The sequence below is a fragment of the Heptranchias perlo genome, chromosome 8 (assembly GCF_035084215.1).
Source record: "Heptranchias perlo isolate sHepPer1 chromosome 8, sHepPer1.hap1, whole genome shotgun sequence".
NCBI classification, from domain to species: domain Eukaryota; kingdom Metazoa; phylum Chordata; class Chondrichthyes; order Hexanchiformes; family Hexanchidae; genus Heptranchias; species Heptranchias perlo.
Window position 1 is genome coordinate 56,438,480 of NC_090332.1, and position 72,089 is coordinate 56,510,568.

Below are 72,089 nucleotides of genomic sequence, written 5' to 3' on the forward strand. Positions count from 1 at the left end.
CATAGCTTAAGAGTTTATCTTAAAATACAAGAACTTTTCGTGGTGCTTGTCAATTTTTGTTTGTTTTCATCAAATGAACATATTTCAGTGAGATGCAAGTTTTTTCTTTAATAGCTTAAGATTTTATCTTAGAATACAAGAACTTTTCGTGGTTCTTGGCAATTTTTGATTGTTTTCATCAAATGAACGTATTTCAATGAGATAGAAGTTTTTTCTTTAATAGCTTAAGATTTTATCTTAGAATACAAGAACTTTTCGTGGTTCTTGTCAATTTTTGTTTGTTTTCATCAAATGAACATATTTCAGTGAGATAGAAGTTCTTTCTTTAATAGCTTAAGATTTTATCTTAAAATACAAGAAGTTTTCTTGCTACTTGTCAATTTTTGTTTGTTTTCATCTCATGAACTTATTTCAGTGAGATGCAAGTTTTTTCTTTGATGGCTTAAGCTTTTATCTTGAAATACAAGAACTTTTCGTGGCTCTTGGCAATTTTTGATTGTTTTCATCAAATGAACGTATTTCAGTGAGATAGAAGTTTTTTCTTTAATCGCTTAATATTTTATCTTAAAATACAAGAACTTTTCGTGGTTCTTGTCAAGTTTTATTTGTTTTCATCAAATGAACGTATTTCAGTGAGATAGAAGTCTTTTCTTTAATAGCTTAAGATTTCATATTAAAATACAAGTACTTTTCGTGGTCTTTGTCAATTTTTGTTTGTTTTCATCAAATGAACTTATTTCAGTGAGATAGAAATTTCTCTTTCATAGCTTAAGATTTTATCTTAAAATAGAAGAACTTTACGTGGTGCTTGTCAATTTTTGTTTGTTTTCATCAAATGAACATATTTCAGTGAGATTGAAGTTCTTTCTTTAATAGCTTAAGATTTTATCTTAAAATACAAGAACTTTTCGTGGTTCTTGTCAATTTTTGTTTGTTTTCATCTCATAAACGTATTTCAGTGAGATAGAAGTTTTTTCTTTGATAGCTTAAGATTTTATCTTAGAATACAAGAACTTTTCGTGGTTCTTGGCAATTTTTGATTGTTTTCATCAAATGAACGTATTTCAGTGAGATAGAAGTTTTTTCTTTAATAGCTTAAGCTTTTATCTTGAAATACAAGAACTTTTCTTGTTTCTTGTCAATTTTTGTTTGTTTTCATCAAATGAACATATTTCAGTGAGATGGAAATTCTTTCTTTAATAGCTTAAGATTTTATCTTAAAATACAAGAAGTTTTCGTGCTACTTGTCAATTTTTGTTTGTTTTCATCTCATGAACTTATTTCAGTGAGATACAAGTTTTTTCTTTGATGGCTTAAGCTTTTATCTTGAAATACAAGAACTTTTCGTGGTTCTTGGCAATTTTTGTTTGTTTTCATCAAATGAACATATTTCAGTGAGATGGAAGCATTTTCTTTAATAGCTTAAGATTTCATATTAAAATACAAGTACTTTTCGTGGTCTTTGTCAATTTTTGTTTGTTTTCATCAAATGAACTTATTTCAGTGAGATAGAAGTTTTCTCCTTCATAACTTAAGATTTTATCTTAAAATACAAGAACTTTACGTGGTGCTTGTCAATTTTTGTTTGTTTTCATCAAATGAACATATTTCAGTGAGATAGAAACTTTTTCTTTGTTCGCTCAAGATTTTATCTTAGAATACAAGAACTTTTCGTGGCTCTTGGCAATTTTTGATTGTTTTCATCAAATGAACGTATTTCAGTGAGATGCAAGTTTTTTCTTTAATAGCTTAAGATTTTATCTTAGAATACAAGAACTTTTCGTGGTTCTTGGCAATTTTTGATTGTTTTCATCAAATGAACGTATTTCAGTGAGATCGAAGTTCTTTCTTTAATAGCTTAAGATTTTATCTTAGAATACAAGAAGTTTCCGTGGTACTTGTCAATTTTTGTTTGTTTTCATCAAATGAACATATTTCAGTGAGACAGAAGTTTTTTCCTTCACAGCTTAAGATTTTATCTTAAAATACAAGAACTTTCCGTGGTGCTTGTCAATTTTTGTTTGTTTTCATCAAATGAACATATTTCAGTGAGAGAGAAGTTCTTTCTTTAATAGCTTAAGATTTTATCTTAAAATACAAGAACTTTTCGTGGTTCTTGTCAATTTTTGTTTGTTTTCATCAAATGAACGTATTTCAGTGAGATAGAAGTTTTTTCTTTAATAGCTCATGATTTTATCTTCGAGTACAAGAACTTTTCGTGGTCTTGTCAATTTTTGTTTGTGTTCATCAAATGAACATATTTCAGTGAGAGAGAAGTTCTTTCTTTAATAGCTTAAGATTTTATCTTAAAATACAAAAAGTTTTCTTGGTACATGTCAATTTTTGATGTTTTCATCTCATGAACTTATTTCAGTGAGATAGAAGTTTTTTCTTTCATAGCTTAAGATTTTATCTGGGAATACAAGATCTTTTCGTGGTTCTTGGCAATTTTTGTTTGTTTTCATCAAATGAACATATTTCAGTGAGATAGAAACTTTTTCTTGAATAGCTTAAGATTTTATATTAAAATACAAGTACTTTTCGTGGTCTTTGTCAATTTTTGTTTGTTTTCATCAAATGAACTTATTTCAGTGAGATCGAAGTTTTCTCCTTCATAGCTTAAGAGTTTATCTTAAAATACAAGAACTTTTCGTGGTGCTTGTCAATTTTTGTTTGTTTTCATCAAATGAACATATTTCAGTGAGATGCAAGTTTTTTCTTTAATAGCTTAAGATTTTATCTTAGAATACAAGAACTTTTCGTGGTTCTTGGCAATTTTTGATTGTTTTCATCAAATGAACGTATTTCAATGAGATAGAAGTTTTTTCTTTAATAGCTTAAGATTTTATCTTAGAATACAAGAACTTTTCGTGGTTCTTGTCAATTTTTGTTTGTTTTCATCAAATGAACATATTTCAGTGAGATAGAAGTTCTTTCTTTAATAGCTTAAGATTTTATCTTAAAATACAAGAAGTTTTCTTGCTACTTGTCAATTTTTGTTTGTTTTCATCTCATGAACTTATTTCAGTGAGATGCAAGTTTTTTCTTTGATGGCTTAAGCTTTTATCTTGAAATACAAGAACTTTTCGTGGCTCTTGGCAATTTTTGATTGTTTTCATCAAATGAACGTATTTCAGTGAGATAGAAGTTTTTTCTTTAATCGCTTAAGATTTTATCTTAAAATACAAGAACTTTTCGTGGTTCTTGTCAAGTTTTATTTGTTTTCATCAAATGAACGTATTTCAGTGAGATAGAAGTCTTTTCTTTAATAGCTTAAGATTTCATATTAAAATACAAGTACTTTTCGTGGTCTTTGTCAATTTTTGTTTGTTTTCATCAAATGAACTTATTTCAGTGAGATAGAAATTTCTCTTTCATAGCTTAAGATTTTATCTTAAAATAGAAGAACTTTACGTGGTGCTTGTCAATTTTTGTTTGTTTTCATCAAATGAACATATTTCAGTGAGATTGAAGTTCTTTCTTTAATAGCTTAAGATTTTATCTTAAAATACAAGAACTTTTCGTGGTTCTTGTCAATTTTTGTTTGTTTTCATCTCATAAACGTATTTCAGTGAGATAGAAGTTTTTTCTTTGATAGCTTAAGATTTTATCTTAGAATACAAGAACTTTTCGTGGTTCTTGGCAATTTTTGATTGTTTTCATCAAATGAACGTATTTCAGTGAGATAGAAGTTTTTTCTTTAATAGCTTAAGCTTTTATCTTGAAATACAAGAACTTTTCTTGTTTCTTGTCAATTTTTGTTTGTTTTCATCAAATGAACATATTTCAGTGAGATGGAAATTCTTTCTTTAATAGCTTAAGATTTTATCTTAAAATACAAGAAGTTTTCGTGCTACTTGTCAATTTTTGTTTGTTTTCATCTCATGAACTTATTTCAGTGAGATACAAGTTTTTTCTTTGATGGCTTAAGCTTTTATCTTGAAATACAAGAACTTTTCGTGGTTCTTGGCAATTTTTGTTTGTTTTCATCAAATGAACATATTTCAGTGAGATGGAAGCATTTTCTTTAATAGCTTAAGATTTCATATTAAAATACAAGTACTTTTCGTGGTCTTTGTCAATTTTTGTTTGTTTTCATCAAATGAACTTATTTCAGTGAGATAGAAGTTTTCTCCTTCATAACTTAAGATTTTATCTTAAAATACAAGAACTTTACGTGGTGCTTGTCAATTTTTGTTTGTTTTCATCAAATGAACATATTTCAGTGAGATAGAAACTTTTTCTTTGTTCGCTCAAGATTTTATCTTAGAATACAAGAACTTTTCGTGGCTCTTGGCAATTTTTGATTGTTTTCATCAAATGAACGTATTTCAGTGAGATAGAAGTTTTTTCTTTAATCGCTTAAGATTTTATCTTAAAATACAAGAACTTTTCGTGGTTCTTGGCAATTTTTGCTTGTTTTCATCAATTGAACGTATTTCAGTGAGATAGTAGTTTTTTCTTTAATAGCTTAAGCTTTTATCTTGAAATACAAGAACTTTTCGTGGTTCTTTTCAATTTTTGTTTGTTTTCATCTCATGAACTTATTTCAGTGAGATACAAGTTTTTTCTTTGATGGCTTAAGATTTTATATTAAAATACAAGTACTTTTCGTGGTCCTTGTCAATTTTTGTTTGTTTTCATCAAATGAACTTATTTCAGTGAGATAGAAGTTTTCTCCTTCATCGCTTAAGATTTTATCTTAAAATACAAGAACATTTCGTGGTGCTTGTCAATTTTTGTTTGTTTTCATCAAATGAACATATTTCAGTGAGATAGAAGTTCTTTCTTTAATAGCTTCAGATTTTATCTTAAAATACAAGAAGTTTTCGTGGTACTTGTCAATTTTTGTTTGTTTTCATCTCATGAACTTATTTCAGTGAGATACAAGTTTTTTCTTTGATGGCTTAAGATTTTATATTAAAATACAAGTACTTTTCGTGGTCCTTGTCAATTTTTGTTTGTTTTCATCAAATGAACTTATTTCAGTGAGATAGAAGTTTTCTCCTTCATCGCTTAAGATTTTATCTTAAAATACAAGAACATTTCGTGGTGCTTGTCAATTTTTGTTTGTTTTCATCAAATGAACATATTACAGTGAGATGCAAGTTTTTTCTTTCATAGCTTAAGATTTTATCTTAAAATACAAGAACTTTTCGTGGTTCTTGTCAATTTTTGTTTGTTTTCATCTCATGAGCTGATTTCAGTGAGATACAAGTTTTTTCTTTGATAGCTTCAGATTTTATCTTGGAATACAAGAACTTTTCGTGGTTCTTGTCAATTTTTATTTGTTTTCATCTAATGAACTTATTTCAGTGAGATAGAAGCTTTTTCTTTAATTGCTTAAGATTTTATCTTAAAATACAAGAACTTTTCGTGGTTCTTGTCAATTTTTGTTTGTTTTCATCATATGAACTTATTTCAGTGAGATCGAAGTTTTCTCCTTCATAGCTTAAGATTTTATCTTAAAATACAAGAACTTTTCGTGGTGCTTGTCAATTTTTGTTTGTTTTCATCAAATGAACATATTTCAGTGAGATACAAGTTTTTCTTTAATAGCTTGAGGTTTTATCTTAAAATACAAGAACCTTTCGTGGTACTTGTCAATTTTTGTTTGTTTTCATCAAATGAACATATTTCACTGAGATAGAAGTTTTTTCTTTAATAGCTTGAGATTTTATATTAGAATACATGAACTTTTCGTGGTTCTTGTCAATTTTTGTTTGTTTTCATTTAATGAACTGATTTCAGTGAGATAGAAGTTTTTTCTTTTTTCGCTGATGATTTTATCTTAAAATACAAGAACTTTTCGTGGTCCTTGTCAATTTTTGTTTGTTTTCATCAAATGAACATATTTCAGTGGGGTTGAAGTTTTTTCTTTGATAGCTTAAGATTTCATCTTAAAATACAAGAACTTTTCGTTGTTCTTGTCTATCACTTTGTGGTTGTTTTCAACAAAGGTACTTATTTCATTTCATACGTTTTGTTTCATGCATTCATTTTTTTGCACATATCTAGTAATTTAAAGGTTATTTTCACTTCTTGATTGTTTTCTTGCGTTTTCACTGAGTTAATACTCCTTTAATTGATTCATTTTTTCTTACCATGAATTGATTTCTCGCAGTTTTTTGCACTTTTTGATTTTTTTTCAAGTGAAGCATTTATTCCACTGAGTTAATACTTATTATTTGATTCATTCATTTTTCTTTTTCATGTCTATTCATTTTTGATAGTTCAACAATTTTGATCATTTTCAAGTAAATTATTTATTTCAGTAAGTTTCTGCTTTTTCTATCATGCATTTATTCATTTTCAATTCGACTCATTTTTAGTACATCTGGGGGGTTAAATCAGATAAGGCCCACAACCGGGTGCAGGTGTCACAGTACACGGTTAACCCTCGCCTGGTATTACCGACGCAGGCAGCACACGAGATTCATGCTGCACCCTCACTTCTGTGATTTCCGCGTACAGCCAGCACTACCCACGCCATTGAATGGCTGAACGCACCAGCAGCAGGCCCGATATGAGGCGTGGCCAGTACTAGGTAAAGGCAGCCTGCACCTCTTAAAGGGGAGGTGCACTGTTAATCGAAGCAATGTCGGATGACAGGCAAAATGGCTGGAGCAGCAAGACAGCGTGCCCCGAGGTTCTCCAACATTGCACTGGAGGCCTTAGTGGTGAGAAGGCAGGAACGGAGGGCCATCCTGTGCCCACAGGGTGGCAAGAGACCCTCCAGACACCAGCTGCGGAGGCAGTAGGAGGAAGTGGCCATGAAGGTGTTATTGCAGAAGCATAGCACCATACAGGTGGATACAGTGCCGGAAATGATTTGACACAAGTGGTCAAGGTAAGTGAACGCAAGTGTTGAGTGGCACATCCTACCAACCGCAGCACTGCTCCATGCACAACACCCCCTGTCACCCACCCACCAACAAACGTAGCACATCCTTATGCAATGCTGCACTTCGGATGCTGCATCTTACCCCCACAGAGTAGCACACTTGCAACCACACACCCACCACTCACAGGTCACACACACTGGCAGTTTTCAACCATGGCAGGCACATTACCCAAACACATTGCAGGACATTCACTGACACAGGAGAAGGAGAAGGTGGCGCAAAACAGCCAACAGACTAAAAGACAAGAGGTAGGGCATGCAAGCCTACACATCCTCATTTTCCTGGAGGAGACCGTGTTGTGCATCATTGGGCGGAACATCGCTGCGGCCATGGCCACTGGCAGCGCTGGAGGTCCCGTTGAAAGGGATCTCTGCATACCGAATCCTCCTTCTCATTTTCCACATCTCCCTCATCCCACAATCTTTTCTGATGCACGTGTTGCAGATGGTGTCAGCACACATGCCTATCCCCGCTCCAAAACTCAGCCCATTTCCCTTTGTCATTGCAGGTACCGAAGAACTGGAGTCGGCACCACCCGAGGTAGAGGAGGAGGAGGGCACTGATTACGAAGCCTCACTGTCACTCGATCTGACACTCGCGTCCGCCAGCTCAGATACTGACACTGCGTGTCCTGAAGAGGCTAGGTAAGAGGAGGGTGGTGAGTCACCAGGCACAAGTGCACAGGAGCCAGGGCAGGGCAAATGGAAATCACAGGTGCCAGCTCGTCCGAGGAGTCAGATGATGACTTCAATGGGCCAGGCTACAGAAGACGGCTGATTGTACACCACCAAATGCTTGGTATACTGGAAAGCCTGCCAGAAAGCCTGCGCACAATGACAAGAGGCATGGAGGAGACCACCTCCAACTTGGCGCAGGGCTTTGGACAAAGCTTGGAGCCCATCCTCACCCACATGGAATGGGTGGTCACCTCCATCCGCAGACATGTTGAACCCACCATGATGCAGATCGATGTCACGGCTTCCATTACAGCACAAAGCAAAGTTATCAAAGGTCTGACAGCTGCTATGGTAGCTCAGACTGATGCTATTGCAGCCCAGACAGTTGATATGGCAGCTCTGGAAGCGCAGACTACTACTGCTTTGGAAGCGCAGACTGTTGCTATCGTGGCTTTGGGTATGACTGTGGAACGGGGCTTCCAGGGCATGAAAGCACTCCAGCAATCCATTCTTCAGCTTATCACCAGGAGTGCTGCTGCACCGCACCGTGCGAGTGGCAGTGGCACGACGGCAGTCGAACCTGCTGTCCTCTTTCCAGATGACAGCATTCCTGCTCCCACCCCTGCCACTCCGCCAGTGTCCTTGCTGTTGCCTGATAGTCAGCCAGGCCAGACTGCTGCAACCTGTGCCAAGATGGTGCAGTCTGAAGCCGGGCCCTCCTGGCCCAGAGCTGCTCGAGGTCGTCCTCCAAGGCCATGTGCTTGCTCCTCAATTGAAGGCCAGCAGCCTACCACCACCTATGCTCCAGCCACTGGGGATGCACTAGGAAAGGCAAAGGCACATGAATGACAGACACTGAGGGAATGCACGAGGGTGAATAGTCTAATGTTTGATACTTGAGTTAATGTGTTACATTATAAATTTGGATTTGAAGTCGCAGTTGGTGGTTTTTATTTATGTGATGAGCTGCAGGAAGAAGCAATGTGTAATCATATGGAGGACGATTTGATTGACATGTGGGAGAAGACAAGAGGGGAGTGTAGTACTGTTGTTGACTTGGGAGGTGTCATTGAGGTTAGTGATATCACTCACGAGTAAGGTGAGCATGCAGAGCCCTGGCAGACAGGGCCTGTGCACTTTGTTGCCTCCTTGCATCTTCCTTCACTTCCTCCATCATCTCCTTCCCTCCTCCTCTTCCTCAGCCCCTTCCTCCTCATCATCCTCTTCCTCTGCCTCTGACTTAGGGTCTTGCCGGATAGGCGGTGCAAGGACTGTTCTCTCATAAGGGTGAGGTTATGCAGTATGCAGCATACCATGATGAATCTTGACACCCTCTCAGCAGAGTACTGCAGGGCTCCACCAGAACTGTCCAGGCAACAGAAGCGTTGCTTTAGGAGGCCTACGGTGTGTTCGACGATGTGTCACCGCATGGCTCTCGTTGTATGCCTGCTCTGCATGTGTGCGTACGTGCCTGACCAGAGTCATGAGCCACCTCATGAGGGGATTGCTCTTGTCACCAAGTAGCCAGCCTTTGACTTGCCGAGCCGGTGCAAAGATAGTTAGGACGTTGGACTGCTGCATAATGAAGGCGTCGTGACTGCTGCCAGAGTAGCGGGCATTGACCTGCATGATGCGCTGCGTGTGGTCGCACGCCAACTGCACACTGAGGGAGTGGAACCCATTTCTGATCATAAATAAGGCTGAGTTGAGATGTGGTGCGCGCATGGCTATATGCATGCAGTCAATGGCACCCTGCACCCTGGGGAAGCCTGCAATGTGAGCAAACCCTTGTGCTCGCTCGTTCTGCTTCTCTCTGTCAAAAGGTAATGTAATGAACCTTTTGCGCAGCTTGTACAGTGCCTCAGTAACCTCTCTTATGCAGCAGTGCACTGCAAACTGTGAGATGTTGCATATATCGCCAGCAGAGGCCTGAAAGGATCCAGAGCTGTAAAAGTTCAGCGCCATGATTACCTTGACAGCCACAGGAAATGCTGTCGCTGCCCTGCTCTGAGGCTGCAGTTGTGGCTGCAGCAGTTGACATATATCCGTCACAACCTCTTTGGTGAACCACAGCCATTGAATGCACTGGTCTTTGCTCATGTTGAGGTAAGAGTATTGTTCCCAGAAGGCTCTCATGAGATATGGCCTCCTGTTCAGTACTGTGCGCCTCCTCCTCCCTCTCCGCGCAGCCTGACCTGCTCTGCGTGGCCTCTCTGCATGCTCCGAGTCGTGTTCAATATGCCCAACTGGAGCTCTAGCAGGCCACCCATGGTTGCCTGGAATCTTGTTCAGCACACTGTTGTAAATGACACCAACAGTAATGCAGGACCTGTCAAACCACTCTTTATATACTATAGCAACTCTATCCAAGTATAGGAAGCTTCAACAAACACATACAATTGTACCAGCAGTCAGAAGGAATAATCCAGCCACTAACCTGTAACACCTGCATGATCCCTTTAAACAGTGCTGGTGGGGGGGGGGGGGGGGTCCTCCAGGCTGTCTAAGACATGTTCAGCTGCTTGTGGTTAAGAAAGTTCGTTGGCTGAAGCATTGAGTGCCAAAATAATGTCTATCCCTTTAAATCAGCATTGTGCACTGATCTAACCCATATTCTCCTTACTTTACATAATGCTGGCGTTTATTATCTGCACGTGCGCAAATGCCTTTACCAAAATAGTGTCTGGCACACGGCGAGCACGTATTCCGGAAGCCATTCTGGGACCTTAAGATGCCACATAGCACCTGAAAAACTGGCGCTACGTGGCCGAATTTTTAGCCCTGGTCCCTTTTAGATTGTTCTCAAGTAAAGTATTTATTTCGCTGAGTTAAAGTATTTTCTTTCATTTATTCATTTTTTGATACAATTAATTCATTTCCAGTAGTTCTTAACACTTTTTGTTTGTTTTCAAGTAAAGCATTTATTTCGCTGCATTAATACTTTCTGCTATTCATTGTTTTTTTTCATCAAATCTAGTCATTTTTCGTAGCTCTTATCACTTTTTGATTGTTTTCAAGTTAATACTTTTTCCTTCATTTATTCATTTTTTTCTTCAAATCAACTCATTTTCGGTAGTTAATATCACTTATTAATTTTTGCAAGGAAAGCATTTATTTCACTGTGTTGATACTTTCCTTCCTTCATTCATTTTTTTCTCCAAATCTATTCATTTTTAGTAGCTGTCATCACTTTTTGATTGTTTTCAAGTAAAGCATTTCACTGAGATAAAGCTTTTTCTTTCATGCACACAAAATCTGGCCATTCAGCCCAACTGGTCCTTGACAAGCTTTTTCATCTATCCCTATCAGCATAATCATCTAGTTCTTTCTCCCTCATATGTTTATCTAGCTTCCCCTTCAAAGTATCCATGCTATTCGCCTTGTGGTAGTTTGTTATTGAGAGCCTGAATATCTGGTGTCTCAAAAAAAACCTCTCCTCTTTAGAGACAACAGTGCTCCCCAAAGTGGATGGCAGAAGTTTCAGCTGCCTCGGCCCTACTCTCTGAAATTCCCTTCCGACATCCTTCCAACAACAACAACTTGCATTTAAATAGTGCCTTTAACATAGTAAAACATCCTAAGGTGCTTCACAGGTGCATCATCAATCAAAATTTGACACCAAGCCACATAAGGAGATAGCAGGCAGGTGACCAAATGCTTGGTAAAAGAGGTAGGTTTTAAGGAGCATCTTAAAGGAGGAGAGAGATGTAGAGAGGCGAAGAGGTTTAAGGAGGGAATTCCAGAGCTTAGGGCCTAGGCAGCTGAAGGTACGGCCACCACTGATGGAGCGATTAAAATCGAGGATGTGCAAAAGGCCAGAATTGGAGGAGCGCAGAGATCTGAGGTTTGGAGGGCTGGATGAGCTCACAAAGATAGAGAGGGGGAATTCAAAAACTAGGAAGAGAATTTTAAAATTGAGGCGTAACTGGACCGGGAGCCAATATAGGTCAGTGAGCTCAGGGGTGATGGGTGAATGAGACTTGGTGTGGGTTAGGGTACAGGCAGCAGAGTTTTGGAAGAGATCAAGTTTATGGAGGGTGGAAGATGGGAGAACGGCCATGAGAGCATTGGAATAGTGAAGCCTAGAGGTAACAAAGGCATGGATGAGGGTTTCAGCAGCAGATGAGCTGAGGCAGGGTGGAGACGGGTGATGTTATGGAGGTGGAAGTAGGCGGTCTTGGTGATGGAGCAGATATTTGATCGGAGGCTCATCTCAGGGTCAAATGGGATGTTAAGGTTGTGAATGGTGTGGTTCAGCATCAGACAGTGGCCAAGGAGAGGGATGGAGTCAGTAGCTAAGCAACGGAGTTTGTGGCAGGGACCGAAGACAATGGCTTCGGTCTTCTCAATATTTAGTTGGAAGAAGTTTTTGCTTAGTGGAGTTGAGATAGAAGATCAGCCATGGTCTTATTGAATGGCGGAGCAGGCTCGGGAGGCCAAATGGCCTATTCCAGCTTCTATTTCTTATGTTCTTATCCAGTACTGGATGTCAGACAAGCAGTGTAACAAATCAGAGACAGTGGAGGGGTCGAGAGAGGTGGTGGTGAGGTAAAGCTGGGTGTTGTCAGCGTATATTCTGATGGTGTCGACAAGGGGCAGCATGTAGATGAGAAATAGGAGGGAGCCAAGGACCTCACGCTTCAGTCCCACGCTCCGGATCTTTTGCCACCTGGTGCAGCCGGAGTTGGGCAAGACAGAGGACCTCCTCGTGGGTCTGCTCCTGGGCCTGGTCAAGGTGGCCATCCACAAGTCCAGGTTGGACACAGTCCATGGGGTCGATGGCCTTCCTGACGAAAGTTCTGATGAAAGGTCTTTGACTTGAAACGTTAACCCTGTTTCTTTCTCCACAGATGGTGCCTGACTTGCTGAGCTTCTCCAACATTTTCTATTTTTATGGACAGTGTCTCTTAATGTGTAATTTCGAGAAAAGACCTTACACTCCAGCTTTCGAAAAGCACGCTCGAGGTGCGTCTGACATCATCGCGCTACATGTATTGTCTACATTTGGGCGGTTAACCTGGCAACGAATCAAGTCGCTGAACGGCTGAATGCTACAAACAAATAGCGACCGATGGGCACTGCAGGGATTGGAGTGCATCGTCGATCTGAATAATAAAATTATTAGATTCTGGTTATTTTGATTTGTATTGAAAATAAAGATGACACTTAACCCCGTTTTTTAAAGGCCTTAAAAATAGCGAAATAGACGGCATCGTGAGAAACCTAATATGGCTGGAGCGTATAGTGAATAAGGACAATAGTATTCGTATGATTTGGGTGTGTGTTCGTGCCAACAAAAAATAATTGTAAACAATTTTACAACACCAAGTTATAGTCCAACAATTTTATTTTTAATCCCAACCGGCATCTCCACATCAAAAAATAAGACACCGTTACTTTATCGGCGTTCATGACACTGGGCCAACCCAGTGTCCGCTACGGGTTCACTCAAAGAGAAACCTATTACGATGGGGTTTTACCTGGGTAAGGAATGGGTTCGCGTTCAAAGTTGTTTTATCAGCTCCATAGCAACCGAACCACAATGTTACCCACAATGCCACAATAATCGCGAATCCCGGCATACCCCTGGCGCTGCCTCTTCCGGTGTGTGTGGTGGAGCTGAAGATGGCGGCGATGGAAGGTCCGTTGAATGTGCTCGGGCAGAGAACCTCTGGAGATTCGGTTCGCACTCAGAACGGTAAGAGACAGCACCTTCACATTGACAGAGGGAAGGAAGGATACTCCTGCCATTTTGCTCCGTGCTGTATTAGCGCGAGCAGCAGGCCTGGGATCGTGAGCCTTCGGGGTACGAAGACACGTGCGTGTCGGCGGATGCGTGTGAGGAGAAGCCTGAGAAAGTGCTTAGGGTTCGGGCTTGACCAGTCAAATTGGAGTGGGCCGGTGGATGGTGGGTCCGCACGCCCGGTCTTGGCCCCAGCCGACCGTTAGAATGTTCCAGAATCTCCTCGCCCTAACAACCCGGCTGACACTCGCCCCTCCCCCAACTTTTAGACAAAGCCTGGTACGTTTTAGGAGTTCGTGATGTTCGAAGAGCATCGGTGAGTAGCTTCCATTTACCTGGCAGCTTACTGAAATCAGCGATGGATCAATTTAAATTGCAGAGTAGGGTCCTGCGCCAGTTTCAGGATCCTTCTGCAAAATGCGTGAAAAACTAGATGGAGCATGCGCTGTGCAAGCTTCGATTCGTTTTTCCCGTTCGACCGCGGTTCTTAAAGGGACCACTGGAGGCCGCTGAAGAAATGGTAAGGAGAGTTTATTTTACTTCCCCTTCTATCGAGCGTGGAATGGGTTGCTGCCGGCCCGTACTCGTCCTTACTGCATCTCTCACCATGTATTGGAGCTTGTGCAAGTCCCTGCGCGCAGAGAGACTCCTCTATCTTCGTATCCTTGTTCCCAATTCGCCCACCAATCTATCTCCACATATTTCTCTGCATTAAATTGAGTCTGCACATTCCGTTAAACTGGTCACGTGTCTCAAGGCTTTACAGTCATCCACACTTTGCTAAGTCATCTCTACTTTTGTGTCGTTTGCATATTTGGAAAGCCTGTTTTACCCCAAGTCTAAATCATCTATATAAAAATTGATGTAATTCCTCCTTCCCAGTCTCCTTTGGTGTGTAATCTCTTGCTAAAGGTGTGGCTACGGTCGGGAGCACAGGAGCATAGTCTTTCCTGCTGCTCCAAGGTGCTTCATTGCTTTATTAATGCGTTAATTGGAAACTCAAATTAATTTGCTGTCATTTCAGTGGTGGAAAACATTTCCTATTTTAGTACTAATTTGAAACATGCTAATGGGAAAGAGAGAAGTAGCCATGGGTCTGAGGGAGGGTGGTGATTGTCTCGTCTTGCCTGTATGACATGGCAGAACATTAAGTTTAAGGCTTAAAGTAAGATGTGCAATTACATGACATGTCATGTCAAGTTAATTAAATAATTGAGTTGCAGCTCAGTGCTGATAAAAGACCCAACCTGAATTGGGAGCTCACCAAAATATGTGACCTAACTTCAGACCTGAAGGATCCTGTATAATGTGCTTTTATTAAAGGCCTGACCTGATAAATATGCATGGGAGTTTAATTCAAGTGCTTGTAGGGCCTGATGCAAAGCCTTAAATCCTTCTCATCCAGATTGTGGATAATGGAGTATATAGTTGAGGCTCTATTCCTTAGTAATCCTGATTTTTTTTTTACATTCATAAATGAAAGCTTCTGTTAATTTTTCTCATCTAGTATGAAAATGATTTTCAGATCATTAGGTCTATCCTTGTAATTTTGTAGTAATATATAAGTTGTGAAATTTTAATTGAATGTAAATTAATTTTTATCAAAACAAATCAAGTATTAGATTACGTTGAAATGTATATAGCACTTGAAATGTATACAGCATTGAATTCAAATTGAACAAATTGTGATTGCAAGCATATTAGCTTCTCAGTAGTTTGAAATGTTATTTATGTTGTGACTTATTTGTCTATATATAGTTCTGATTATTCTAGGCTGATGCTAATATAATCTACCATTACAAGTGTTAAAACTGTATAACGTTTTTTATTCTTTAGTGTAATTTATGTGCTTGCGTGAAGTATTAGGAAAAAGCACACATGACTACACTTTAGGAAAGACGTGAAGGTCTTGGAGAGAGCGCAGAGGAGATTTACTAGAATGGTACCATGAATGAGGGGGTTTTAGTTATCTGGAGAGACTAGAGAAGCTGGGATTGTTCTCCTTAGAGCAGAGAAGGTTAAGGGGAGATTTAAGAGGTTTTCAAAATTATGTGGGGTTTTGATAGGGTAATAGGGAAAAACTATTTATATTGACAGGAGGGGTTGGTAACAAGAGGACACAGATTTAAAATAATTGGCAAAAAAGCCAGCGATGGGGTGAGGAGACATTTTTTTTTACTCAGTGAGTTAGGTGGTGGAAGCAGATTCAGTGGTAACTTTCAAAAGGAAACTGGATCTCCACTTAAGGAAAAATTTGCAGGGCTGTTGTGAAAGAGCAGTGGAGTGGGACTATTTGGTAGCTCTTCCAGCGAGCCAGCACAGACAAGATGGGCCAAATGACCACCTTCTCTGCTGTATGATTCTGTGATAAACAGCCCAAAATAAAAACAGAAAATTATGGTGACCTTCATCGGAAAAGTCAATGACCTGAAACGTTAACTCTGTTTCTCCACAGGTGCTGCCTGACCAGCTGAGTGTTTTCCAGTATTTTCTGTTTTTATTTCAGATTTCCAGCATCTGCGGTATTTTGCTTTTGTATAAACAGCCCAGTTCACTTAGTAAATTCCTGAAGTTAGCCATCTTTACTAAAAGTCACTTCTTAATTTATTGGGGCAGCTATTGATTGTTGTGCATATCTGATTTGATCATACCCATTCCTTGTAATAAAATTCCAAAGATGATTATTCCAGTTTGCTTTCTTGCCCTGGTATATTTGCTTGTTATTTTTTTCAGTGATGGCAGCAGCGTCCATTGCCAACATTGTGAAAAGCTCCTTGGGGCCAGTTGGTCTGGATAAGATGTTGGTGGATGATATTGGTGTAAGTAGAATTTGCCACTGTTATATTTTTGTTGCCAAATTTCTCTTCTGAATTGTTGGGATGCTCTTTCACAGGCACTGGATGCCCTCTGATACCTTGCCCAAATGGTCAATATTTTTGACTTATGCGAATGAATGTTGATTGGGGTTGACTGTGGCTCAACAATCATGTCCCCACACCCAAACAGAGATCAGAAATGGGACGCTGTTTGGTTTTCACTTCCATCGAAGTCATTCCATCATAGAATGGTTACTGCACAGGAGGCCATTCAGCCCATCAAGCCCGTGCTGGCTCTTTGTAAGAGCGATCCAGTTAGTCATTCCATAGCAACTTTTGAAAGGGAATTGGATAAATACTTGAAGGGAAAAATTTACAGGGCTATGGGGAAAGAGCTGGGGAATGGGACTAAATGGGCTTTTTCAAAGAGCCGGCACAGGCACGATGGGTAGAATGGCCTCCTCCAATCTGGTGATTTCAACTGGTGGGTGGTTGGGGTGCCATTGGCTTCTGTTTCTGGGCTGGGGAAGTGTAAAAATCAGCAAGGATTTCTTTGAACTTGACTGGAATGTCCTCACGGATGAGTAGTTTCCATGCTTTAACTAAAAAATGGCCACACTAGCGTGAGGTATCAGAAGTTAGCACCAAAGGAAATAAGCCAGAGGGGAGAAAATTGTATTTGGGAAATCTGTACCCAGCTGGTGGAGTACTTTCCTGAGCTCAGTTATTCAAAAGAACAACCTTGCAGTGTTCTCCTTTGGTGATGTCACATGGAGGAGACTGACTTGATGAGATTCGACAGGTAAAGGTTTGCTTTTTTTAAAAAAAGCTGCCTAACTCCGAAGGAAGGCAAAGCTGCGTAATCATTTGAAGACTCAGCACTGATTGCACAAAGTGTTTATTGAGTAAAGGAAGTATTTGTTTTTGAGCAGAAATGAGAATTATTTATCTTTTGGCTAAAAGAAAAAGCATAACTTTCAGGTAGCGCTGAAAATATTTACTGTGGATTTAAAGGATCTAGCAGAATAAAACAAAAATCTCAAATGTTTGCTTCACACTTCTAAATTATACATATTTGTGATCTTGTATAGGATGTCACCATCACTAATGACGGAGCAACGATTCTGAAGCTACTTGAAGTAGAGCATCCAGCTGCCAAGGTGTTATGTGAATTAGCTGATCTTCAGGACAAGGAAGTAGGGGATGGTACAACTTCAGTTGTAAGTACATTTGTATTAGTTGACTTGATTTATTTTTAAAAACCTCAACACTAATGGGGAATATTTGTGGATTAACCTGAATTGTCCTGAAATATAAATGTATATTGATCACTTTAACTATTTTATCCCATTACTGACCAACAGAATCTTCCACCAATAATTGATGTGTTGTAGAAAAATTGTCAGCACGATATGCTGTGTAATCATGTTGCAATTGTTTATTGTCTAGAATTAACTCTGAAGATGATGTGGCAGGAACACAATTATCCGCATGAACCGATGGAGAGGTTTGCAGGGAATATTTTGGAACCTGAATGATTGGGTTATACACACTATTTTCCTGTATCCCATTGGCCCCAAGTTGGCAACATTATATCATGATTTATGTTCATGAATATATTTTAGACATAAATGCTAATGTTATTTTTTGCACTTAAAATGGAATTATCCAATAATTTAAATTAAGCAATGTAATGACATAGGAAAATTGGAACTTAGTGTTTTAAAAAATTGAATTATCAGATAATTTAATATGAGACTGAATTAAGTTGAGTATACAGTGAATTCCCTCCAAACATTTCCAGGACTTTGGTTTTCCGTATGGATTAAAAGTTGTCTTTTTTAATTCACTTTTTGTTTCTCATTTTTTGAATACTGGGTCAAACAAATATCTTTCTGTTGTGAAAGTGAACTTGGGAGGGGGGGGGAATAGTTGATGCTTTATAACAGACTGAGCTCTATTGTCCTTAATACAGGTTATTATCGCTGCAGAACTACTGAAGGGTGCGGATGAATTGGTCAAACAGAAAATTCATCCAACCTCAATCATTGGTGGTTATCGTCTTGCCTGCAAGTAAGTTCTGGTATAAAGTATTAGATAAGTTAAGCAGACACAAGTAATACAATCACTGGAGTCTTTTACAGAATGTATTGCAGATTTCAATTTGTACTAGTTTTTCTGGCATGAGACACTGGTTGTCTATGCGCTGAGGTTGAAATTTGCTTGAAAGCTTAGTTACTGAAATTTGTCAAACCTTGAATGCCTGGTTATCATTTCTGAATGATAGTAAAGAGCCAAGGCAGGACACAACTAGAGATTGAAAGAAGCAGGAGAGAACAGGAGGTAAATCGAAGTGGTGGTTAGGTGGACCCAAGTTGGAATGAACAAGTGGGAAAAGAGAAGTTTACAACAGTTGTATAGTTTCTATGATACAAATGAGACTTTTTAATGAAAGTCTGGTAATAGCATCTGGGCACTAAAACGTACTTAATGTTGCAGGTGGTGGTATTCCAAGAGGTTCTTAGAGTTTTAAAAAAACATTTTTTGAAGCTACCGTTAAATTTCAAGAAGCATTTTGTTTGCTAGGGGGAATTGATGCTGTTTACACTTGATGCAGAGGTTTTTTTTTAGCAGAATGATTTTGAGAGATCTGGTTATGTACTCTTAAAATAATTGTGATTGCCCTTTCCCTGGACCGTGTGGAAAACATTGGGCTAATGTTAAATGTTTTCAGCAGGCAATAAATGGGTAGTTTGTGGCTATTAATTATTCTTTTGGGTGGGGGTTATGTATCTAACCGGTACGGCTACATATTCTTTTCAGAAATAGTTCGGGCTGAACCTTAACTATCTCCTCCATGATCTAAATGTGCACCTCAGCGGCCATCTTCTGTTTGTATTATTATCTAAGGAATTGTTTTACCAGATAATGCCTCCTTGTCTAGTGTTAGATTTGATAAATGATTAAACTTTGCAAGAACCCACATCGTTTGGCTAGCTTGGCTTTTTTCCTGACTTGCTAGTTATTACTCGTGGGGAGAAAAAGATTGCCATTCATAATATTGTGCTGAATTTGTTTCTGTACAAATGAAATGGCTGCACAGAGATCGGAGATGTTGCTATTGATGTACTCTCTCTGTGCTCTGGACAACATAACCACTAATACTACATGAAGTGACAAAAATTATTGTCCTAGGTGAGAATTGATCAGTATAAAGCAGGCATTGAACCAGAAACTTTTCTTGTCTAGATGGTTGAGTGCTGTGATTATTGTCTGAGCAATTTAGGATTGGGAGAGGCTGCTTTAACCATTCCAAAGACTTGATGGAAGGAGTGAAGAGATGAAATGCCTAGTTTATCATACAATCAGAGTAGGTATAGCACAGGAGGAGGCCATTCAGACCATCATGCCTGGGCCTGCTCTTTGAAAGAGCTATCCAATTAGTCCCATTTCCCTGCTATTTCCCTATAGCCCTGTAAATTTTTTCCCTTCAAGTATTTATCTAATTCCCTTTTTGAAAGTTACTATTGAATCTGCTTTCACCATCCTTTCGGGCAGTGCATTCCAGATCATAACTCGCTGCATAAAAAATGCTTCCGCATATCGCCTCTGGCTCTTTTGCTGATCACCCTAAATCTGTGTCCTCTGATTACTTTTGCTACTGGAAACAGTTTGTCCTTGTTTACTTAGTTAAAACCGTTCATGATTTTGAACACTTCTATCAAATCTCCTCATAACCTTCTCTGCTCCAAGGAGAACAACCCCAGTCTGTCCACATAACTGAAGACCCTCATCCCTGGTACCATTCTAGTAAATCTCTTCTGCGTCCTCTCTAAGGTTTTGACATTCTTCCGAAAGTGTGGTGCTCAGAATTGAGCACACTACTCCAGCTGAAGCCTAACCAATGTTTTATAAAGGTTTAGCATAACGTCCTTGCTTTTGTACTCTTTTCCTCTATTAATAAAACCATATGCTTTTTTCACAGCCTTCTCAACTTGTCCTGCCACCTTCAAAGAGTTGTGTGTGTGCACCCCCAGGTCTATCTTTACGCTTTAAAATTGTACCATTTAGTTTATATTGCACCTCGTCCTTTTTACCAAAACGTATCACTTCACGCTTCTCTGCGTTAAATTTAATCTGTCGTGTCTGTCTATGTCCCCCTAACAGATACTATCCTCCACATTGTTTACTACATTTCCGAGTTTCGTGTCATCTGCAAACTTTGCAGATGATACCCTCTATACCCAAGTCTAGGTCATTAATATATATCAAAAAGAGCAGTGGTGGTCTGATGTTGAGGTGGTTGGATTAACAAATGTGCTATTGAATTGAAGTATCGAGCATTATATATGTTAACATGCTTGGTAACACTTGTTTAATTTAATAATGCAAATCTAGTAATTTAAACTAAATGGAATCGAGAGTTTACTAAATTTTTCAAGGATGTTTTTGCTTTAGTATTCATAGAAGTGAACATTGATTTAGCTGCAAATTTTGATATTGGTGCTTTATATTTTTGTCTTTTGTAAACATTTAAATTGTAAATGTAATTGAATAAAGATAGGATATAATGTAAATATTTTCTCTGTTTTAACAGGGAGGCAGTCCGTTACATCCAGGAAAACCTGACCATTAACATGGATGAGCTAGGCAGAGAGTGTCTCGTCAATGCTGCTAAAACTTCCATGTCATCAAAGATAATAGGAGTGTATCTTTCAAGTGGAAATGGCTGGTGTACTTTACTGTGTATAACTTTTCTCTCCTAACTCCTCAGCTGCAGATTTCATTCTTGCTGAGAATGTTCCACATTGTGACTCTTATAAATTAATCCATTCCTAATATTGTGCACCTAGAATGGTGATTGTTGGATTGCTATTCTACTGTGATAGCTATCATGCTAAAGTTGATCATGTCTCACCTAGTATCCATGTAGGCATTTCCATCAAGGCAAGAAGCCTGGCTGTATTTTTTAACATTCCTAAGCTGTTAATGCTGAGGTCTATTGTAGTTCCTCTAATAAGCATCAGTTGGATTGGCTAACTCAACTTGGATATTCCTGCTTCTGCTCAGTTGATTGAACAATTAGATAATACCATCAGTATTGAGTGCAATAGAAAATTTTAAAACAAGCTTTTTCATGAATGGAATTGAAATACAACTCTCAAAATGGATTTTTAAGTTTGTTTAATACCTGCTGTATTACACCTTGGAGAATTCTAAACCCGATGCTATCTTGATCTGTAAAAATACTTCAGTAAGACCTTTTTACTTCAACTGATTTCTACTACAAAGTACTGTTAGTCTTATGGTGCTCATTAACTGATTTTTGTTGCTACTCCGTTTCCTTTTGTGAAATTACAGCATGATGATTTCACATGCATTATTAACCTACAAACGTGATTTGATGTAGATTGTTCTAACAAGCTTTAGCTATGCAGTTGGCAGTTTTGTTCCTTTGTGAGTTTGAGATGTACACCATTGAGTTGAGTGGAAATTATCCACTGGCATTCCATGCTTGCATTTTATATTTATATCTGCCCAGGCTCCAAGGTGGCAGATATAAGGGATAGTATTTTCAGTATAACGTAACTCCTCACCAATTGATGAGTTGAGTTTTCAAATATTGGTGCTTTAGTTACACGATCATGGATCTAATTTTAAACTTTAGCAATCCTTATGAACCTTGACTTGAATCACAGTGATGCAGACTTCTTTGCCAATATGGTGGTAGATGCTGCTCATGCAGTAAAATTCACAGATGCCAAGGGCCAGGCTCGCTATCCAATCAAGGCTATTAATCTGCTAAAGGCCCATGGACGCAGCCAGAGAGAGAGTCTTTTGGTGAATGGTTATGCTCTTAATTGTACTGTTGGTTCACAAGGTAAATATTGACAATATACAAGTTTGTTCTTTATAGTTAAATGAAATATCATTTTTAAGTACCAGGTATAATGTCCAGTTATAATACCACTCAAGTAGTTTGAGTGGCGTGCAGAAACCCTGTACTGCAGTGTATTTCTTTTTATTCGTTCATGGGATATGGGCATTGCTGGCAAGGCCAGCATTTATTGCCCATCGCTAATTGCCTTTGAGAAGTTGGTGATGAGCTGCCGCCTTGGACCGCTGCAGTCCTTGTGGTGACGGTTCTTCCACAGTGCTGTTAGGGAGTTCCAGGATTTTGACCCAGCCACCATGAAGGAACGGCGATATATTTCCAAGTCAGGATGGTGTGTGACTTGGAGGGGAATGTGCAGGTGCATTGGTCCCATGTGCCTGCTGCCCTTGTTCTTCTAGGTGATAGAAGCTGCGGGATTGGGAGGTCCTGTCGAAGAAGCCTTGGTGTATACTCATCTTAGTAATGTTGAGCTCCTTGTTGGATGAATTTTGGATTATGTGGCTTTCTCAAAAGAACTAGTAATTAAATACAGGTGAAAGTTATTTTTCAGTGTTCTGAAGTATGTTTTAGGGGATCCTTGAGTGACATTTTGGGCCGGACCTTGCTGGAAATATAATGACGTGTTAACAACGCATGCCATTATTAATACACAAATCAGCCAGTAAGTTCAGGGGATTGAGATACGCCTTGAATTGGGAATCTCCAGAACTTGCTGGTCGACGTACGTCACTCTGCCATTTGCTTCGTGTAAATGGTGTCGCGCCCTTAGGGCTGCTCCCCTCTCTCCTCCTCCCCCCCCCCCCCCCAGGTTATTTTTGAAGAACTTCCTGGATTTGCACATTAATTGCATGTTAAACTTGCCACAGAAAGTTAGGGCAGGGTCTTAACTGCATAAGTACCTTTTAACGACGTGATAATTGTTAATGTAATGCCAATCAACTTCTGGCCCAGAAAGGGAACCATTTAAACGGTTCAATCTCATTCCTGCATATAGTCAATTGTTAAGAGATTTTAAAAATGTCAAGTTTTTAAAAAAAAATCTTGCTTTTTCTTTTTTCTCTTAATCTAATCTTTCTTTTCCTCTTTATTTCTCTTTCTGTACCTGATTTGACTCTAATTTCCCTCCTTCAGAATGGGTGGAAATAAGAAATAACAAGGGGCAGAAAACAGTTAGTAGTTTATAGGCCCCCTAACAGTAGCTATGCCGTTGGACATAGTATTAATCAAGAAATAATGAGCTTGTAACAAAGGTAATGCAATCATTGTGGGGGACTTTAATCTTCATATACACTGGACAAATCAAATTGGCAAAAGCAGAGTGGAAGACGAGTTCATGGAATGCATTTGAGACAGTTTCCTAGAACAACACGTCATGGAACCAACCAGCGAACAGGGTATTTTAATCTTGTATTGTGCAATGGGACATGGTTAATTAGTAATCTCACAGTAAAGGATCCTCTGGGGAAGAGTGATCATAATCTGATAGAATTTCACATTGAGTTTGAGAGTGACTTAAGACAGAAACTGGAGTCTTAAACTTAAAGCCAATTACATGGGTATGAGGGGCGAGTTGGCTACGGTAGATTGGGAAATTAGATTAAAAGGTGTGACAGTAGATAAGCATTGGCAAACATTTAAAGAAATATTTCATATTCTTAACAAATATACATTCCATTGAGAAATAAAACTGCACGGGAGAAGTGATTCATCTGTGGCTAACTAGAGAAGTTAAGGATAGTATTAGACTAAAAGAAGAGGCCTATAATGTTGCGAAGAGTAGTAGTAAGCCAGAGGATTGGGAGAGTTTTAGAAACAGAAAAGGATACCCAAAAAATTGATAAAAAGGGAGAAAATAGAATATGAAAGTAAACTAGCAAGAAATATAAAAACAGATTTCAAGAGCTTCTACTAGTATGTAGAAAGGAAGAGAGAAGCAAAAGTAAATGTTGGTCCCTTAGAGGTTGAAACAGGAGAAATTATAATGGGGAATGAGGAAATGGCAGGTGTTAAATTTTGTATCAGTCTTCACAGTAGGGGACACAAAAAGCATACTAGAAATAGTGGGGAACCAAAGGGCTAATGAGAGTGAGGAACTTAAAGTAATTAATATCAGTGGAGAAAAAGTACTGGAGAAACTAATGGGACTAAAAGCCGAAAAGTCCCCTGGACCTGATGGCCTACATCCGAGAGTTATAAAAGAGGTGGCTGCAGAGATAGTGGATGCATTGGTTATGATCTTCCAAAATTCCCTGGATTTTAGAACGGACCCAGCGGATTGGAAGATAGCAAATTCAATAGAAAGCTATTCAAGAAAGGAAGGAGAGAGAAAACAGGGAACTACAGACCAGTTAGTCTGACATCAGTTGTCAGGAAAATGCTGGAATCCATTATTAGGGAAGTGGAAACAGGGCACTTAGAAAATCATATGATTATGCAGTGTCAACGTGGTTTTATGAAAGGGAAATCGTGTTTGACAAATTTATTAGAGTTTTTTGAGGGTGTAACAAGCAGGCTCGATAAAGGGGAATCAGTGGATGTATAATTTGGATTTTCAAAAGGTATTTGATGAGGTGCCACATAAGGTAAGAGTTATAAGAACATGAGAAATAAGAGTAGCAGTGGGCCATCCAGCCCCTCGAGTCTGCTCCGCTATTCAACAAGATCACGGTTGATTTCTGCCTCAACGCCATTTTCCTGCACTATCCCCATATCCCTTGATGCCTTTAATATCTAGAAATCTATCAATCTCTGTTTTGAATGTACTCAATGACTGAGCCTCCACAGCCCTCTGGAGTAAAGAATTCCAAAGATTCACCACCCTCTGAAGAAATTTCTCCTCATCTCAGTCCTAAATGGCCTATCCCTTATTCTGAGACTGACCCCTGGTTCTAGACTCCCTGGTCAGGGGAAACATCCTTTTTGCATCTATCCTGTCGAGCCCTGTAAGAATTTTGTATGTTTCAATGAGATCACCTCTCGTTCGTCTAAACTCGAGAGAATACAGGCCTAGTCTACTCAATCTCTCCTCGTACGACAATCCCGCCATCCCAGGAATCAGCCTGGCGAACCTTAGTTGAACTCCCTCTACGGCAAGTATATCCTTAGGTAAGGAGAGCAAAATTGTACACAATACTTCAGGTGCGGTCTCACCAAGGCCCTATATAATTACAGTAAGACATCTTTACTTCTGCATTCAAATCCTCTTGTAATAAAGGCCAACATACCATTTGCCTTCCTAATTGCTTGCTGCACCTGCATGTTAGCCTTCAGTGACTCATGTACAAGGACACCCAGGTCCATTTGAACATCAACGTTTCCCAATCTCTCACCATTTCAAAAATAACTCTGCATTTCTGTTTTTCCTACCAAAGTGGATAACTTCACATTTTTCCACATTATATTCCACCTGCCATGTTCTTGCCAACTCACTTAGCCTGTCTATATCCCTTGAAGCCTCTTTGCATCCTCCTCACAACTCACATTCCCACCTAGTTTTGTGTCATCAGCAAACTTAGAAATATTACATTTGGTCCCCTCATCTAAATCATTGATATAGATTGTGAATAGCTGGGGCCCAAGCACCGATCCCTGCGGTACCCTACTAGTCACAGTCTGCCAACCTGAAAAAGACCAGTTTATTCCTACTGTTTTCTGTCTGTTAACCGATTCTCAATCCATGCCAGTTATTTCTCCCAATTCCATGTGCTCTAACTTTGTTCACCAACTTCCTGTGTGGGACCTTATCGAAAGCCTTCTGAAAATCTAAATACACTGCATCCACTGGTTCCCACGTATCTATTCCACTAGTTACATCCTCAAAGAACTCCAATAGGTTTGTCAAACATGATTTCCCTTTCATAAATCCATGTTGACTCTGCCAAATCCTATTATTATTTTCTAAGTGTGCTGTTATCACATCCTTTATAATAGATTCTAGCATTTTCCCCACTCCTGATATCAGGCCAGCAGGTCTGTAGTTCCCTGTTTTCTCTCTCCCTCCTTTCTTAAATAATTGGGTTACATTTGCATCTGCAGGAACCATTACAGAATCTGTAGAATTTTGGAAAATGACAACCTATGCATCCACTATCTCTGGCCACCTCTTTCAAAACCATGGGATGTAGATCATCGGGTCCTTGGGATTTATCTACTTTCAGTCCCATTAATTTCTCTAGTACTATTTTTTCAACTAATGCTAATTACTTTCTGTTCCTCATTCTCGCCAGACCCTTGCTTCTCTGGTATTTCTGGGAGTTTTTTTGTGTTGTCTTCCGTGAAGACAGACACAAAGGGCAGCATTTTAGCACCCGCTATCGGGTGCGTTCCTGGCGGGGGGCCCGAAAATCGGGAAATCCCGTAGCGGGACCGGAGCCCGCCTCGAACCTGCGTACTTCCGGGTTCCCCACTGACGCGCCGGCGTGCGCGCGCAGCCCCCGCTGGTGGGAATCCCGCAGGTCATTAACTGGGGGGGGGGGGATTTTAAAGCAAACTGGGACTGTTTCCCACACTGGGGGAAACACTCCCAGTTCAAATGGACCTGTTGCAGCTGTCAGCCTGTGGCAGCTGCAAAGGTCCATTTGACAGGTGGGGGGGGAGACCCTCACTCATTGCAGGAGGCCACTCTGTCACTTGGGACAAAGTTTGGCCTCCATCACCCTCCTCCTGACAATCAAAGTCACCAACTTGCACACTTACCCCGGGGCCCAGAGATATGTACCTACCTTGCGGACCCCCTCAGATGTACATCTTCTGGATGAGGGCCGCCGTAGCTGCAGTCATGACCTCCTCGGAGGGTGAACAGCATCACCAGCCTCGCCATCCACGCCGTCCACCTCTGACACGTGGAGCTCCACAACAGAGCGCTGTGACACATCCACCTGTACAGCAGGAGGGAGGGCTACTGCAGAGAGAGATGCGTCACAGAGAGCACTACCCTCGCCACAGAGTCCACAGACCGAGGCTCAGCTTCCTGGACCTCTGAGCAGCAGTGCACACGGAGGCTCAGAGTCACTCGACATGTAGTCGTGGGCATCTGCAGCCTTCTTCATGCCAAGCTGCTCCCGGCTGGCCCGAGCACCATCTTCTTACCTGTCGCTGTCAAAGTCACCACTGCCCTCAACAACTTCTCCGCATCCTTCCAGGGTGCAACCGGGGACTTCGCCGACGTCTCTCAGCTGTCTGCACAAAATAGCCTTGCAAATACACCTACACCCACTCTGCAGTGACACAATGGGTGTCATCAGTTGTGGGTCTTCATAGTGATCCTCAGGAACGGGCATTATTGCACAAACCAGACAAGATTCGCGAAGCCATGGCAGTAGTGGTGCCAATATAATATGTGATGTGAGTTGCTCAGAAATTAAATATAAGTAACAACCGTGACAAACCCTCAAGCATCCCCTTCATGCTCACGACACGTTTGCCTTACGCTGCCTACTGCACATATGTGATGCATGCCCTGTGGCTGCAGCACGGGTAGTGGCAGGTTGAGTGAGGCTGATCGTGAAAGAGATGCACGAGAGGGTGAGTATGAGATAGAGCCATGAGATTGTATGAGGATTGGGTTGAGTGGTAGTAGCGGGATGAGTACTGGCGAGGTGAGTAGGTGCAGGTAAGATGAGGATGAGGTTTGAGTGGGTATGAGGGGTGATGTGACAGAGTAGTGTTAGTAGTGCAGAAGGAGATGTGGCAGACGGAGTGTAGGGGAAAGAGTAAGTGTACTCACTTCAGCTGACCTACTGAGGTCATTGGAACGCCTCCTGCATTGTATGCAGGTGGGCGATATGTTGGTGGCGCAGGTGACCTCCTCTGCTACCTCGAGCCACGCCTTCCTGGTGGCAGAGGCAGGCCGCTTCCTCTCGCCCTCTGGGGGGGAGATCTCTGTCCTCCCCCCTCCTACTCACCCCATCTAATGATACCTGGAGTGAGGCATCATTAAACTGGGAGCAGCCTTCCCCCTGGGCTGCTCCATGCTGTAATTCTTTCTATTTGTTGCAGCATGTCAGTGGAGGACTGCCCCTTTAAATAGAGCTCCTCCAGCTGACAGATCTTACTGCGCATGCGCAGCCCGCCCGATGCGCAGATCAGCAGTGGGGAACCCGGAGGACCAGGTATGTGAATCCAATTATGCTACGATCGCGCAGGGAGCTGACTGATTTCGCCGCGCCCGATAGCCCCCCCCCCTGCCGAGAACCCGCAGCCCTGGTAACATCGGGCCCAAAGTATTTGTTTAATTTCCCTGCCATTTCCTTATTCTCCATTATAAATTCTCCTGTCTCTGTGTGTAAGGGACCCACATTTTCCTTCGCCGGTCTTTTCCTTTTTACCTACCTATAGAAGCTTTTACAGTCTGTTTTTATGTTTCTTGCTAGATTACTCTCATATTCTATTTTCCTTTTCTTTATCAATTTCTTGGTCCTCCTTGGATCCTAGGTTGGGTGTACTATGTTAGCATGGATAGAGGGTTGGTTAATGGAAAGAACAGAGTAAGGATAAACGGGTCTTTTTCAGGTTGGCAGGCTGTAACTAGTGGAGTGCCGCAAGGATCAGTGTTTGGACCTCAGCTATTTACAATCTATGTTAATGACAGATGAAGGGACTGAGTGCAATGTATCCAAGTTTGCTGACTATACAAAGCTGGGTGGGAAAGTAAGCTGTGAGGACGACGAAAAGTGTCTGCAAAGGGATTATAGACAAGTTAGGTTAGTGGGCAAGAAGGTGGCAGATGGAATATAATGTGGGGAAAAGTAAGATTATTCACTTTGGTAGGAAAAATTAAAAAACAATTTTTTTTAAATGGTGAGCAACTATTAAATGTTGGTGTTAAGATTGATCTGGCTTTCCTCGTACAAAAAACACAAAAAGTTAACATGCAGGTACAGCAAGCAATTAGGAAGGCAAATGGCATTTTGGCCTTTATTGCGAGGGGGTTGGAGTACAAGAGTAAAGAAGTCTTACTACAATTGTACTGGGCTTTAGTGAGATCTCACCTGGCGTACTGTGTACAGTTATAAATATAAATTAGTTTTACTGTGGTATCTAGGAACAATGGATCAGTATCTTGTCTCTCTTGTATGTTTTAGATAGAAAAGAAAGAAAGACTTGCATTTATATAGCACCTTTCTCAACCTCAGGACAAGAGTGTAAGGATAAACCCAGTAACTATAGGCCAGTCTTTTTACCTCGGTGGTTACTTTTAGAAACGATAATCCAGAACAGAATTAGCGGTCACTTGGACAAGTGTGGATTGATTAGGGAAAGCCAGCATGGATTTGTTAAAGGAAAATAGTGTTTAGCTAATTTGATTGAGTTTTTTGATGAGGTAACAGAGAGGGTAGGTGAGGGCGATGCAGTTGATGTGGTGTATTTGGGCTTACAAAAGGCATTTGATAAAGTACCGCATAATAGGCTTGTCATCAAGATTGAAGCCCATAGAATAAAGGGGGCAGTAGCAGCATGGATACAAAATTGGCTAAGTAACAGGAAGCAGAGAGTAATGGTGAACGGTTGTTTTGCGGACTGGAGGGAGGTGTATGGTGGTGGTCCCCAGGGGTCGGTACTAGGACCTCTGCTTTTCTTGATATATTAATGACCTGGACTTGGGTGTACAGGGCACAATTTCAAAATTTGCAGATGACACAAAACTTGGAAGGGTAGTGAACAGTGAGGAGGATAGTGATAGACTGCAAGAGGATATAGACAGGCTGGTGAAATGGGTGGCAGTTGAAATTTAACGCAGAAAAATGCAAAGTGATACATTTCAGTAGGAAGAACGAGGAGAGGCAATGTAAACTAAAGGGCACAATTGTAAAAGTGATACAGGAACAGAGAGATCTGGGGGCATATGTGCACTAATCGTTGAAAATGGCAGGGCAGGTTGAGAAAGCGGTTAAAAAAGCTTATGGGATCCTGGGCTTTATAAATAGATGCATAGAGTACAAAAGCAAGGAAGTCGTGATGAACCTTTATAAAACGCTGGTTCGACCACAACTGGAGTATTGTGTCCAGTTCTGGCACTGCACTTTAGGAAAGATGTGAAGACCTTAGAGAGGGTGCAGGAGAGATTTACTAGAATGATTCCAGGGACAAGGGACTTTAGTTATGTGGATAGACTGGAGAAGCTGGGGTTGTTCTCCTTGGAACAGAGAAGATTGAGAGGTGATTTGATAGAGGTATTTAAAATCATGAAGGATCTGGACAGAATAGATAGAGAAACTGTTCCCATTGGTGGAAGGGTCAAGACCCAGCGAATATAGATTTATGGTGATTGGCAAAAGAACCAAAGGTGACATGAGGAAAAACTTTTTTACACAGTGATAAGTACTTGAAAGGAAAAAATTTGCAAGGCTATGGGGATAGAGCAGGGGCGTGGGACTAGCTGGATTGCTCCTGCATAGAGCCAGCAGAGACTTGAGGGCCGGATGGCCTCCTTCCGTGCTGTTACCTTTCTATGATTCTATTTCTATATGTAGAGTATATAATTCATAACTCTACTCCCTGTATCCTATGTTAATTGTATCTATGATTTATATCAATTAGTGTTAATTGTATTCAAGTGGCACGTATCAATTGGAGTCTCTTATATCCATTTGTATGAGAGCTTATCTAGGTTGTGGGTTGTGTTGATCTCTGTGGATAAAGGCTTGGAAGCCACCTGGCTATTCAGTTTTATAACATCCTTTCCCATGCCGAGACCTGCTACGACGGGTATATGGAGTTAGGTCTCAAATCGGCCATCATCTCATTGAATGGCGGAACAGGCTGGAGGGACTAAATGGCATACTCCTGTTCCTATCTTTCTAAGAGGGGGGGGAACACAAGTTCCTTTTGAATAGAGTTGTTGGTTGTGGTTAGTTATCTGAAGTCTCCCTCTGACCTTTCTGAATTTGCTGTGGATGAGGAACATACTCTCTTTAGAGTAGTTACATTTGAGAACCCATTGAATTCCTTGGTGCTGGAGAATAGTTCTGTTTCAATCACCAACTTGTACCCTGTGGATACTAGTTAATACTGACTGCTAGAGCCACCACACATGTCGCTATATTAAATTTAATTTGCCTTTTTTATCTGCTCACTCTGCAAGCCTGCATTATTAGCTATAACCTAATTTGGTGGTATTGCAAATTTTGACATCATACCCCCTGTTGTAAGAGGTTAAAGAATACTGCCCAAGTAATTTAAATGTTGGTTCCCATGTTACAATTGTTTTCGTTATATAGGATGCAATGAAATGCTCTTTTTTTAAAGCTTGGAATTCAAGGTGAGCGATGTTAGTGCTAGGGGACCATTTCAGGCACCTGGTCAGGTGTACGACAGCCTGATGCAGAATGAAGTTCCCTTTACCTTAACAACATGCCTTAGCAGCATCCTCAAAAGCATCCCTTCCTATCAGGATGAAATTTGATTTGCATTTCCTATACCAACTATTTCTAGGGCTCTGAGTGAGATTGCCAATTAGTGCCCATACCTACGAGCAGCTGGATTGAGACTACCACATACGACATCACAGACAGAGAAGACTTGCATTGCATCAGTCTGGGCTGGATATGAACCCTGGTCTCGGATGGTAAAAGGCAACTGGATAGCAACTAGTGCTATCCAGTTTCCATCTACTTTCTGAGGCGAGTTGGCTGTCTTAGTTCATAGTTGCGCAATTTTTGAATTGTGCTGGAAAAGCGTTAGACACATTGGAGCAGCAAAGTGATAGTAAAATTTGCAATGTCTTATGGTTCTGTGGATTAAATGTGTTGAGGGATGTACACTTGGGAAAGCTGGAGAGAGATTTGGAATGTCTTGGTTGATTTGCATGTGGTTATTTTTCATATCCAGTGATCTAGACTGTGTAAAGAAGTTACAATGTCCTGATCAGAGTTTTTTTTTTAAATTCTAAGCATTTATTTTCGTCAACCCCCCCTAATATCTCGTCCTTTTGGCTCGTTGTAATCTGATTACGCTTCTGTGAAGCGCCTTGGGATGTTTTTCTAAATTAAAGATGCTATATAAATACAAGTTGTTGTAAGACTGGGCTCACACCTATTGAATACAAATGTATAATCTCAAGTCAGTTAAACATTTAGCTGTTTAAAGGGACATTTTGAATTTCAAGGTAGTTATGTTGGTATGAATTATTAAAACTTCTGTCCAGCAGTTTATGGTGTCATCTAAATTTCTGTTGGCTAACTGCTTTTGATCACTCAGGTTTTAATTTTTTTATTCATTATCATCTGGTTGGAATGCCTCAACCCTAAATGCTGTTGACTATATAACTATATTCTGATTTTTTAAATTGAATAACTAATGTGCATTTTTATCCCAAGATCATAAATAGAATATAAATTGAGATTGATGTGCTCGCTGAATTGACATTTTATACAATATAGAGATTGGCACTCTTTGAAGGTGACTGGTCGCAGTGGCTTTTGCCACGTTAATCAACTGCAGGCTATTGAACATCACAGCCAAGCTCAATCCTGTTATCAGTTGCACCCCAACTGCTGCCCTGACTAAGGTCAGCTAACAGTAACGACCAGGGATTGAAACTGTGACCTAGTCTGCTGAGTACCTGTGTGGTACTTCTATCCACTAAGTAATTGAGGAAGCTTATGCGTGTTTTAATTTTTATTTATAATTTTCTATTTTAAAAGTAATATTCTTTCCCAATCTTGCATTCTGGTAGCTCCATTATTCATTTCTTTTCTGGAAAAAATGGTAAATTGTGGTACAATTTTGAAATAGTTAAAACTTGAGATCTGATGTTTCAGCTTTCTGTTGCACCAGAGTTTACTTTCCATATCTAGATTTTGAGTTATTAATTTAATATAACTTTGTTTTTCTAATTGAATTGAGATTAATTGAAACTTTGTGTTTAGGGATGACCAAAAGAATACTTAATGCTAAGATTGCATGTCTGGACTTCAGCCTGCAGAAGACAAAAATGAAGCTGGGTGTTCAAGTTGTCATCTCTGACCCAGAAAAATTGGACCAAATCAGACAGAGGTATAAAAGGATTGAATCTGGAATTGGGGTGAATGCTGGGGCGCTTAATCTCTTAAATGAAAAGAATTATATTTTTAGTTTATCCTGAGATTGTTATTGAGAGTTTATAGGACATTCTACATCAGCTGTAATATTCTGTTGTAATTGGAGTTGAGGGATTTCTCTGCTATTTCCCCTCATGCCCTCTCTGAGCTCATCTTGTCCCTGACACCCACCTCCTGCTTCCTCAACCCTATTCCCACTAAATTGCCAACCACTCAACTTCCCTGCCTGGCCCCCATGTTAGCTGATATTTGTTGGCAGTTCCCTTTCCTCCGGTACTGTCCCCCTCCCCGTCAAATCTGTTGTCATCAACCGCTCTTCAAAAAACCCACCCTTGCCCCCTCTGTCCTTGCAAACTACCGCCCCATCTCCAATCTCCCTTTCCTCTCCAGTCCTTGAACATGCTGTCGTGTCCATCTTTCCCTCAACTCCATGTTTGAACCCCTTCAGTGCTGTGGCTTTTGCCACAGCACTGAAACGGCCCTTACCAGTCACAAATTACATCCTATGTGACCATGACCATGGTGAACTATCCTTCTCGACCTGTCTGCAGCTGTTGACACAGTTGACCACACCATCCCCCTTCAACGCCTCTCCTCCGTTGTCCAGCTGGGTGGGACTACCCTTGCATGGTTCCATTCCTATCTATCCAGTCGTAGCCATAAAATCTCCTGCAATGGCCTCTCCTCCTGCTCCCGTACCGTTACCTGTGGAATCCCCCAAGGATCTATCCTTGGCCCCCTCCTATTTCTCATCTCATCTACATGTTGATCCTCGGCAACATCATCCGAAAACGCTCCACGTTTGCACTGCCGACACCTAGCTCTACCTCACCAGTACTTCTCTCGACCCCTCCACTGCCTGTGATTTGTCTGCTTGTCCGAAATCCAGTATTGTATGATGAGAAATGTCCTCCAATTAAATATTGGGAAGGCCGGAGCCATTGTCTTTGGCTCACGTCACAAACTCCATTCCCTTAACATCGACTCCATCCCTCTCCCTGGCCACTGTCTGAGGCTAAACTAGACCGTTCGGAACCTTGACCCTGAGCTGAGCTTCCGACCCATATCCCCTCCGTCACCAAAACCGTCTACTTTCACCAAGTAATGTCGCCCATCTCCGCTTCTGCCTCTGCTTATCTGCTGCTGAAACCCTCTTCCATGCCTTTGTTACCTCTAGGCTTGTCTATTCCAATGCTGTCCTGGCTGGCCTCCCACCTTGCATGCTCCTTAAACTTGAGCTCATCCAAAACCCTGCTGCCAGTATCCTAACTTGCACCATCCCATTCACTCATCACCCCTGCTTACTGACCAACATTGGCTGGCCTGGCAATGCCTCAATTTTAAAATTCTCATGCTTGTTGTCAAATCCCTCCATAGCATCACCGCTTCCTATCTCTGTGGCCTCCTCCAGCCCTACAATCCTCCGAGATCTCTGCGTTCCTCCAATTCTGGCCTCTTGTGCATTCCCGATTTTCATCGCTCCACCATTGGCGGCCCCTTAAAACTTTGACCCAGATACCTGTCCTATCTCCTTATGTGGCTTGGTGTCAAATTTTGTTTGATAACACTCCTGTGAAGCGCCTTTGGACATTTTACTACATTAAAGGTGCAGAGCACAGAGTGAGGACTTTCAACTGGGAATTAGGTGTAGAAGTGGAAGGAAGTGCTAAGTAATTTAAACCAAAGAACTGTATACTAAGTTAGTGGAGCATCAAGGGATCTGCCCGAGGAATCAAAAATCAAGAAAAAGTTAGAAGTGAAGTAACAAGACAAGGTAGAGTGCTGAGGGTAAGTTAGTAACTATTTAGTTCCTCAGTTAGTGTTTTTAGTGGTTATTGTTCTTAGTGGTTGCTTAATGTTTTTTTGGTGGTTAGTGTTTTATTGCCAGATAAACAGTAAAGTGCCTTAAAGCTAAACAAACAGTTCAAATAACCGTAGCTAACATAAGAGGATAGCTGGGGCCCATTGCAAGCACATCCTATGCCATGTGGGAACTCCAAAACACTTTGTGTGTCCTGGAAACCACAGGTGCAGAAAGTGCCGCCAACTGCTTGAGCTTAGAGTTTCTGAGCTTAAGGGGCAGCTGGCGTCACTGTGGTGCATATGGAAAGCTGAGAGTTTCATGGATAGCATGTTTCAGGAGGTGGTCACCCTGCAGGTAAAAGGGGAGTGGGTGACCACCAGGCAGACCAGAAGGAATAGGCAGGCAGTGCAGGAGTCCCCTGAGTCTGGGGCACTCAACACTTCAGTGTTTAATACCAGTGAGGGTGATGACACCTCGGGCGAGTGCAGTGAGGAGCAAACGGGAGACTCAGCTGTACGGGGGCTAAAGAAATGCAATTGTTATGGGGGATTGGATAGACAGGCGTTTCTGCAACCACTGACATGAGTCCCGCATGGTGTGTTGCCTCCTTGGTGCCAGGGTAAACAACATCGCTGAAAGGGTGCAGAACATTTTGAGGGGGGAAGGGGAACATCTAGCAGTTGTGGTTCATGTGGGAACCAAGGACACAGGAAGGGTCGAAGTCAGGTATTGGGGAGGAATTTTAAAAGCAGAACCTCAAATAGTAATCTGGATTATTCTCAGTGCCACGCACTAGTGAATATAGGAATAGTAGGATAGGACAGGTTAATGTGTGGCTGAAGCAATGGTGCAGGAGGGAGGGCTTCAGATTCCTGGGGCAGGAGGGATCTATTCAAGATGGACAGGTTGCACCTCAACAGCTGGGACCAATGACCTCGCGAAGAGGTTAACTAGTGCTGTGATGGAGGGTTTAAACTAATTTGACGGGGTTGAGCACCAGGATTAAACATTAGAGAGGAGAAACTAGATGCACAGAGGACAGGGAGGGACAAGTAGCACTAGAGTAAAGAATAGTTCAGAAATAGGAGGGATCACACGGGGCAAATGTGAGGCCCCCTAAGATTAGCGTAAAGCACATATCGTGGTAAATAAGGTTGGTGAGCTGCAGGCTCAAGTCGCCACATGCATCTATGATATAGTTGCAATAGAGAGACCTGACTCAAAGAAAGGGAGGATTGGGTACCCTCTCAGTAATGTCTCCTGGTGCCAGGGTGAAGGACAACATACCATGTGGGACTCATGTCAGCGGTTGCAAAATTCCTGGCTACAAGGTATTCAGGAAAGGTAGGGAAGGAAAGAAAGGAGCGGTGGGGGTGCGGTGGCAGTATTGATCAAAAACTTTTATAGCACTGGAAAGAGATGATTTAGTTGAGGGGTCAAAGTTAAGGAACAGTGGAGTTATTACGCTACTGAGTGTATACTATAGGCCACCAAATAGTAGGAAGGAAATAGAGGAGCAAATTTGCAGGCAAATTAAAGAAAGATGCAAAAACTATAAGAGTAGTGATGATGGGGGACTTCAATTATCCCAATATAGACTGGGACAGTAACAGTGTAAAGAGCAAAATGGGGGAGGAATTCCTGAAATGTGTTCGAGAACTTCCTGAAACACTGTTTCCAGCCCAACCAGGAAGGAAACCTTGCTGGATCTAGTTCTGGGGAATGAAGTGGTGCATATGGAGCATGTTTCAGTGGGAGAGCATTTGGGGAACAGTGATCGTAATATTGTTAGGTTTAGAATAGTTATGGAAAAGGACAAGGAACAATCAAGTGTGAAAATGGAGGAGGGCTAATTTCAGTGAGTTAAAAAGGGATCTTGCCCAGGTGGATTGGAATCAAGAATTGGTAGGCAAAGCAGTAATTGAACAATGGGAGGCCTTCAAGGAGGAGTTGGTTCAGGTACAGCGTAGACACTGGGGGCGGCATCCAAAGCTAGAGCTCCCTGAATGACTAAACATAGAGATTGAAATGAAACAGAAAAAGGAGGCTTATGACAAATGTACGGTTCATAATACAGTAGCGAAGCAGGCTGAATACAGAAAGTAGAGAGGAGATCTACAAAAGGGAATTAGAGACTAGATTAGCGGCTAATGTAAAAGGGAATCCAAAAGTCTCTTTAGCATATAAATAGTAAAACGGTGGTTAAAGGTGGGGTGGGGCTGATTAGGGGACAAAAAAGGAGATCCTCTTGTGGAGGCTGAGGCACTAAATGAATACTTCACATTGGTCTTCACTAGAGAAGAGGATGCTGTCATTGTAGCAGTAATGGAGGAGGTAGTACTGATATTGGATAGAATAAAAATCCTATTTTTATATAGGCGCTACTTAATAGATTGGCAGTAGAAAAGTCACCCAGTCCAGATGGAATGCATCCTGGTTTCCGAGGGAAGTAAAGGTGGAAATTGCAGAGGCTCTGGCCACAATCTTCCAATTCTCCTTGGAAGTGGTGCCGGAGGACTGGAGGATTGCAAATGTTACACTCCGGTTCAGAAAAAGGAGAAGGATAAACCCAGCAATTAGAGGCCAGTCAGCCTAATGTTGGTGGTGGGGAAACTTTGAGAGAGTAATCCGGGACAAAATGAATTGGCAGTTGGAAAAGTATTGGCTAATAAATGAAAATCAGCACGGATTTGTTAAAGGAAAATGTTTGACTAACTTGATTGAGTTCTTTGAAGTAACAGAGAGGGTTGATGAGGGTACTGCGGTTGATGCTGTGTATATGAACTTTCAAAAGGCATTTGATAAAGTACCACATAATAGACTTGTTAGCAAAATTAACAAACATGGGATTAAAGGGACAGTGGCAGCGTGGTTACAAAATCAAGGGATAGAAAGAGAGTAGTGGTGAACGGTTGTTTTTCAGACTGGAGGGAAGTATGCAGTGGTGTTCCCCAGGGTTCAGTATTAGGTCCACCGCTCTTTTTGATAGATATAAATGACCTGGACTTAGGTATACAGGGTATAATGTTAAAGGTTGCAGATGATACGAAACTCAGATGTAGTAAACAATGTGAAGGATAGTAAGAGTTTGGGGGGGACGTAGACAGACTGGTGAAATGGGCAGAAACATGGCAGATGAAATTTAATGCAGAGAAGTGTGAAGTGATACATTTTGGTAGGAAGAATGAGGAGAGGCAATATAAATTAAATAGTACAATTTTAAAGGTAGTACAGGAACAGAGGCACCTGGGGGTGCACATACACAAATCTTTGAAGGTGGCAGGACAAGTTGCGACGGCTGTTTTCTTTTTAAAAAAAAGCATATGGGATCGTGGGCTTTATTAATAGAGGCAGAGGGTACAAAACCAAGGAAATTATGCTAAACCTTTATAAAATACTGGTTAGGCCTAAGCTGGAGTATTTGTGTTCAATTCTGGGCACCACACTTTTTAAGAAGGATGTCAAGGCCTTAAAGAGGGTGCAGAAGAGATTTACTGGAATGGTGCCAGAGATGAGGGACTTCAGTTATGTGGAGAAGCTGGGGTTGTTTGCCTTATAAAGTTATAGGGAGAATTGATAGATGTGTTCAGAATCATGAATGGTTTTGACAGAGAATAAGGAGAAACCGTTTCCAGTGGTTGATGGGTCGGTAACCAGAGGACATGGTTTTAAGGTGATCGGCAAAAGCGCCAGAGGTGACATGAGGAAACATTTTTTTCCGCAGCGAGTTGTAATGATCTGGAATGCACTGCTGAAAGGGTAGCAAATTCAATAGTAACTTTCAAAAGGGAATTGGATAAATACTTAAAGGAAAGAAATTTACAGAACTATGGGGAAAGAGCAGGGGAATGGGACTAATTGGATAGATCTTTCAAAGGGCTGGCCCAGGCATGATGGGCCGAATGGCTGCCTTGTGTCAAATAGCTACTATGATAAATGCAAGTTGTTAGCGCTTTTTGAAGATGCAAAATGTCTTCACAGTATTAATTGATACTTGTAGAGTTCCGTATAATTTGAAATAGTACTTTTGACGTAGTTTGAACCTCACTTCATAGTCGTCCCTCACCACATTATTTTCGCACGTGCTTTATAGCTCTCCGTGATACATCATCTGGCTACTCAGTAAGCTTTAAAAAGAACCAGTTATCCTAGTAAAAGTTTGTTTTACATTTTTTTTTGAGATTTTGTACAAAAAAATCTTTAACGTATTCACTGTTGTCTTGGCTTTTCAATGTTATCATTCTTCACAATGTGCTGGCGGTCTCTGAATGTTTTCATGTGTCCTTGGTTTCTCATTGGTAGTTTTTCTATCCAATTTATTCCTGTTATATCAAAACAAAATTTGAGCCAAACTGTGACATAAATTAGGATAAATGCAGGAAGTGTGTCACAGAACACATAAGTACAAGACTTTTTAATATGATAAACCTTAATAAAAGGTTAGGCCTCAGCTGGAGTGTTATGTTCAATTCTGGACACCACACATTAGGAAGGATGTCAAGGCGAGGGTGCAGAAGAAATTTATTAGAATGGATGAGGGACTTGAGTTTTGAGGAGAAGCTGGGGTTCTCCTTATGGCAGAGGAGATTTGAGAGGTGTTCAAAATCATGAAGGGTTTTGATGGAGCAAATAAGGAGAAACTATTTCCAGTGGCAGAAGGGTCATTCAGCAGAGAACACAGATTTAAGGTGATTAGGAAAAGAACCAGAGGTGACATGAGGGAACGTTTTTTAACACGACGAGTTGTTATGATCTTGTCATTGCCTGAAAGTGTGGTGGAAGCAGAATCAATAATTTTCAAAAGGGAATTGGATAAATACTTGAAGGGAAAGGTGATGGGGAAAGAGCAGGGGAGTAGGACTAATGGGATAGCTCTACCAAAGAGCTGGCACAGACCCGCTGAGCCGAATGGCCTCCTTCTGTGCAGTATCATGTGATAAGTGAGAGATGCTCTTTAAGGACTGTTATATCATATAATGCAAAATGTATTACCCTGCTACTTGGAGGAGGCTGTCTCTTTGAGGCAAGAAAGTAATTGCTTTTAAATAAGCTCTGCCTGACACAGTTTAATTGCTCTTGGGGCCACAGGTCACAACCCTGACTTGCTTTATCTTTTTTAGTAATTGGTATGGTCACTGAGGTGAGAAATTCTGGCTTCTATGTCAAATGATTCTTTCTTTATACATTTTTTGAGCATGCCACGTGAAGTGTGCTGAACAAGAAATAATGTGCTAGATGTACTGTTTTATAGTTTTTCTCCAAAAGGTACGGCACAGGAGATCAATAAAATCACAATTTTCATATTATTCTTGCTTAAACTGCCACTTGCAGCTGAAAAATTGGATCCCTAGGCAAGTGCTCCAAATTGAGCCTCAGGCTCTGAAAATATTTTCCCAGGATTGGGAATACTGTGTAGGCATTTAGAAGTAGCCATTTTGTTTTGATAGGAATATTATATTGCTGTTAAATTTTTAGTTAACTTCAAAAAATATTTTTTTACTGATTGGTTGGTTTCTGCTACTTGCCAGTTTGTGATTGGTAACTTTTAACAAAAAATTGTGTGGTTCTGATCAGTTTTCTGCTCTCTCCTCATTCCTCATTGGTAGTTATTGATAGAATCTTAACTGTTTTTGATTTATTGTCAATCAGTTCAGCCAATTAATTTTCCAGAGGTATGACCTCTTTAAAAGGGTAACACAAAAGATGCGTGTTAGATGCAAGACTTTTAAATATATATCTATACAGGCAACTGAACCGAGGAATAGCAGGAAGTATATAAATAGATGTATAGTACAATAAATCTATAGTGTGTGTATATATAGTAAATGCTAGTGTTACTCATGAGTAAAAATTGAAGATTAAAGCTAATATTTTTAAACTTGTGTGATCATACTTGCTAAATCAGCTTTACCACGCTGCCTGAGATCAGCTAACACATCAGACGCCCTGCCCTCTATTGGATAACTGCATTTTAATCACTCCTGCTATGTACTTTTCCTTGTATTCATCTTTCCTTCTTGGTGTACACTGGTTTATGTAGGTACTTGTATTAATGGTTTTGATTTTCAGAGAGTCTGATATTACCAAAGAGCGAATCCAGAAGATCTTGGCCACAGGTGCTAATGTCATCCTGACCACTGGTGGCATTGATGATATGTGTCTAAAATATTTTGTGGATGCTGGTGCAATGGCAGTACGCCGATGTCTGAAGAGAGACTTAAAGCGAATTGCAAAGGCAAGTGGAGGTAAGTGCAAGAATCTGACTTATTAAGTTAGGGATTGTGCTGCATGTCTACACCATAGTAACAAATTGCACATACTTGGAAATGTGAAGATTTTTTTACACTTCTCATTTTGAATAAAAAGGGACAACTTTTTTTCATTCTACTGAAGTGCACATTTGTTTCATATTTGTTTTGTTTTTGTGTAACAATACATTCTCTAAAGTAACCAAGATGGCCAAATATGCAGTTACAAAATCTTGCCAAAAACCTGTTTAGTTAGAAATGTGTAGGTAGAGCTGTTAAAGACTTGATGTGAAAATATTAACATGGCATTGTGTACAGCTATCATTTTGATTAAAGGAGTACTTTGTTCTTTATTCTGCCTTTCAATAACACATTTTATATTGGTGCATTAGTTAAAGGCAGAGGAAAGTCCAAGACTGCTACTTTTATGTTTTACCCCTTGTTTTGTTTGTAGCAACTGTGTGTTCATCACTGGCAAACTTGGAAGGAGAGGAGACTTTTGAAGCTACCATGTTAGGCCAGGCTGAGGAAGTGGTTCAAGAAAGGATATGCGACGATGAACTGATCCTGATTAAAAAGTAAGGGGGAAAAGTGCTCTTTACGCAATCTAGGCTGTGGATTTTTATTTTTAAAAAAAGATTCTGAATTTTTTGTTTAAATTAAAGTATTTTCTTTTTATCATAACATAGGAACAGGAGTAGGCCATTTAGCCCCTCGAGCCTGTTCCACCATTCATTGAAATCATGGCTGACCTGTGACCTAACTCTTGGTTCGGTCCACAAGGCCTTAGCTTCATATTACCTTTGGTTAACAAAAATCTATCTCTCAGATTTAATATTAACAGTTGAGCTAGCATCAAGTGCTGTTTGCAGAAGAATTCTACCACCCTTGTGTGAAGCATTTCCTAACTTCACTTCTGAAAATCCTAGCTCTAATTTTAGGCAATGCCCCCTAGTCCTAGACTTCCCAGCCAGTGGAAATAGTTTCTCTCAGTTCCCCTTAATATCTTGAAATCATCAATCAGATCACCCCTTAAACTTCTAAATTCCATGGAATACAACTGTAGTTTGTGTAATCTCTCCTCATAATTTAACCCTTGGAGTCTAGGTATCATTTTAGTAAATCTGTGCTGCACAGCCCCCAAGGCCAATATATCCTTCCTAAGGTGCGGTGCCCAGAATGAACGCAGTGCTCCAAGTGTGGTCTAACCAGGGCTTTGTATAGCTGTAGCTTAACTTCTATCCCCTTGTATTCTAGTCCTCTATTGAAATTCATTTGCCACAGTTTTGCCTGGTCACTTAATTTATTAACATTTCTCTGTAATTTTATGCTTCCATCTGCACTGCCTACAATAATAAAGTCTTAGTTTATTTTGGACTTTCTTCTGCTTTTGGACAATTTGTGGATTTACAGGATTACTTGCTTGAAGTTGCCCTTCTAATTAGTTTAGCAATAGAAATGGCATTGATTATTGAAATTGCGGAGGAAAAATTAGTTATCCTAAATTGTTTGACGGTTGAAATCTTCTTTAACTCCAGTGACACCAAGGATGACTTTGAAGGTGGGGAGGGGTTTGGGTGCATAATGAGATTTGTATCAAAGCTTTGGTAGAAGTTAACAGAGCTTTTGTCAGATGTCAGTTTGCTGCCGTACACACTAGTGCGTTGTTTGGTAACAACTTTACCGGCTGCAGTTCAGCTGCCCCTGGTAATTCATTTATTCTTCCGGTCCAGTCATTCAGATTTACTGCTCCTTTAGTGCTCTTTAGCTAAGTGCTGTGAGTCTGGACAGTGAGTGTTGAAAGGCTATTATAGTTATGGATAGGGCATCATAGACTAGAATATTGTCCTCAGCTGACAGGTCACTGAGTAGTTTGGGGTGGAGGCCATTTGTAACACTCCTGACCCCTGGCTGAGGTGGGCTGACTTAACTGGAACTTCCTGGTCTGTAAGGCTGCTATACAATGCCTCTCACAAACTATGCCATTGGGGAAGCCCTTGGCTACCAGCACCTTCAAGCAGAAAGCAAAAGCCATGCTGTTAATAGTGTTAGATTTGCTATGTAAACATTCAGAGCATGATGTCCAGGCTCCGAAATGGATACTGACACCCAAGTTAGATGTTTGGTTAAGTTGATTAAAGTATTCTTTAGCTGAGATTTTATTTGCGATATTCGCTACTGGAATTCCCATTTATTTGCTGCCATGCTAATATCAGTAGCGTGAGCAGTTATACGTGTGGGATAGAGAATATTCAGTCATGTGCAACTGAAAGGCACTGCTGTTGTGTTAACAGTAATGGCATGAGCTGTACATAAATCTTATTCTTTCACTTGTATCCACAATAATGAGTTGGTGTAGGTAACGGTGTCTTGTGACATTTGTCACGTAATTTCATATTGTGCTTGGAGTTTAATTTGGTTGCTATGTCTACCATTGTATTAGCAGAACTGATGCAGACCAAATCTGTTGTATCAATCTAATCTAAACAAATTCCTGAATCTCTTGAGCCTGTTTTGTTCCTGGCTTAGTTACATAAACTAGTTAAAAGCTGTTTTGTTGCCCATTCTGAAGTAGTGCATCTGACATAAGCTGCCTTGATGCCAAAATGAATAAATACACAGGGAATGGTTTGTTTTATTCCTGATCTTGTTTAGATGATGTACACAGCATTGGACCAGTTAAATTTAGACACGACTAATGTTGTCCTGGCCGGCTTCCCACCTTGCACCCTCCGTAAACTTGAGCTCATCCAAAACTCTACCCATACCCTAACTCGCACCAAGTCCCATTCACCCATCACCCCTGTGCTTGCTGACCTATATTGGCTAGCAGTGCTTTGATTTTAAAATTCCCATCCTTGTTTTCAAATCCCTCCATGGCTATCTCTGTACCCTCCTCCAGCCCTACAGCCCTTCGAGATCTCCGCTCCTCCAATTCTGGTTTCTTGCGTATCCCCAATTTTAATTGCTCCACCATTGGCGGCTGTGCTTTCAGCTGCCTGGGCCCTAAATTCTGGAATTCCCTCCCTAAACCTCTTGCATCTCTACTCCTCTCTACTCCTTTAAGATGCTCCTTCAAACCTACCTCTTTGTCCGAGCTTTTGGTCACCTGTCCTAATATCTCCTATGTGGCTTGGTGTCAAATTTTGTCTGATAACACTCCTGTGAAGCGCCTTGAGGCGTTAAAGGCACTATATAAATGCAAGATGTTAATCTTTGTGCTAGTATAACATGACAAATTCTGAAATACAAGCTGTGTCACCAATTGTGATTTGTGCATGCCAGTAAGCTTGGATGCTGCAGTTTTAAAGTGAGTTTTGTACATCAACCGGTGCTGCCATTTTGATATGTGGCTTTTTCACTTATATTTTTCAGCACAAAGGCTCGTACTTCTGCTTCCATCATCCTGCGTGGAGCAAATGATTTCATGTGTGATGAGATGGAGCGTTCCATCCATGATGCACTCAGTGTGGTGAAGAGAGTTCTAGAATCCAAGTCATTAGTACCAGGTGGTGGTGCTGTGGAAGCTGCACTCTCCATCTACTTGGAGAACTACGCAACTAGTTTGGTATGAGTTTAATTTGGACATTTTCGTGCAAAAAAAAGGCGAATCAAGTCTTTTTTTTCAAGCAGGTTTTTCTAAATATTTTTTCCCTTCCTGATCTCATTTAAATTTTTTATTTAAGCCATGTTTTGATGGTGCCCAGGGCCCAGATGAAAGATCAAGAACTGGACTGTAAGACCATAAGAGATAGGAGCAGGAGTAGGCCACTCGAGCCTTAACCGCCATTCAATGAGATCATGGCTTATCTGATTTTTACCTCAACTCCACTTTCCCGCCTTTTCCCCATATCCTTGCTGATCAAAAATTTGTTTAACTCAGCCTTGAATGTATTCAATGACTCAGCCTTCACAGCTTTTTGGGTAAAGAATTCCAAAGAATCACTACTCTGGGAGAAGAAATTCCTCCTCATTTCCGTCTTAAACGAGTGACCCCTTATTCTGAGACTATGCCCCCTAGTTTTAGATTCCCCCATGAAGGGTAACATCCTCTCAGCATCTACCCTATCGAGTCCCCTCAGAATCTTGTATGTTTCAATAAGATCCCCTCTCATTCTTCTAAACTCCAATGAGTATAGACCCAACCTGTTCAATCTTTCCTCATAAGACAACCCTTCCATACCTGGAATCAACCTAGTGAACCTTCTCTGAACTGCCTCCAATACAAGCATGTCCTTCCTTAAATAAGGGCACCAGAACTGTATGCAGTACTCCAGGTGTGGTCTCACCAGCACCCTGTACAGTTGTAGCATGACTTCCCTGCTTTTATACTCCATTCCCCTAGAAATAAAAGCCATTATTCTGTTTGCCTTCCGGATTACCTGCTGCACCTGTATGTTGACTTTGTGTTTCGTGTACAAGGACACCCAGATCCCTCTGTACTGCAGCATTTTGTAGTATTTCTCCATTCCAATAATAATTTGCTTATTTATTTTTCCTCCCAACGTGGATAACTTCACATTTTCCCACATTATATTCCATCTGCCAAATTTTTGCCCATTCACTTAACCTGTCAATATCCCTTTGCAGACACTTTGTACTCATCGCAACTTGCTTTTCCACCTATCTTTGTATCATCAGCAAATTTGGCCACAAGGCACTCTGTTCCTTCATCCAAGTCATTGATATATATTGTTGAGGCCCCAGCACTGAGCCCTGCGGCACCCCACTAGTTACAGATTGCCATTTTGAAAATGACCCTTTTATCCTGACATTGTTTTCTGTTAGTTAGCCAATCCTCTATCCATGCCAGTATATCACCCCCAACACCATGAGCTCTTGTGCGGTAATCTTTTATGTGGCACCTTATCGAATGCCTTTTGAAAATCCAAATATACTGCATCCATTGGTTCCCCTTTATCCACCCTGCCCGTTACTTCCTCAAAGAACTCTTAATAAATTTGTCAGACACTATTTCCCCTTCATAAAACAATGTTGAGTCCTTGATTTGTATTATGAGTCTCCAAATGTCCTGCTACTACTTCCTTAGTAATGGATTCTAGCTTTTTCCCAATGTTAGTCTAACTGGTCTATAGTTACCTGCTTTCTGTCTCATTCCCTTCTTGAATAGGGGTGTTAACGTTTGCGGTTTTCCAATCCGAATCTAGTGAATTCTGGAAGATTACAACCAATGCATCCACTATCTCTGTAACCACTTCCTTTAAGACCCTCGGATGCAAGCCATCAGGTCCAGGGGACTTGTCAGCCTTCAGACCCATTAGTTTATCTAGTACTTTTTCTCTAGTGGTGATGATTGTTTTTAGTTCCTCCCCTTTGCCCCTTGATTTTCTACTATTATTGGTATATTAGTGTCTTCTACTGTGAAGACAGATACAAAATATCTGTTCAATTCCTCTACCATTTCCTTGTTTTCCATTATTATTTCCCCAGTCTCATCCTCTAAGGGATGAATGTTTACTTTAGCTACCCTCTTCCTTTTTATCTACTTGTAGAAGCTTTTACTGTCAATTTTGATATTGCTAGTTTACTCGCATAATTTATTTTCTCCCTCTTTATTATTCTTTTAGTCATCCTTTGCTGGTTTTTAAAGTTCTCCCAATCTTCAGGCTTAACAGTAATCTTTGCCATGTTGTGTGCTTTTTCTTTTAACCTGATACCATCCTTGACTTCCTTAGTTAGCCATGGTTGGTTCACCCTTTTTGTGGAGTCTTTCCTCCTCACGGATATATTGTTGTTGCGAGTCATAAAATATCTTTTTAAATGTTTGCCACTGCTTATCCACCATCATACCATCTAATCTTGTTTACCCAGTCCACTTTAGCCAATTTTTTTTATTCTTTCATGGGATGTGGGCGTTGCTGGCGAGGCCGGCATTTATTGCCCATCCCTAATTGCCCCTGAGGTGGTGAGCCGCCGCCTTGAACCGCTGCAGTCCATGTGGTGAAGGTTCTCCCACAGTGCTGTTAGGAAGGGAGTTCCAGGATTTTGACCCAGCGACGATGAAGGAACGGCAATATATTTCCAAGTCGGGATGGTGTGTGACTTGGAAGGGAACATGCAGGTGGTGTTGTTCCCATGTACCTGCTGCTCTTGTCCTTCTAGGTGGTAGAGGTCACAGGTTTGGGAGGTGCTGTCGAAAAAGCCTTGGCGAGTTGCTGCAGTGCATCCTGTGGGTGGTACACACTGCAGCCACTGTGCGCCGGTGGTGAAGGGAGTGCATGTTTAGGGTGGTGGATGGGGTGCCAATCAAGTGGGCTGCTTTGTCCTGGATGGTGTCAAGCTTCTTGAGTGTTGTTGGGGCTGCACTCATCCAACCTCCAATTGTCCAAGCAAAAGATCGTGACAATATCAAAATGTAACCTGTTTCGCTGTCCTCTTTGGGGGTGGGGAGAAAAATATGAAGAAGTAGGCTGGGATTTGGATGGAACAGAAGGATGATGCTGATTTTTTTTATGTGTACAAAGTGTGTGTGTGTGTATATATGTAAAGTGTGTGCGTGCACGATTATATAAATAAAAACAGAAAATGCTTGAAGTACTCTGCAAATCAGCCAGCAACTGTGGAGAAAGAGTTAACGTTTCAGGTTGATGACCCTTCATCAGAACTGGGAAAAGTTGAAGATTAAACAGTTTTTAAGCAAGTACATAGGGAGGGCAGGGGTTTCATATATATCCTTTTTATTTCTATGCCGGAGTAAGAGCACTTCCTCAAGATATTAAGAAATATCCAGTTTACCTTGTGCAGTGAATTAATAGTCACTTCTTAGTTTTAATATTGGGGAGAAATTAATAGGAATATTTCATGCGATTGAAGATTTTCTGTGTTTTAGGGATCACGTGAGCAGCTTGCAATTGCAGAATTTGCCCGGGCCTTGTTGGTTATTCCAAAGACTTTGGCAGTAAATGCAGCTCAGGATTCTACGGAACTGGTTGCTAAATTGCGTGCATTCCACAACGAAGCACAAGTAAATCCTGAACGCAAAAATCTGAAATGGTAAGTACATTTCCTGCCATAGGTAGTATTGTATGTTCCAGCACAGGAGGAGGCCATTCAGCCCATCGTGCCTGTGCCAGCTCTTTGAAAGACCTATCCAATTAGTCCCACTCCCTTGCTCTTCCCCATAGCCCTGTAAATTTTTTCCCTTACAGTATTTATCCAATTCCCTTTTGAAAGTTACTATTGAATCTGTTTCCATCACCCTTTCAGGCATTGCCTTCCAGATCATAACAACTCGTTCTGTTTTTGAAAAAAAAAATGCTTGCTCATGTTGCCTGTGGTTCTTTTCCTCACCTTAAATCTGTGTCCTCAGGTTGCCAGCCCTACTGCCATTGGAAACCGTTTCTCCCTATTTACTCTTATCAAAACAGTTCATGATTTTGAACACCCCTATCAAATCTCCTCTTAATCTTCTCTGCTCTTAAGAGAACAACCCCAGCTTCTCCAGTCTATCCACGTAACTGAAGTCCCTCATCACTGGCACCATTCTAGTTCATGCGTACGGACATATAAATTAAGAGCAGGAGTAGGCCATTCGGCCCCTCGAGCCTGCTCTGCCATTTGATAAGATCATGGCTGATCTGATTGTGACCTGAACTCTCTCTTCCCCTCGACCTACTATAACCTTTGACTCCCTTGTTAATCAGGAATCTTATCTAACTCAGCCTTAAAAATATTCAATGACCCTGCCTCCATCGCTCTCTGGGGAAGGGAGTTCCACAGACTCAAGACCCCCTGAGAAAATTTCTTCTCATCTCCGTTTTAAATGAGCGACGCCTTATTTTTAAACTGTGGCGCCCCTAGTCTCTCCCACAAGGGGAAACATCCTCTCAGCATCTACCCTTTTAAGTCCCCTCAGAATCTTATATGTTTCAATAAGATCACCTCTCATTCTTCTAAACTCCAGTGTATACAGGCCCAAATTGTCCAACCTTTCCTCATAAGATAACCCCCTCATCCCAGCAATCAGCCGAGTGAACCTTCTCTGAGCCGCCTCCAAAGCAATTATGTCCTTTCTTAAATAAGGCGACCAAAACTGCACACAGTATTCTAGATGTGGTCTCATCAATGCCCTGTACAACTGTAGCAAAAATCTCTACTTTTATATTCCATTCCCCTTGCAATAAATGACAACATTCCATTTGCCTTCCTAATCACTTGCTCTACCTGCATACTAACTTTTTGTGATTCATGTACTAGGACACCCAGATCCCTCTACCTCGAAGTTCTGCAATTTCTCTCCATTTAAATAATATACTGCTTTTCTATTCCTCCTGCCAAAGTGGACAAGTTCACATTTTCCCACATTATACTCCACTAACCAAATTTTTGCCCACTCACTTAACCTATCTATATCCCTTTGCAGACTCCTTGGGCTCAATATTAGCAGGGCGGCAGGTTCGTGGTGGGGGTTCCACGCGCCCAGTGAAATCTGTCTGCCCTGCGTGCGATCGCAGCCTAATTGGATCCACTTACCTGGCCTTCCGGGTTCCCCGCTGCTGAGCTGCGCGTCGGGCTGACTGCACATGCGCAGTAAGGTCTGTCAGCTGGAGGAGCTCTATTTAAAGGGGCAGTCCTCCACTAACTGACGCTGCAATAGGAAAAATTACAGCATGGAGCAGTCCAGGGGGAAGGCTGCTCCCAGGTTTAATGATGCCTCACTCCAGCTCTTACTGGATGGGTTGAGGAGGAGGGGGAGGACAGAGATCTTCCCCCCCCAGTGGGTGGGAGGAAGCGGCCTGCCTCTGCCACCAAGAAGGCCTGGCTTGAGGTGGCAGAGGAGGTCACCTGCACCACCAACATATCGCCCACCTGCATACAGTGCAGGAGGCGCTGCAATGACCTAAGTAGGTCAGCCAAAGTGAGTATACTTACTCATTCCCCTACACTCCGTCTGCCACATCACTGCCTCCACCCCACATCTCCTTCTGCACTGCCAACACTACTCTGTCACATCACCCCTCACACCCACTCAAACCTCATCCTCATCTTACCTGCACTTACTCACCTCGCCAGTACTCATCCCGCCACTACCATTCAACCCAATCCTCATACAATCTCATGGCTCTATCTCATACTCACCCTCTCATGCCTCTCTTTCACGGTCAGCCTCATTCAACCTGCCACTACCTGTGCTGCAGCCACAGGGCATGCATCACATATATGCAGTAGGCAGTGTAAGGCAAACGTGTCGTGAGCATGAAGGGGATGCACAAGGGTGTTTGAGGGTTTGTCATGGTTTTTACTCATATTTAATTTCTGAGCAACTCATCACATTATATTGGCACCACTACTGCCATGTCTTTGCGAATCTTGTCTGGTTTGTGCAATAATGCCCTTTCCTGAGGATCACAATGAAGACCCACAGCTGATGCCACCCATTGTGTCACTGCAGAGTGGGTGTAGGTGTATTTGCAGGGCTTTTTTGTGCAGACGACTGAGAGATGTTGGCGATGTCCCCGGTGGCACGCTGGAAGGATGCAGAGGAGAAGTTGTTGAGGGCAGTGGTGACTTTGACAGCGACAGGTAAGAAGATGGTGCTTGGGCCAGCCGGGAGCAGCTCGGCGTGAAGGAGGCTGCAGATGTCCACGACTACATGTCGAGTGACTCTGAGCCTCCGTGTGCACTGCTGCTCGGAGAGGTCCAGGAAGCTGAGCCTCGGTCTGTGGACCCTGTGGCGAGGGTAGTGCCCTCTGCAAAGCATCTCTTTCTGCGGTTTCCCTCCCTCCTGCTGTGCAGGTGGATGTGTCACAGCACTGTTGTGGAGCTCCACGTGTCAGGGGTGGCCGGCGAGGCTGGTGATGCTGTTCGCCCTCCGAGGAGGTCATGACTGCAGCTACGGCAGCCCCCATCCAGAAGATGTACATCTGAGGGGGTCCTCAAGGTAGGTACATGTGTCTGGACCCCGGGATAAGTGTGCAAGTTGGTGAATTTGATAGTTAGGAGGGTGGTGGAGGCCAAACTTTGTCCAAAGTGACAGAGTGGCTTCCTGCAATGAGTGAGGGTCTTACCCACCCCCCCAACTGTCAAATGGACCTTTGCAGCTGCCACAGGCTGATAGCTGCAACACGTCCATTTCAACTGGGAGTGTTTCCCCCAGTACGGGAAACAGTCCCAGTTGTTTGTAAAATCCCACCCCTCCTGAAATATTCCCTTAATCAGGTCTGTTAACGACCTGAAATACCTACATAAATACTGTCAAGTGGCACCCTACCGGCTTTAATTGCCTGCGGGCATCCTACATGTGGGGGCTGCGCGCGCACGTCAGAGCGTCTGTGGGGAACCCGGAAGTGGGCGGGTTGGAGCTGGGCTCCCGACCCGCTCCGAAAATTGGGGAATCCCGGAGGCCCCCCCCCCCCCCGCCAGGAACGCACCCGATAGCGGGTGCTAATATCGAGCCCCTTATGTCCTCTTCACAACTTACTTTCTTACCTACCTTTGTGTCATCAGCAAATTTAACAACCATACATTTGGTCCCTTCATCCAAGTCATTGATATAGATTGTAAATAGTTGAAGCTCAAGCACTGATCCCTGTGGCACTCCACTTGTTACATCTTGCCAAGCTGAAAATGACCCATTTATGCCTACTCTCTGTTTCCTGTCAACTAACCAATCCTTTATCCATGCTAATATGTTACCCCCTACACCATGAGCTCTTATTTTGTGTAGTAGCCTTTGATATGTGGCACCTTGTCAAAAGCCTTCTGGAACTCTCTTCTCCCTAAGGCCTTGATATCCTTCCTAAAGTGTGGTGCCCAAAATTGAACACAATACCCCAGCTGAGGCATAACCAGTGTTTTATAAGATTTAGCATAACTTGCTTGCTTTTGTACCCTATGCCTCTGTTTATAAAGCCATGGATCCCAAGCCTTCTCAACTTGTCCTTCCACTTTCAAAGATTTGTGTACATACACCCTCAGGACTGCACGCCCTTTAAAATTGTACCATTTAGTTTATATTGCCTCTCATTTTTCTTATTAAAATGTATAATTTCATACTTCTCCATTAAATTTCATCTGCCATGTGTCTGCCCATTTCACCAGTCTATGTCCTCCTGAAGTCTGTTACTATCCTCTACGTTGTTTGCTACATTTCCGAGTTTCATGTCAACTACAAACTTTGAAATTATATCCTGTATACCCAAGTCCAGGTCGTTAATATATCAAAAAGAGCAGTGGTCCTAATACTGACCCCTGAGAAACACCACTGTATAATTCCCTCCAGTCTGAAACACAACTGTTCACCACTACTGTCTGCTTTCTGTCCCCTAGCCAACTTTATATCCATGCTACCATAGCCCCTTTAATCCCATGGGCTTTAATTTTGCTAACAGGTCTATTATGTGGGACTTTATCAAATGCCTTTTGAAAGTCCATATACACAACATCAACTGCTTTACCTTCATCAACCCTCTCCGTTACTTCATCAAAGAACTCGATCAAGTTAGTCAAACATGATTTTCCTTTAACAAATCCGTGCTGACTTTCATTTATTAGCCCGTACTTATTCAAGTGCCGATTGATTTTGTCCTGGATTATTATCTCAAAGTTTCCGTTGGGCTGACTGGCTTGTAATTGCCAGGTTTAACCCTCCTTGTTTTGAACTGGGGTGTAACATTTGCAATCCAGTCCTCTGGCACCGCTCCTAAGAAGGATTGAAAGATTGTGGCCAGAGCCTCTGCAATTTCTACCCTTATTTCCCTCAGTAATCTAGGACGTGTCCCATCTGGACCGGGTGACTTTTCTACTTTTGAGTACTGACAACCTTTTAAGTAACTCTTATCTATTTTTATCCTATCCAATATCGCTACTATCTCTTTCTTTACTGCTACATTGGCAGCATCATTTAGTATTTCAGCCGTACCCTCTGCATCTGCCTCCACAAGAAGATCTCCTTTTGTCCCTAATCGGTCTCACCCTTCCTTTCACTACCCTTTTACTATTTATATGTTGATAGACTTTTGGGTTCCCTTTTATGTTAGCTGCTAACCTACACTCTGCCCCTCTTTTTTTAGACCCCTCTGTACTTTCTGTATTCAGCTTGGTTCTCTACTGTATTATGAACCGTACATTTGTCATAAGCCTACTTTTTCTGTTTTATTTTAATCTGTCTTTAGTCATCCAGGGAGTTCTAGCTTTGGATGCTCTTCCTTTCCCCCTCATGGGAATGTGTCTAATCTATACCGAACCATCTCCTCCTTGAAAGCGTTCAATGACTATTTTGCCTACCAATTTTTGATTCCATTCGACCCGGGCAAGATCCCTTTTCAGCTCACTGAAATTAACCCTCCTCCAGTTAAGTATTTTTACGCTTGATTGTTCTGGTCCTTTTTCTATAACTAATTTAAACCTGATGATATTATGATCACTGTTCCAGAATGCTTCACTTGCCGCACTTCATTTCGCAGAACTTGATCCAGCACTGCATCCTTGCTCATTGGGCTGGAAACACATTGATCAAGAAAGTTCTCTTGTACACACTTTAGGAATCCCTCCCCCTCTTTTCCTTTTAACTTAGTATCCCAGTTTATATTGGGGTAATTGTAGTCCCCCATTATCACTACAGTTCTTGCATCTTTCTGTAATTTGCCTGCAAATTTGCTCCTCTATCTGCTTCCTATTATTTGTTGGCCTATAGTATACACCCAGTAGTGAAATAGCTCCTCTATGCCTTAATTCTAACCAAATAGATTCTGACTTTGACCCTTCAACTACATCATCTCTTTACAGTGCTATAATAGTTTATCTGAGCATTACTGCCACCCACACCCTTTCCTTCCCTAGTATTAAGTCCCCAATCTCCCTTTCTTTGAGCCAGGTCTCTGTTATTGTCACTATATTAGAGTCTCATATGGCGACTTGTGCCTGCAGCTCACCAACCTTATTTACCACGCTATGTGCATTTACACTCGCACTCCAAACTCATCTTAGACTGCCTCGCTTTTGCCCCCTGTCTGATCCCTCCAATTACTGAACTATTCTTTACTCTAGTGCTATTTGTCTCTCCCAGTCCTCTGTGCGCTATGTATCTCCTCTTTAATGTTTCATCCTGGTGCCCAGCTCCCTGCCAAATTAGCATAAACTCTCCCCCACTGTACTCGTTAACTTCCCCATGAGGTCATTGGTTCCAGCTCTGTTGAGGTGCAACCCATCCATCTTGAACAGATCCCCTCTGCCCCAGAACTGATCCCAGTGCCCCAGGAATCTGAAGCCCTCCCTCCTGCCCTATTTCTCCATCCATGCATTAACCTGTGTGATATGCTCTTGCCCGTAGATTTAGCCGTACACTACTGGACAATTTACCATTTAGACCAGTGGAAAGGCATCTATTCATCCATGAAAGTACAGTTTAACCGTACTGTTATATACCCATGAAGTGTTAGGGTGGCAAGATGCAAGTTCATTTTCGCACAACCAAAAGTCCTGCTTTTCCTTTCTTCTGGTGCTCCATCTGGTGGTTAGCTGTTCTTGAGGGGCGTATTCAAAACTGGAGGGGATAGGGGGGAGAACTGGGGCAATTTGTACTGTTTTTTTTAAAAAAAAATTGCTCTGCTCCAATGCATTTAAGCAATGAATTGAGAATACTGAAGTCTTTTTTTTTAAATTCAGAAATCTAATGGAAAAGTAGAAATATATAGAAAGGTGTTGAACAAAAAGGCATATACAAAAACACAAATATGCTTGCAGTATTCAGGACCACAAATAATTTTAAAACTGAGGGAGGTGCTACATAACAGTGGAATCCAACAGCTAAATATAATGTGTAAAAGAACTATAAGTAATATTTGCCACAGATCATCTTCTGACATCAGAATAAAGAGGGGGCAGGGAATTAATTCAGTAGCGGGCCAGCTACCATTGGTATGAGATATTGAATTGGGATGGTGGGACCAACAAGAGCAACATGTGTCAGTTGACAAAATGCCCTTTTGTGAAGCACCTATTTTTAAAAATATTTGTTCTTGGATGTGCGCGATGCTGACATTTATTGACCATCCCTAGTCGCCCTGAGAAGGTGTTGATGGGCCCTTCCCTCGTATCATTGCCATCCTTTTGCTGATTGTGCTCCCATGGTGATGGTAAATAGCGAATTCCAGGATATTGACCCAGCAATGATGGGGATCAGGATGATGTGTGACTTGGAGGTGATGGATGGCCAGGTTCTAATATTTACTTTGATTAAAGAGGGCATTCATTCCTTGCCAGACTAGCTTCTTTCTGGCAATTGAGATCTTGTGGAGACAGTTTAGCCTGAACTTCGGGCCATGGTCGCAAGCTTAGGTTACTTCAGAGAAGGGGAGAAAGGTGGTCATAAGTGGTAATGACTGAACAAAGTAAAAGGCCTTGTCTTAAGAATTTCAAAATCACTCCAGCCCTAAAACATATGGATTAATTTCTCTTAACATCTCCAGCATGACTCCTGTTCTGTTTATTTGGGGATTAATGCATCTTGTTAATTTTAGATTGAGTGAACCAGGCATAGGTATTTTTTGTCATTTTTTCCACCACCTATTTGAGATGTGGAGATGCCGGTGATGGACTGGGGTGGACAAATGTAAGGAATCTTACAACACCAGGTTATAGTCCAACAGTTTTGAGATGGGCATAACAAGATCCCAAACCACTGCTGGGCAGTAGTGTAATTGTTTGGCTATTGAGGATATGATTTGGACAGAGTGAGGTTTATTCAGTATGTGGATAACTAGGTATCCAGTTTAGATTTGCAACTATATAGGGATAGCCTGCTTGGCATTTACCCGTTCCATTCTCCGGGAGGGCTAAAGCATCATTGCGTCTCCTGCTGTGGGATAATTCCAAACTGAAGACTTCATGGCAAGGGTTCTATTTAAATGCATTGAATGTAATGTTATAAATGGCAGGTTATGAGCACAATAAGTGGTAGATCTAGAGAGCAGTATTTATCGATCCTTGCTGGACGCATTGTTGCTATCATTAGCAATGGAGACACTGTCACCTCCTGTAGTAGTGGAAATTAGGCAATAAGCAAAGTCTGATAATTTTAGCACTCCCTCATGAGTGATTTGTGAACTTTCTGTATCGTAGCCAAGCTCTAAATAAAGTTTAGTGCTTGTTTACAGTGATGTTTGGTCTGAATGCCTGGACTGATTTGAATCTCACAAAACAAATTTCCTTTTACTTGCACAGGATTGGCCTTGATTTAGTAAATGGTAAACCAAGGGACAACAAGCAAGCTGGTGTGTTTGAGCCAACTATGGTAAAAACAAAGAGTCTGAAGTTTGCAACAGAAGCTGCGATTACCATCCTTCGAATTGATGATCTGATCAAACTTTATCCAGAGGATAAACAAGACAAAGGAAAGAGTTACCATGATGCAGTTCAAAGTGGAGAGCTCGATGGTTGAAGTACCTGAGTTTTAAAACTGTTCTATCTATAGCAACAGTAATTTATAATAGTGTTCAACTCCAAATTTGTCAGATTCTAATTAGTATTTGTGTTTTACAGATGTCAAAATACAAAGTAAAATGTCACATTTTCTGCTTTCATTTATTATTTGCATTGCAGTGGCACATACCGTAAATGTTTAAAAGTGTTTCTGGTATCTGTAGATTACACTCATTGTTAAAAATTAGACGTGCAAGATCCCTATACACCAACCCTAGTGGTTTCCAACTCCTTCATAAATGAGATGAGGAAAGAGCATCAGAGAGGTGGCTGCTGTTTTTCCTGGGGAGCTGTTAGAAATTATACTACCTTAATTTCTGTCTTGAATAAAAGTTTATGTCCAACTGGTTTTCTCCAGTTTTTTTTAGTCATTTAGTCTGGTTCTGCATGCAAGAATAGAAATTTTATTGTTTAGAAATTACTAGATTGGCTTCTGCTACATCTTTTAAACTCTCACTGAAGTTGCGAATGCCAATTTATTCGGCACAAGAAGCAATAGCAAAACCAGGATAGCCACCCTGACGAACTCTCACCTCGTTGCAGCCCATTTCAGAGTGGCAGAGCACTACCCCGACTGGGGACAGTGTGCAATGCGAGACCACCCAAGATGGGTAGAAGGGTGCTTTCAGCTCTGCACAATCCATTTCTGCATATCTTTACTGATCAAATAGATCAAAAATGTTCTGTCAACCTGGAGATAAATCACAGAAATAGACGTGTTGCAGCTATCAGCCTGTGGCAGCTGCAATGGTCCATTTGACAGGGGGGGACCCTCATTCATTGCAGGAGGTCACTCTGTCGCTTGGGACAAAGTTTGGCCTCCACCACCCTCCTCCTGACAAGAAAATTCACCAACTTGCACACTTATCCCAGGGTCCAGAGACATGTACCTACCTTGCGGACCCCCTCAGATGTACTTCTTCCGGATGGGGGCTGCAGTCATGACCTCCTCGGAGGGCGAACAGCCGTACCATCCACCTCTTAACACGTGAAGCTCCACAACACAGTGCTGTGACACATCCACCTGCACAGCAGGAGGGAGGGCAACCGCAGAGAGAGATGCGTTGCTAGGCTGTTCAGGGGTAATGTTAGAAAGCACTTCACACAAGGGGTAGTGGAAATGTGGAACTCTTCCACCAAAAAGCTGTTGAGGCTCGGTCAATTGAAATTTCAAAACCGAGATTGCTAGATTTTTATAGGAAAGGGTATTAAGGGTTAGAGATCCACGGTGGGTAGATCAGTGATGCTCTAATTGGATGGCAGAACTGGCACAAGGGGCTGAATGGCCTCGTATGTTCCTAATGCAGAGAAGCTCAGAAGTGTCCTTGCTATAATTTGTGCGGGTATTATGTGTACATATTAGACCTTTTGACATCCATAAGTAAAATCAGGGATGGGGAAAACCCATTGGCAGCTTATCCATCTAGTGCTGGTTGTTGGTGTCTTCTTGGGCAAAGTTCAACTTGGGATCATACAACTGTATTGCATCCTTGATCATACATTGGTTCTGTATGTTCTAGAAAGGTACATGTGGATACTTATAGCAGTTAACTGGTGTAGGATTTAAAGCCGTACTTTCAGGATTCAAATTTAATCCAATCCAAGGACTGGTTCGTGACAAGACCACCATGGTACTGGTATTATGGTTAAAGGCAAAACAATTTATTAAGCACATCACAATTAGTACAAAGAAAGTGATACTTAACAAAGAGAAATAGTCACAGTCTGTTCCTTGAAACCTTGGAAGTATCCTTCCAAGTGACTGTGGTGCTGTCTCTCTCTGGCTGTGTTCTGTTGACTGAAGAGTTCTCTTCTTCCTCGCCAGAATCTTGCGCGCCTTCCTCAGCCTTTTGAGGTCTCTTTTACCCTTTTTCAGTCTATGTGGCAGTTCACTATCACACCCACATCTCTCAGCCTTACCATTAATCATGTCTCACCATTACATTCCAGAAGTTACATTCCAAGCAACTCCTGGTACCATCTGTGCCTTGTTACAGACTTAACAGTACCTTATCTTAGAGTTACATTGCCAGCCTTCACAGGACCGTTTGTATAAACAAACTTCTATTCACTAGCTTGCGGGGGCTCGAGATAGAGGCCTGAGCCTGGGTGACTCCTTGATTTATCCCCAAGGTCTGTTAATTCCCGCTTCAATGCTATCAGCATTCTGTTAATTTTAATTGCAAACTTGTCCATAATAACCATCATGCACCCTTCTTGGCCCACCAGCCCTTATTGAATACACGTTACATGGTTCATACTATATTAATACACAGCACAGTTTACATTTATAGATACATAGATTCACAGTACATTTCATCTGCTTCTACTATTGATTATAATTATACTAAATTATACCTTATTGGGTTAATTCTTACACTGGAGAAAAGGTATGAAGACTTAAGGGGAAAGAATGGTTTTAATTTCTAAAACCTGAAACATTCCTTTCAGCCTTGATCATCCACAAAATGGCTGAAGTGCTGCTAAAGAATTCAGTCTGGATCAACTGGCACTGAAGGTAGTTGGCATAGCAAATTTGATGTCTAGGTATTGGTAAAATGATGTTTAAAAGCTAATAGAATGCTAGGATATATAGCTGGAGCAGTAGAATTTTAATGTTTTGCAATGCCAGACCACTGTTAGAATATTGTGTTCAGCTTTGGTCACCAAGCCACAAAAAAAATACTTGCATTGAAAAGGTTATCCAGTGGCTCACTGAGTAGCTGAGCCATCTAGGTGACAATGCCAGGTTTAATCCCAGGTCTATGCCGAGTTAGCTGATCTCAACTGGGACAGCAGTAAGGGTGCTAAACTTAGCCTCGGTGCCGTTGGGTCAGGGAGGGTGAGTTTAGCCAGACTTCTAGCCCTGGTTGAAATACATAGAACTCCTGCTGGCTATGTGCATCTACATGTTAGAGGAGGATAGGATCAGGCTTGGCTGTGATGCCCCCTGAGGTCAAATACTGCTGCTATCTGTAGTTAAAACTCTAGGGGTTAACTGGGTGAGTTACTAAGGATGACAGATGCCTGTGGAACTCCATCAAGGTACTGAAAACTTCACGAGGGGAGGGAGGAAATTGAGTGCAAATAAAGTACAAGATTGATACCAGTTTTTCGGAAGCTTAAACTTTGTCATCTAGAAAGATGGTAATTAAGGGACTTTAAATGGTACAGATAATTCAAGGCATGCCAAGAAAGATCTCTGAAGGTAGCAGACAGGTAGATAAGGTGTTTAAGAAGGCATATGGGATACTTTCTTTTATTAGCCGAGGCAGAGAATGTAAGAGCAGGGAGGTTATGCTAGAACTGTATAAAACACTACAGGTACAGTAGCATATTGGTTATGCTACTGGACTAGTAATCCAGAGGCCTGGACTAATATTCCGGAGTCATGAGTTCAAATCCTGCCATGGCAGCTGGGGAATTTAAATTTAATTAATTAAATAAAATCTGGAGTAAAAAAAACTGCATGAAACCACCGGATTGTCGTAAAAACCTTGGTTCACTAATGTCCTTCAGAGAAGGAAAACGGCCGTCCTTACCCGGTCTGGCCTATATGTGACTCCAGACCCATAGCAATGTGGTTGATTCTTAATCACCCTCTGAAATGGCGTAGCAAGCCACTCAGTTCAAGAAGGTGGCTCACCACCACCTTCTCGAGGCCAATTAGGGATGGGCAATAAATGCTGGCCTTGTCAGCGACGCCCACGTCCCATGAATGAATAAAAAAGCACTAGTTACGCCACAGCTAAGTACTGTGTACAGTTCTGGTCACCACATTACAGGAAAGATGCGATTGCACTGGAGAGGGGATTTACGAGGATGTTGCCAGGACTGGATAATTTTAGCTATGAAGAAAGATTGGATAGGCTGGGGTTGTTTTCTTTGGAACAGAGGAGGCTGAGGGGAGATTTAATTGAGGTGTATAAAATTATGAGGGGTCTAAATAGTAGTGGATAGGAAGGACCTATTTCCCTTAGCAGGGAAGTCAAAAACCAGGGGGCATAGATTGAAAGTGATTGGTAGAAGGATTAGAGGGGTGTTAAGGAGAATTTTTTTCACCCAGAGGGTGGTAGGGGCCTGGAACTCACTGCCAGAAATGGTGGTAGAGGCAGAAACCTTCATCCCATTTAAAAAGTACTTGGATATGCATTTGACATGCTGCAACCTACAAGGCTACGGACCAAGAGCTGGAAAATGGGATTTGGCTGGATGGCTGATTTTTGGCCGGCACACACAGTGGGCCGAATGGCCTCCTGTGATGTAAATTTCTATGATACTATGACAGTAAGACCAGAAAGTGAGAAGTAAATTAACGTTAGATATCAGGAAAAACCTTTTTACTGAGATAAATATTTGAAGTAATACACTAAGCAAAGTAATAGAATTTATTTTAGGATTATTTAAAATTTAGTTAGATGCCATGATGGGATGAGCTTTGATGGGCTGAATGATCTTTTCTCACTACTGACTGATTTTCTGAAAGGAGTCATGCCATGTCCCAGTAGGACATGAAGGTGCAGCTGGATATATGTCTAGTAACACTGATCAATGCATCCTAGCTGAAAACTGCCAATGCAACAGAGAGGCTTGTAAGCACTCGGTGCTAATTCTGAATTCTGTCCCAAATGGGCCGAAATGGTTTCCCCTCGTTTGAGGAACCTTTGTGAAATTAAGACTGAGGTTGGGGCACAACGCTCCATAGAATCATAGAAGTTTACAACATGGAAACAGGCCCTTCGGCCCAACATGTCCATGTCGCCCAGTTTATACCACTAAGCTAGTCCCAATTGCCTGCTCTTGGCCCATATCCCTCTATAGCCATCTTACCCATGTAACTGTCCAATGCTTTTTAAAAGACAAAATTGTACCCGCCTCTACTACTGCCTTTGAGTGAAAAAATTGCCCCTCTGGACCCTTTTGTATCTCTCCCCTCTCACCTTAAATCTATGCCCCCTCGTTATAGACTCCCCTACCTTTGGGAAAAGATTTTGACTATCTACCTTATCTATGCCCCTCATTATTTTATAGACTTCTATAAGATCACCCCTAAACCTCCTACTCTCCAGGGAAAAAAGTCTCAATCTATCCAACCTCTCCCTATTAGTCAAACTTTGCACCCTTTCTAGTTTAATAATATCCTTTCTATAATCGGGTGACCAGAACTGTACACAGTATTCCAAGTGTGGCCTTACTAATGTCTTGTACAACTTCAACAAGACATCCCAACTCCTGTATTCAATGTTCTGACCAATGAAACCAAGCATGCTGAATGCCTTCTTCACCACCCTATCCACTTGTGACTCCACTTTCAAGGAGCTATGAACCTGTACTCCTAGATCTCTTTGTTCTATAACTCTCACCATTGTCAGGCCTGCCAATTCCTAGCAGTTGGGTCTTTTTGCAGTGTATTCCTTACTGTTACAAGTATTTTCCTGCATAGTTCAAAAAAAGCAAAATACAGACCGAAAAAAATGCAACAGGTTTTTAAAGTTTTAAAACAATGTATTATGGATTTTGAAATTTGACGCCTTAGTGTTTCCAATAAATGATTCCCCAGCTCCTGCCAAATTAAGGTTCCTTTTACAGACTTGAATAGGATCACATCTTTCCAGTAAATGTAACGTGATGACAAAAGAATAAAAATTGGATACCCTTGTAAAACCAGAAACCCTAGTGACAATCGATACTTCCATTGCCGTTTAACGTTTTAACACTATTTTCAAGGATAATGGCTCGAATGAGAGACCTTGTTTTTAAAAACCCCGATAGGCAAAGGGTCGGCTGAGGGGTTAAAAATGTTAAAATGTAAACACCGCCTCCAAGCCACCACGTTCCCAGCCGCCGTAATATTGAACGCGCTGAACGAGGCACGCGTTAAAAGCTACTTAAGATTCAAAGTCGCGGCCCGATGATGATATAATCACTAAGGGGAATCCCGTGCTGACTGCTTCCCGGCAACAGCAACATGGTCGCAAGAGCTGTTTGATCCTGTTTTGAGTTGAAAACTCTGCCTGTTTTTGAACTTGTGGGCCAGAAGGAGCAGGATTGCTCTCCCCAGACCCCTGAAGGGGCAGCCCCGGCATTCCCCCAATTGTCGGGGAATCCACAGCCCCACGATCTTTGGGGCTGCGCGATTGCTGACATAAACGAGGGTGTTGGTCAAATTGTACAGATTACAGGCCCGATGATCCAGTGTGAGCTGAGGGGGAAATCATCACTTTCAAGGTGAAACTCGCAATCTGGAATGGCACCCCACCTGACATGTGTTGCAGGTCCCTCTTCCATCATGAGCTGAACTTTAACCGCTACCGTTGGGAGAGTGAGATTTCAAACTAAGACAAAGATTACAGAGAGCTATAAAGTTTGCTGTATCCAGGCCCATGCAAGGGAAAGCAATGTGTAAAGCACTTGATCAAAAACATTGGTCAAAGTGCAGCTGAGGCGTTCCAAGGAAGCAGCGGATGTTCTAGATTAGCTTGAACTGTAATCATAATATGTTACAGCACAGAAGCTTATTCGGCCCATCGTGTTTGTGCGGGCTAGCCAATTAGTCCCACTACCATGTTCTTTCCCTATTGCCCTGTAATTTTTTTCTGCTTCAAGTATTTGTCCAAATCATGTTTTTTTAATGTTTGAGATCAGAATCACAGGCTGGAGAAGCAGAGAATACAATAAATTTAAATATAATTCAGGTTCATGGCCCCTTTGAATTTGAATAGTAGCACCATCTGCTGCTTTTTCAGTTTTACACAATCATAATTTACACAGTCGTACTGTACACAATAGTACAAGAGTGTTGCCATTTTGCATTTTTAAAAAAAGACTCCAAGGTGTGCAAGACATTGCTGTGTAGGGCTAATTTGACACACTACTTTTAAGGCTCAATCTTTGCATATTTTGCGTTCAACTTTGATACAAATTTGGAGGCCATGCAAGTCCAGTCCACGCCCAATTTTCCGATCAAAGGCTCTTCCCCCTCGTTTGCCGGGGCTCCCAGCACAAGGAAAATGTATGCTAGCTGTCAACTGGAAATTTGAGGCAGCCAGCTGTATTTAAAGGGATGCTGCTCATCCTTAAAAGGAGTCTCCTCGGGTGTCTTAAGCTACATAGAAACTGCAGTCATGACTGGAAGGAACATTGGGCAAAATTGTCCCATTTAGTGAGGACACCCTGGAATTTCTGGTGAGAGGTAACAGCAATGGAAGTTGGCTTTGTTCAGGGTAGATAGCCGTCCCCCTGTACAGACCAGCGTGCAAGCTGCATGGAAGGAAATGGCTGTGCAGATCACCACCATCTTTCAGATCAGATGAACGTGGGAGAGATGAAGTGCTAAGATAATGACTTCCTTGTCCTTTATGCTAGAAATGTATAGACACCCTGCCCTCTTAGGAACGCATCATGAGCACTACCTCAAGGTACAGTACTCTTTTACAGTGGGCCATTCTAACATGTTGCCATTACTATTTGCTAAGCTCTGCTGTCAACCACTGCACCCAAATGGCCTTTGGAAAGGTGGGGGCCTGGGATTAAGGTCTTCTCACAGGGGTGTGGTTTAGGGTGCTGACTAAAGTCCTCCAATATTCTTCACTGTCTTCTTTTTGCTGCATAAAACTACTATAAGAGAAACCAAGTAGGAAACTACTACCCATTCTCAAGGACTTTACGCCCCGCCCCTGTGAGTGTCCTTTTGACCACATCTTTCCTAAAACTCTCCAAGTTCCTGTAAGAGTAGGCACACTAGGTACAATAGCTATATAAGAATGTCTACACATTAAACTAGTAGATGTAGGGGTTAATAAGGACGAGGCCAGTCTCTGAGTGTTGTGACAGGCAGGACTCTACAGACTGGGAAGAGATGAGAAAGGAATGCTAATGAATGGGCATGGTGCCAGATAAGGCATAAATAGAGCTCGCTGTGGAATATACGAAGACATGCCTTTTTCGTGTCATTTTTCAGTATATAAAATTTATGCTTAGATTAGGAGTTTTTAACATAAAACATATAAACCACTTACGTTTAGGTTAGGCATCTTAATGCATAAATAGTACACGTTTAGAACCATAAGATAGCTAGGAATCATGGGATAATAATGCCGACACGGGCTCGATGGGCCGAATGGCCTCCTGCGCTGTAACCATTCTATGATTCTATGAATAGCTATGACACCAGAAAATGGTCACGTTAGAACTACCCGTAATGCAGAAGGATATAGCTGACAAAAATGCTCCCAAAAGTTGATTATACAGCAGTCTGTTTGAAGGCTGGGAAACAAGCACTGAGAAAGTTCAGACCTAAGAGAGGCCTCCATATTCCATTGTCTGGAACAAGTGAAATAAGAAACAGGCAGCTGTGAGCAAGAATTCATGTGTACGTGCTAAGACCACTATAAGAATGGAGCTTTAGACAGCTTAAGGGTGCAGAAGACCAGGACAAGGGACGATCTGTGAGGTTACAACTTCTACGTGAGGAAAGAACATGGTAATATCGTGTCTTTGTTGACACACAATAAATGTTGCAACCAAAGTGGTGTCAGATTCAAGTTCTTTTACAAAGAGATAAGAGAGTGAAGCCCATGTATGATAGCCCTGGTTATTAATGTAGAAAGAACAATGAACAGAAATCAACGGTATTGTGCAGGCGCACTTGAGGGAAAAACGTAGGAGCATCATTTAACTTAATGAGGTGTTAGGTAAACGTATTCATGTATTCATCAGCTGTAGATAGGACGCGCTGATGTAATAGCGTCACGTTAGGGAGATATAATTTACTCTACACTTACTGACTTTTACCTAGTCTTGCTTAGGCTAGCGTGAGCAGTTAAGATGACATGTGTACGATACACGATGAGTCTGTTGTATGTCAGCTACTTTTGGTACCAATTTCATGGGCCCCGGATGTAATGTCTTGAGAAATAAAAGATTAATCAGATGTCTCCATGATTCCTGATCCTTGAACTTGTATTAAGGGCAAGGATCCTATAAACATAATTAGCAACCCTGGAAGTAGCAGAAACAATTGAGTGTTTGATTTAGGGACTGGCCATTTCTCGTTAGACGGACCCAAACAGAGCAGATTTGGGAAAGTATAGAAGATCTAGGCGAATATATAGACGCAACATGGCAGGACATCCCTGACCATGAGCGACCTAATCGAGAAGGCATACCCCCGTAGTGAGCTAGCCCAGATCCTTAAAAACGACTTTCTAAAGACCCTGCGAAAGGGTAGAATCAAGGTACATGATACGAAGTATTACGAGGACTGTCGTAGCCATGATCCTATCTGACCAGTAACGGTCTCAGAGATGAGTGTAAAAGATTGGAGGTACTAAACAAGCAACAGGAGGAGACAAAGAAGGCTGAAGCACTCGCAAAGCAGGTTAGGGCAATTGGGGTCACATGCACTGAAGCTCTGATGGAGGAGAGTCGTAGGGTTAAGGTGCTAGAGGAGGCTGTAGCACCTTAACAGATGAACTATGATGATATGTAACTACAGCATAACGAGCTGAAATCCATCTTTACACAAATAGTCCAGACCCTGCAGAAATTGGGACCAGTGGGCTCTTCCGTTGTAGCTGCAATGCTACAGAACCCCTTCCAGCTAAAGGTTTCCCTCCTCCACACTCCATAAACACCATTCCACTACCTCCAGTTTTCTCTTCAGCAGCCCCCTTTGTGCCAATAGAACCTATAGTGACCTCGACCGTCACTCAGCGGCAAGAGGAGCACAGGGAACACAACCTCCAGTGCCGACAGTAAGAAACACATTGAAACACGGCCACTGCGGCCGAGGAACTATAATGCTTTTTGATAGGTCTAGGACCCTTCCCTTGAGGGAAAGGGATCAATGAACTAATAGAGTTGCTGAAAAACCTAGAGGGCCTCAGGGCACCGAACGACCTAATAGCCCAGGTAAAAAGTTAGAAAACAGTGGATGTCCAAAGGGACTTAGAGGTTCAGGTACATAGATCATTGAAGTGTCATGAACAGGTGCAGAAAATAATCAAGAAGGCTAATGGAATGCTGGCCTTTATATCTAGAGGACTAGAGTACAAGGGGGCAGAAGTTATGCTGCAGCTATACAAAACCCTGGTTAGACTGCACCTGGAGTACTGTGAGCAGTTCTGGGCACCGCACCTTCGGAAGGACATTTTGGCCTTGGAGGGAGTGCAGCGTAAGTTTACTAGAATGATACCCAGACTTCAAGGGTTAAGTTACGAGGAGAGATTACACAAATTGGGGTTGTATTCTCTGGAGTTTCGAAGGTTAAGGGGTGATCTGATCGAAGTTTATAAGATATTAAGGGGAACGGATAGGGTGGATAGAGAGAAACTATTTCCGCTGGTTGGGGATTCTAGGAATAGGGGGCACAGTCTAAAAATTAGTGCCACACCTTTCAGGAGCGAGATTAGAAAACATTTCTACACACAAAGGGTGGTAGAAGTTTGGAACTCTCTTCCGCAAACGGCAATTGATACCAGCTCAATTGCTAAATTTAAATCTGAGATAGATAGCTTTTTGGCAACCAAAGGTATTAAGGGATATGGGCCAAAGGCAGGTATATGGAGTTAGATCACAGATCAGCCATGATCTTATCAAATGGTGGAGCAGGCACGAGGGGCTGAATGGCCTACTCCTGTTCCTATATTAAATGTCTCCTGGAGAAGGCCATAGGTAGCACGCACTAGATGTGCTCAATTGGTTAGGCATGGCAATAACTTTTCTGACCTCATTAAAGAGGTTCTAGAACAAGAGGTGGGAACTAGTGACCAGGTTGCGACTCATGGGGCGATAGTTCGAAAGATTAATGAAACTCCATATGCTTATAATGAGAGACTATGGTTTATCCGGCCCCTAATCAAAATGCTATGCAGTACACCGGTCTGATACTGAGGGGCATGCAATCTGATTTTAGAGGCCAGGTAAAGTTAGTTTGACAAGCGGGAGGTACGAAGCAAATATCGCCTATGATAATCTCCAGCATGGACAGGTCCGCACTCCCGAAGGTGAGGCCAAAGCTGTCTGTGTTGAGGGAGCTGATTCGGAGCCAGGAGATCAGGACCCTTCCGATGGGGCGAACCTTAATGGGCATTCGTATAGGGGGCCGGGTCGTGGTGGACTCTGTAGGTGGAGTGGTCGCGACAGATATGGCACCACCTATACCGAGGTCTAGCCAGTTGGAACACCTTCACGTGGAGAATTTCTCTACATGGCCATTCATGAACCATCCCACAAATGAATACCACGATCCCCTGCCACCCAGTCCACCTTTGTCGCCCAGTTCACGTTGGATGGGTGGGGATGACCTATTGTAACATTGGAGTGGCTATTGACAGTGTTACAATGCAGCATGCGCAATTTGGCCCTGATGCGTCCCGAATCAGCCCCAGCACAAATAGTCCAGATAAAGAATTAAGAATAGATCAGAACAGACCAGATAAAGTAAATTGCAGGGTGCCTACAGTCCAAAAACCTCAAGAACGTTGGATCGCTGAATCGCGCATGCGCATATGTTTTGGCGCGATTAAACTGCACTGGGAGGTTCACTTTAGAGGCTGGACGAAGAACCTCCAAAGAGTACTTGATAAATATCCAAAGTTTATTGCATTAATATCTCTTTAGCATAGTTAATATCAAAATTTTAAACTTTTTTTGAGAGACCGGTTGAAAGAAGACGAAGATCATGAAAACATCGGGTGAGTATTGCGATGACAATTTTGTGGACGGATGCGTTTAGTGACAATGCCGTTGCTCTCAGTGACTGCCAAAATTGAGAACGCGATCCGAAGTGGGCATGCGCGCATTTGGAACCCGGTGTTGTCAATTCCACTACCGTCCACGTTGTTAGAGCGTCTGAGACTTTATTTACCGTGCATGAGTGACTCAATGTAGCAAAAGTGAAATATTGGCTCATGTTGTAATGTCTAGATCGCGCATAGAGATGGCATACAGTTCTTTACTGAGCAAAAATAAGACTTTGGAAGCGAGAACTGTACTATGAGTGAACATTACAGGAAGTGATGGAGCCTCTGATCAGAAAATCACCCACATATATAGAGGACAATAATGCAGGGTGCTAACTCCTCTCACATCCCTGACTATAGTGTGAGACCCCATGGCATAGTGTGATCAACGAGGTTATAGTTTGAGGGACCAGGGTGTAGTGTGAGACCTCAGGGCACAATGTGAGAGACCAGGTGACAATGTGAGACCCTATACATGTGAGGGACCAGGGTATGGTGTTTTTTTTTATTCGTTCATGCGATGTGGGCGTCGCTGGCCATGCCAGCATTTATTGCCCATCCCTAATTGCCCTTGGGAAGGTGGTGGTGAGCCACCTTCTTGAACCGCTGCAGTCCGTGTGGTGTAGGTTCTCCCAAAATGCTGTTCTGTTAGGTAGGGAGTTCCAGGATTTTGACCCAGCGACGATGAAGGAATGGCAATATATTTCCAAGTCGGGATGGTGTGTGACTTGGAGGGGAACGTGCAGGTGGTGTTGTTCCCATGTGCTTGCTGCTCTTGTCCTTCTAGGTGGTAAAGGTTGTGGGCTTGGGAGGTGCTGTCGAAGAAACCTTGGCGAGTTGCTGCAGTGCATCCTGTGGATGGTACACACTGCAGCCACAGTGCGCCGGTGGTGAAGGGAGTGAATGTTTAGGGTGGTGGATGGGGTGCCAATCAAGTGGGCTGCTTTGTCCTGGATGGTGTTGAGCTTCTTGAGTGTTGTTGGAGCTGCATTCATCTAGGCAAGTAGAGAGTATTCCATCACATTCCTGACTTGTGCCTTGTAGATGGTGGAAAGGCTTTGGGGAGTCAGGAGGTGAGTCACTCGCCACAGAATACCCAGCCTCTGACCTGCTCTTGTAGCCACAGTATTTATGTGGCTGGTCCAGTTAAGTTTCTGGTCAATGGTGACCCCCAGGATGTTGATGGTGGGGGATTCGGCGATGGTAATGCCTTTGAATGTCAAGGGGAGGTGGTTAGACTCTCTCTTGTTGGAGATGGTCATTGACTGGCACTTGTCTGGAGTGAATGTTACTTGCCACTTATCAGCCCAAGCCTGGAGGTCTTGCATGCTGGCACGGACTGCTTCATTATCTGAGGGGTTGTGAATGGAACTGAACAATGTGCAATCATCAGCGAACATCCCCATTTCTGACCTTATGATGGAGGGAAGGTCATTGATGAAGCAGCTGAAGATGGTTGGGCCTAGGACACTGCCCTGAGGAACTCCTGCAGCAATGTCCTGGGGCTGAGATGATTGGCCTCCAACAACCACTCCCATCTTTCTTTGTGCTAGGTATGACTCCAGCCACTGGAGACTGATTCACATTGACTTCAATTTTACTAGGGCTCCTTGGTGCCATACTCGGTCAAATGCTGCCTTGATGTCAAGGACAGTTACTCTTACTTCACCTCTGGAATTCAGCTCTTTTGTCCATGTTTGGACCAAGGCTGTAATGAGGTCTGGAGCCGAGTGGTCTTGGCGGAACCCAAACTGAGCATCGGTGAGCAGGTTATTGGTGAGTAAGTGCCACCTGATAGCACCGTCGACGACGCTTTCCATCACTTTGCTGATGATTGAGAGTAGACTGATGGGGCGGTAATTGGCCAGATTGGATTTGTCCTGCATTTTGTGGACAGTACATACGTGGGCAATTTTCCACATTGTTGGGTAAATGCTAGTGTTGTAGCTGTACTGGAACAGCTTGGCTGGAGATGCTGCTAGTTCTGGAGCACAAGTCTTCAGCACGACAACCAGGACGTTGTCGGGGCCCATAGCTTTTGTTGTATTCAGTGCACTTAGCCGTTTCTTGATATCACGTGGAGTGAATCGAATTGGCTGAAGACTGGCTTCTGTGATGGTGGGGATATCGGGAGGAGGCCGAGATGCATCATAGAATCATAGAATCATAGAAGTTACAACATGGAAACAGGCCCTTCGGCCCAACATGTCCATGTCGCCCAGTTTATCCCACTAAGCTAGTCCCAATTTCCTGCACTTGGCCCATATCCCTCTATACCCATCTTACCCATGTAACTGTCCAAATGCTTTTTAAAAGACAAAATTGTACCCGCCTCTACTACTGCCTCTGGCAGCTCGTTCCAGACACTCACCACCCTTTGAGTGAAAAAATTGCCCCTCTGGACCCTTTTGTATCTCTCCCCTCTCACCTTAAATCTATGCCCCCTCATTATAGACTCCCCTACCTTTGGGAAAAGATTTTGACTATCTACCTTATCTATGCCCCTCATTATTTTATAGACTTCTATAAGATCACCCCTTAACCTTCTACTCTCCAGGGAAAAAAGTCCCAGTCTGTCTAACCTCTCCCTATAAGTCAAACCATCAAGTCCCGGTAGCATCCTAGTAAATCTTTTCTGCACTCTTTCTAGTTTAATAACATCCTTTCTATAATAGGGTGACCAGAACTGTACACAGTACTCCAAGTGTGGCCTCACCAATGCCCTGTACAACTTCAACAAGACATCCCAACTCCTGCATTCAATGTTCTGACCAATATCATCTACTCGGCACTTCTGGCTGAAGATGGTTGCAAACGCTGTAGCGTTGTCTTTTGCACTCACGTGCTGGACTCCGCCATCATTGAGAACGGGGATGTTCACAGAGACTCCTCCTCCCGTTAATTATTTCATTGTCCACCACCATTCACGACTGGATGTGGCAGGACTGCAGAGCTTTGATCTGATCCGTTGGTTGTGGAATCGCTTAGCTCTGTCTATAGCATGTTGCTTCTGCTGTTTAGCATGCATGTAGCTTCACCAAGTTGGCACCTCATTTTTAGGTACGCCTAGTGCTGCTCCTGGCATGCTCTTCTAAACTCCTCATTGAACCAGGGTTGATCCCCTGGCTTGTTGGTAATGGTAGAGTGAGGAATATGCCGGGCCATGAGGTTACAGATTGTGCTGGAATACAAATCTGCTGCTGCTGATGGCCCACAGTGCCTCATGGATGCCAAGTTTTGAGCTGCTAGATCTGTTCTGAATCTATCCCATTTAGTACGGTGGTAGTGCCACAAACACGTTGGATGGTGTCCTCAGTGTGAAGACGGGACTTCGTCTCCACAAGGACTGTGCTACTCCTACCAATACTGCCATGGATGGATGCATCTGCGATAGGTAGATTGGTGAGGACGAGGTCAAGTATGTTTTTCCCTCGTGTTGGTTCGCTCACCACCTGCCGCAGGCCCAATCTGGCAGCTGTGTCCTTCAGGACTCGGCCAGCTCGGTCAGTAGTGGTGCTACCGAGCCACTCTTGATGATGGACATTGAAGTCTCCCACCCAGAGTGCATTCTGTGCCGTTGCTACCCTCAGTGATTCCTCCAAGTGGTGCTCAACAAGGAGGAGGACTGATTCATCAGCTGAGACAAGGCGGTAGGTGGTAATCAGCAGGAGGTTTCCTTGCCCATGTTTGACCTAATGCCATGAGATTTCATGGGGTCCAGAGTCAACATTGAGGACTCCCAGGGCCACTCCCTCCTGACTGTTTATCATTATACC

The 72,089-nt window shown here is 42.0% G+C and overlaps 2 protein-coding genes and 1 non-coding gene across 3 annotated transcripts; 2 read left to right on the forward strand and 1 right to left on the reverse strand.

Annotated features, from left to right (window-relative positions):
- Positions 1 to 8,917: 8,917 nt before the first annotated feature.
- LOC137324829 (putative nuclease HARBI1) lies at positions 8,918 to 9,682 on the reverse strand. Its single transcript, XM_067989556.1, has one exon. The coding sequence runs from the start codon at positions 9,680 to 9,682 to the stop codon at positions 8,918 to 8,920; it is 765 nt and encodes a 254-aa protein (XP_067845657.1).
- A 3,488-nt stretch (positions 9,683 to 13,170) lies between these two features.
- tcp1 (t-complex 1) lies at positions 13,171 to 56,913 on the forward strand. The gene is made up of 12 exons (XM_067989132.1): positions 13,171 to 13,280; positions 16,059 to 16,144; positions 17,233 to 17,361; positions 18,117 to 18,214; positions 20,739 to 20,849; positions 21,841 to 22,022; positions 32,906 to 33,032; positions 40,950 to 41,125; positions 41,583 to 41,706; positions 44,504 to 44,696; positions 47,979 to 48,142; positions 56,312 to 56,913. Exons 1-12 carry the CDS (start codon positions 13,208 to 13,210, stop codon positions 56,526 to 56,528), a joined length of 1,680 nt encoding a protein of 559 aa, XP_067845233.1. The 5' UTR covers positions 13,171 to 13,207; the 3' UTR covers positions 56,529 to 56,913.
- On the forward strand, positions 14,362 to 14,479 carry LOC137324871 (small nucleolar RNA SNORA29). The gene has a single exon (XR_010963747.1). It is a non-coding gene; the product is annotated as a small nucleolar RNA SNORA29 (small nucleolar RNA).
- Positions 56,914 to 72,089: the final 15,176 nt, after the last annotated feature.

What these genes read in the sequence shown, in the direction of transcription:
- LOC137324829 (XM_067989556.1), bottom strand. Translation starts at nt 9,682, where the DNA reads ATGAGCAAAGACCAGTGCATTCAATGGCTGTGGTTCACCAAAGAGGTT.
- tcp1 (XM_067989132.1), top strand. Translation starts at nt 13,208, where the DNA reads ATGGCGGCGATGGAAGGTCCGTTGAATGTGCTCGGGCAGAGAACCTCT. An exon ending in GGGATGGTACAACTTCAGTT is followed by an intron (nt 17,362 to 18,116) that starts GTAAGTACATTT and finishes TCCTTAATACAG; the next exon opens with GTTATTATCGCTGCAGAACT. An exon ending in TTGGACCAAATCAGACAGAG is followed by an intron (nt 33,033 to 40,949) that starts GTATAAAAGGAT and finishes TTTGATTTTCAG; the next exon opens with AGAGTCTGATATTACCAAAG.